Consider the following 72,089-nt stretch of genomic DNA (forward strand, 5'->3'; position numbering starts at 1 on the left):
GCTGAAACTCATCAGAGTCAAAGAGGTGTAAAATGGTCTCAGGTCATCCATAATATGATCATTAACAGGTGATCTGACCTATGCCAGACAACCAGTGACCATTAACACGTTTAATCAATGCATTTGAATGCATTGTCTATAGCGACTGAAGCATCAGCATTTAGCCTGTTTACATTTTAACCTGTGGGAAGAATGTGATTTTTGTTCATTATTTAGCATTTGGATAAACATTGAATAAAAGTGCAGTCATCACAACCCTATTGAAACTAATTCCACACACCTGAGTGCTCCTCATTCCCTCAGAGCAACACAACCTGAACAATGACTTAAATACTTAAAGTTGACAAAGTTACGTTACTGGCTACATTGTGAAACATGAACACACGAATACACGTGAGAAATGTTCAAATACAACTTGAAATATTGTCTAGACATATACGTTCTTAAATATTGTAGATCCCAGGCCTTTCCTCCTTCATATTACTGTTGATCAATTGTATTATTAACACATTTCTCTGGTTACCATTTCAGATTTGTCTCCATTCCAACTGAGAGAGAGAAATTAGCACACTTTTTGTATATAGGTGTAACCCAGGATTGAAATCAGCAGCCTGTATTTAAAATAATTAATGGGATGAATACATACGTTCATTTTCAGTTGATTTAAAAGTGTTAGAAACAATCTAAAATGCTTTGAAATAACACACATTTAACTTCTAAAATGTTGCTCTGCAAGTATGTTTAAAATGTAAAACAAGCTCTCTTAATGGCTCTGCTGCAGTAACACTTCATTAATATCCACTTATTCAATATTGTTAGACTGTACATATATTATCCAGATAGTCAGATACTCTATATTGGATATAGATAGATTCATATATTAAATATGAAGCTTACAAAGCAATCTCACAGTTAGCAGTTTATTTCTAGAATGTTGCATAGAGCATGACCTGGGGGAGGAGTCAGAGAGGGGTGGAGCACATGCAGCAGTTTGTTAGGTTGTGATTGGTGGCTGATGATTCTATTGTTCCACTCTTTGGCCAATCAACACCAAGTAGTTAGTGGTTCCACCTCAGGCTCTCTAGTATAAGAAGAGTTTGTAGTTGTCAGTTCTCCACAACTCCTCCAGGATATCAATACTTTCTGATCACATCTGACTGTGGGCTCCAGGCTTGAAGTGAAGATGGACTCTCTCAATGCCACCTCAAACGATTCTGCAGGGAGGACCCAATGATCACCAAGACCTCTGTAAGTTGCTTACTGTGTCTATGGATATACAGCATGCCATAAGGATGTTTTTTTTTATCTAGTCATTTGTTTGTTTTCAGCATCGAGTAACTCTTTTGTGTCTTTTCTAAAATATAAAACGAGATTGTGGAATCGAAATGCCTCTAAACAACATCATTTTTATTTATTTCAAATTCAGTGTTGCATCATCAGTCTGGCTTCCCTGTTCTACCAGAGGTGAATGAACAAAGAAGCTTGGCTAAGCAAAAAGGCCACTGCTGTGATCAGTGTGGAAAACGCTTCCCTACAATGTCCAAACTTAAAACACACCAGAGAATTCACACTAGAGAGAAACCCTATGGATGTGATCAGTGTGGACAACACTTCTCTACAATGGGAACCCTTAAAACACACCAGAGAATTCACACTGGAGAGAAACCCTATGGATGTGATCAGTGTGGACAACGCTTCTCTCGAATGTCCAGCCTTAAAACACACCAGAGAATTCACACTGGACAGAAACCATATGGATGTGATCAGTGTGGACAACACTTCTCTACAATGGGAAACCTTAAAACACACCAGAGAATTCACACTGGAGAGAAACCCTATGAATGTGATCAGTGTGGACAGCACTTCTCTCATTTGTCCAGCCTTAGAACACACCAGCAAATTCACACTGGAGAGAAAGCCTATGGATGTGATCATTGTGGACAACACTTCTCTCTAATGTCCAGCCTTAAAAGCCACCAGAGAATTCACACTGGAGAGAAACCCTATGGATGTGATCAGTGTGGACAACACTTCTCTACAATGGGAAACCTTAAAACACACCAGAGAATTCACACTGGAGAGAAACCCTATGAATGTGATCAGTGTGGACAGCACTTCTCTCATTTGTCCAACCTTAAAACACACCAGAGAATTCACACTGGAGAGAAACCATATGGTTGTGATCTCTGTGAACAACACTTCTCTCTAATGTCCAGCCTTAAAAGCCACCAGAGAATTCACACTGGAGAGAAACCCTATGGATGTGATCAGTGTGGACAACACTTCTCTCAGATGTCCAGCCTTAGAAAACATCAGAAAACTCACACTGAACCCAAATTATTGTGATGTGTGTGTGGAAAAGCCTTTGGTATATTTTGTGACCATACAGCTGTATGTATAGATCGATTTTGTTTAACTTGTTAATGGATTTTCTTATTGGACAGGCAATTAGACATTGCCTGTGACAGGGAAGAAATTAGCACAAAATCACATTTTGTACATATTTTTAAATAAAACGTGTTACAAAATACATACTGTGTCTGTACATTCTGGCAGTTTGTGTTTTGGCAGACAAATGGTGTTTTGGAAAACTGTTTTTCTTGTTGTTTCTTCACACAGAGCTGGTTCTATGTTACTGAAAGAATGTGGAGCCCCGCATATTTTGCACGGAAATGTGTAGCGAGTGACGAAAGTGTCCAATTTTAATGTAGCGGATTAAAAGTACAGAAAACTTACATGTGTGATATTATCTGCGTTGTGTTGTCTCTCACCTGCACAACAGACTGTGATTCTATATTATGCTGCTGTTCATTTCTGACTTGCCTGCCTCCTTGTCAGATCGTCGTTTCAAGTCAGTGTTATATACTGTGTTTCGTTCACAAACCTTTCTGTATCAGTCCTTATTTTGCCTGCCCCATTTTATAAGAAGTTTAAGTTAGTAAAATAAACATCCTGAACTTTTAATCCTTTTTGTCGTACTGCTTTTGGGTCCTCTGAACGCATCTCTTATTCTATGCCATAGAATGACAAAAGAACAAAGCCGACTTTGTTCTGTCATTCTATGGCATGTCATGATCTTTGTGTTTTTAAACATGACCCACACGTCCATTTGGAAATCAGACAATCAGTTGGCTGTTTTCATTGCAACGAGGAAGTCAATCTTTTCTAATTTGATTTAGTTTTAGTTCACTGTTTTAGCTGTTAATTATCTGTTTTTATTGTATACATTTGTGTGGACCCCAGGAAGACTAGCGACCACTTTGTGGAAGCTAATGGGGATCCAAATAAAGAATAAAGTTTACTGCCTTTTTGTTGTCATTGCATGTCCAGCTCCTGCACCGGACCTGACAAACTACACAGACTGTGGACGGATCCTTTCTTTAATATCCAATTTTCATAATGTTAAGGGGGTTGCCAATTTAAATCTAAAGAAAGAGGCATATGTCACATTGCTTTACACAGCACAATCAAGCTAAAGTTAATCAATGAAATTGCCTACTGATGATGGCTTAAAAAACAAACAAAAGATTCACCTGGGGAGTAAAACGCATTGGACATAGATCATACGTGGTATTATACGGGGCTGGGGTCGTTTCTCACTGTTCTCTCTAGCAGGCATGTTTGTGATGGGTATTTGACAGACGGCATGGTGCGGGGGGTACACTGAACCCAGGACCGCCATTGGCCGCCCAAGCTCGACAATGAGGTCGCCACCGTGCCCCTTGAGTCTTCTTTATTCATCTAAATTCTCTTCATATGCCTATTTATTTTACTCAGCATCTTATTTATATTGCACTCTACATCTTCTTATTTATTTCCTTCTAGATCAATACTGTTTTTTGTGATTAGTGTTCATGTGCCATTTCACAATTGTACCAGCACATACACAATGCTGTGCAAGGTAACCCAGCATCCCGGCATCTACACTTTCCCGAACAGTGTGGCCGCAGACGGCGCAGAGCTCAGCTTTGCGGCCACACTTGAGGAGTTCACTACAAACTTTGGCTGCCTCTGGGAAGAATGTCCATAAAAGTGTCCACAAATCAGCCACTTTAATCCGTTCATAATTTTCAGGAGATAGTGACAGCTTTCAGGCTTCTGGACCAAAAGCCAGATTGGTAAAACTGCTCAATTTGAATGTTGTAGCAGTGCAGCCTGTGTGAGGGGAATGTTTTCCATTGTGAGACATTTTGAGCAAACAGGCCCTTCCTTAGATCATTGACATTTTCAATGACAGTTCATACAAAAACAGGTGTGCATTTCAAGAACTGCAAAACTGTTTGATTCCTGGCTAAGCGCTTCAAAAGGATTAACCATCAGTTCTTTCGTATCAACTGCCTTAGGCGGTCATTTTGAATTTAGCCATGGAGGCCGGTATAAGGTGTGCCTATGATGCGCTTGCGCCAACAACAAAAAAGCCATATTTTTGCTGCCAACGGACCCAGACTGCTCAGCTGAGTCGGTTCCCCCATTAGGTGCAACGCTGCAAAAAAAAAAAGTGAGGGGCTCTCTTATACATCTTATACATCATGTGATGTATTGCCATGCTTTTTGTTCTTGCTTAATGTACACGTTCTTGTGGGTCTGGAACTTCCGGGGACCCCCACACGGAGTTGCACCACTCACTTCACACGGGTGTGATTTTTGTTTCCATCCTCTAAAACGTAATCTTTGTAAAAAAAAAAAAATAGCTAACAAAAGAATTGGAAGACAGAATGCAGCATAATGTGCGGATATCACAGAGCAGACCAGCACATAGCCATCTCTTATCATTTACTCATCCTCCTTTTTTTTATATTTGTATTTATTTTTGCCATGTTGTTGGTCGTTAACACTATACAAATAAAACCTCTAAATATAAAAAAGCAGTTTCTTTTTCATTTTGTTTTCAGTTCAACCCCTCCTTCCTCTTCATCGCTCCTTTTCCTACGAGGTTAATGTATACATCCAAACAGGACATCTTGAATCCCAACATGCCTATTTTGGGGGGAAGCTCACGACACTTGCAGATCGGCTATTTTTGCCAAAGAGATTTGGTGCAGATGGGAGAAAAAATGCGGTCGAAGTACAGTTGCAATTGAGGTAATCTGCAATCTTCTTTCTGTAAACTAATCCAGTGTCTTTGTATTTTGGATGTTAAACATTGAGGGGTCAAACTGCTGCCCTTTAAATGGTGAATCTTGAGCATTCCAGCCCATCTGCAGCATCTCATGCACCTTCATTTCCTCGCTTGTTAGCTTCTTCTCAGGTTTGGGTTCGTCTATAGTAGCAAGCGCCTGTTCATCATCAACTGTGGCCACAGGGGGGAGCTCACAATTAATTTTGGTGATATCAATCTCCGGTTCTCCTTTCAGTAGTGCTTTCCACCACATCTCACCGCACTTACTGAGTGATAGAACAACGCAGCGCCCAGGTTCGAGGTTCCACATTGAGTCTTCGGCGTTAATCTTTTCCGTTAACTCTCCCTCCATCAGGACCGTCTCTTCTGCTCCGTCCCTCACACAGACACGTACACTGCTGGTCTGGATGCTAACCGCCACCTGTCTGCCCCTGACAACTGTTTCAGGAACATCTACACGTACGTCCACATCGTCATAGCCTTGAGACCAGCGGTATTTGTCCCTCACAGCCCCATTATAACTTTCTGGGTTAGACTGAAATAGCATCTGCTCATCCACTTCTGCTGAGTTGGTGCTGGCGGCTGCAGTTGTCTGGTCTCCCTGTTGCGATGACTGGCTAGGACCGCTGCTGGGGAGAACGCCAGAGGCTGGATCTGACACTGTGGAGGACTCCATGGTTGGCTGGGCATCCAATATCTCCTTCTGCTGCTGTGCACACTCAAGCTCTTGAGCTGCTGGGGGAGGAACAGCTCTGCTTTCCTTTTTTTTCAGCCCATTATTTCTGTCCTTCTCCGCAATCTTTTCAAATATCTTGAATTTCTTGAGGGCCACTTTCTCTGCCGCACCATTGGCACGGTGGAAGTAGTCGGTCTTGCGGTACAGGAACCCAAAATAGAGCTGCAGAAAATCCTGTACATTTCCAACATTCTGCAAGATGCCGAACAAAGCGTTGTCGTACATTTCTGTCTTTCCCAGGGGCGGCGCCATTGCAAGTTAGCACTCTATGTGGTATTTCAAAGAAATTATTAGGATTTGCTAAGTAATAATTCCTTTGCAAAATAGAACTACTAGCTGTTTAGCAATCGGTAGCTTGAAAAGAATGACAAAAAATTAAGCACTTTACCAGTTTAAGTAACAGTGACGCTGCCAGCAAGGTGTGACATAGCCTCTCAGCCAAAGCCATATATGGTTATAACATTCTGACCTCACATGTGATGTCAGAACGTAAATTGCCAGATTATAGTATGGGGGAAATGTAGGCACTTGGGAACACATGCCTCTGAGGGTATACAATACTGTTGACAGAGTACTTTAGGAGGTCAGTTTATGACATCAGTATAGTATGATCTCCATATATGAGCATAAAAGTAACATGTACAGATACAAGGATCTCCACATTTGGGTGTCGGGACTTGGGCGTCGTGTTTTGGGCCCAAATGTAGAACTAATTTCAAAGTAAAAACACAGGGGGACAGTTTAACTTTACTTAAGCAATATTACATGAGAGGGTGTGCTTTACCGCGATTATTGGCACAACAGTGATGTATACTATATGGGCAAAAATGTAGGGACTTGGGAACGCATGCCTCTGAGGGTATACAATACCCGTTGTACCTGTTGACAGAGTACTTCTACTTGCAGTACCTTTTTAAATGCGGTCAGGAACGAGATGAAGTCGAGTTCTGCAAGCATCACTGAAGTGAGAGAGGAGAGGGGAGGGGCTGAGGAGAACAGGAGGAATGCACACTGGGCAAAGTCACTCACTCACCACAAGGCAAGGGTACACAGTAGGGGCAGAGGCAGGCAGCACAGGAGCAGAGTGTGCACAATGTCGGATCGGCGATTCTGGTCAACCAGATCTCTAAATATGCCCATATATGGGCATAACGGTCGGATCGTCAGTTCTGGATTCGACCGACTTTGCAGTCCACTCCCACTGCAATTAGCACATAGTTTGAAGTTGATTTGTCAGATTGTTTTCAAGATACACTAAGTATAGATACACATGCTTGAAGAGATTTCCATCATTTATAAATAGATAGACTCAACTGGTGCCGAGTGGGCCCACCGGGCCCACCAGGATTGGACTGCCCTGGACTCCATATCTGGAAGTGCCTGACACGGAACTCCATATAAGAGCATAAAAGAGACACAGACAGATGTGTACAATGGGTTCCTGAATAGGCCGGGCACCAATCTAGTACCTATTATTTCTCCTTTTCCTTCCTTTTTTGAGGGACGATATACAGCTTTTGTCCTCACACGTCTCAATATTTGCCATTGACAATGAAAGGAGAAATTAGGTCAAATGTCCGTCAAATATGACGTAAATTTGTGGCAACACAAACATTAAATGCCATCGACAATGAAGGGAAAACTTACGTCATATATAGACGAGCAAATCTGCTAACCAATCACATAAATTCAGTTCAATGAAAGGGGTCTCATATTTGCCATTGACAATGAAAGGAGAAATTAGGTCAAATGTCCACCAAATATGACTTAAATTTGTGGCAACACAAACATTAAATGCCATCGACAATGAAGGGAGAATGTATCTGTATAATGATAAGAGAGCACCTCACTTCACACGGGCGTGATTATATATATTTTTTTGAGTGGTGCAAACCACTCCAACAACTGGCTTTGTACCCGTGTACCCGTGTTTGTTCGTATCAAAAAGACGAGCATGGTTGCTATGGTTAGTATGTGACGTCACTGACATAGCTGATCAGACTATATAAGACCTTGCACCACTCAGTTCACACGGGTGTGATTTTTTTATCAAATTGAAGGATTTCAAACGAGACAACTTGTATAGGTGTACAGCTTGTACAGCTGTTGAGGCGGCTTGTGTGAGGTGAGGCAACCCTGTCTCCCAAGCTAAATGTTATGTAGTAACGTTTCGGAGAAATTAAAAACGTTGGGGTGGAGTATGGACTAGTTAGTAGACAACTCGTCAGCCCAGAAAGATTACTGTAGGGAGGAAGATGCACATTTTGATGTGTCAAAGTTCCGAACCAGCAGTTGCATGTTAAATTAATAAAGATTGAGCAACTGTGAGGCAAATACTGCCTGAAATCTGTATAGCCTACAACAGTGATTCTCAACCTGTGGTACCACTGGTGGTACTTGAGACTGGTGGTACACAGAGGAGTCTCAACCTGTGGTACCACTGGTGGTACTTGAGACTGGTGGTACACAGAGGAGTCGCCCTCTGGTGGTACACAGAGGAGTCGCCCAAAAAAGGAGAAAAAAGACAACAGTGGAATGAAATATTTATATTACTAGTACTACACTTTTTTTTATTATTATTTTTAGTATTCACGTATTCAAGCAAATTGGTTGAAATAGGCTCTCCAGCCGTGCTGAAATGGGCATGACAGCCATTGACCTAGCCATTAATAGATTTGAGAACGGATTAATCCCATTAGAAATATCATGAGTTGTGCTGATTAGTGATTAGATTAGTTTTGTCAGAGCAGCAGCATTATTGGCTTATAGAATAAAACAAAATCAACAAGGAATACATTTAATTTCCTTCCTGTGTTAACTGTGCATGGCTGATAGGATGGGTCAGTCTACGCTCCTGTATTTTAACATCAGTTATTATGGTGGTGGTACTTGGAGAGACAGATATGTTCTGAGGTGGTACTTCGTTATAAAAAGGTTGAGAAGCACTGGCCTACAACATCCTTTACAAACAAGCTGCCACAGATGAGCACTGAGTCTGTACTTCTCCACAGTGCTGATACATGGCTGTGTCATTGCTGCTTGCCTGGATTCTCCTCTCTTCCGCACACACAAGATGTGACTGTCACTGTAGTTCTGCTTAAGTTTGCATTGCCATATATGGTGGCATGACGGAGTCACTGACGGACAGGTTTTGCAGGTTTTCATAGTAATCTTAGCCACAAAAATAGCAGCAAACAGCATACAAAATACGAAATATTATTGTTCCCTATCACAGGTAAACACTTGAGTGCAGGTGTAATCAGTTTCACGTGGACACATCAGCCATAGTGAGCTGTAGGCCTACTATTCATTCATCCTTCACCAAGCAGACAATCATAATATGCAAAATTCACAGATCATCAGACTTCCAATTGTAATCTGGAATCATTGGATGTTTCTTGGTCTTGCAACAGACATGCTCTTCGCGGCAATCCGACCGCAAGGCTGATCAGTGGCATGCTACAGCCAGCCCCCACTGTCTCCTTGCAGCTAGGTTTTACCACAGTCTGGAGCTTTGTGGGTTGCTCCTCAAGTAAGAAAGATAATTTAAACATTCTAATCTAAAGCATCATTAATCACCTTTTGACAACATACAGGTATAGCATTACAATTACAGTGTGACTGACTGGACCATAGCATGGGAAACCAGCCCTGTCCACTACTGTAGGCTAGTACATACACTTGCCTTAAATGTCCACTGTGGGGCAGCACTGCAGCAGTGTTTCAAAAAATGTCTTCAATAAATTAATCAACATTAAATATACTACTACTACAATAATAATAATAATAATAATAATGTATTATTAAAATATATTTAAGTACAGCAATACATGGCAATTTGAGGTCTTCTTTTCCTTTTGGCTTTTCCCTTCATGCAGGGCGGGGTCGTCACAGCGACTCATCTGCCTCCATCTCACCCTGTCCTCTGCCTTCTTTTCTCTCTTTCACTACATCCATAAATCTTCTCTTTGGTCTTCCTTTAGGCCTCCTACAACCTCAACATCCTTCTACCGATATACTCACTATCCCTCCTCTGTATGTGTCCAAACCATCTCAGTCTCAGTTTTCCACACTCTCCATTGCTCTGAAATGTAACGTTGACCCTAAGTACTTAAGAGTCCTCCACCTTCTTCACGTCTACTCCCTGTAACCTCACTGTTCCACTTGCGTTCTACTCATTCACACACATGTATCCTGTCTTGCTGCGGCTAACCTTCATTCCTCTCCTTTCCAGGGCATATCTCCACCTCTCTAGATTTCCATCTTCCTGCTCACTGCTCTCACTACAGATCACAATGTAATCTGCAAACATCATGGTCCAGGATTCCTGTATTAACCTAATCTGTCAGCCTGTCCTGTCACGAGAAGGGGCTCAGTGCAGACCCACTACCACCTTGAACTCCTCTGTTACACCCATAGCACACCTCACCACTGTCTTACAACTTCCATACAACTTACAACTTCCATGTCCTGCACCTCTACTTCTCTGTCATTCCAGACTTCCTCATACAATACCACAGTACTCTCTTGGCAGTCGGCACCCTATGCTCTCTCCAGATCTTCAAAGACACAATACAGCTCCCTCTGACCTTCTCTCTGTCAACATCCTCAAAGCAAATATTGCATCTGTAGTACTCTCTTCCTTGGCATGAAACCATACTGCTGCTCAGAAATGCTTACCTCTGCCCTTAGTCTAGCTTCCATACTCTTTCCCAAAACTTAACGAGGTACTCTTCTTTAATATTTCACCATGAAATTTTCACATACAAATTAAAAATATATATTTTTTAAATCCTCTGGTGAAACCCTGGTGAAATTCACCTGAACATCTGCCTGTATAAAAACACAGCGATGTGGGCAGGGAAACGCACCTACCTTCTATGATGTCATTGAGCATCATCGAACTACCCAAGGACCCACCCACCTCAGACATCAGCAACATTATGAAAATCACATTAACATAATCACCAGGGTTACATTTTATGTTGTTTAGATAGATGACATGTTTGATGTTTACCTGGCATCCTTTGTACTAAATTGTTTTACGCTGACCTTGCACTAAACATCTATATTGTCATGATAAATAATGCTGTGACACAATTCCATGAACCCTAGTTTACATACATCCTCAAGGCTCATAATATTGTCACTCAACTAGATTTAAAGATTCCAAGCAAATTACAAATACAATACAAATACATACAAATGTATAAATCATGCACATTTCTGATTCATTTTTATTAACAATAAATTAATCCTTACAAAATTAAATGAGACAATTATTCAGAAATTATTAGCTCATCACTTTGAACATCGAAGGCTTACAATGTACACATTTACACATACACAGGTTTCACTGCCATGCTTGTTCATTCTGCTGTCCCAGTTCCACTGTGCTGCCCTACATTTTGTGCACATGCAACAGGTGTGTGGCATGTTTTCTTGTGTTGAACTGGTTGCACAGGATTTGTCCCAGCTGTGTGTGCGTGTGTGTGTGTGTGTGTGTGTGTGTGTGTGTGTGTGTGTGTGTGTGTGTGTGTGTGTGTGTGTGTGTGTGTGTGTGTGTGTGCGCGTGCGTGAGTTGTGTATCAAAGTTGGCGTGGGATCCGGCCCCAAAAAACCATGTTCATCTTTCCCATTTCAGTTACACAACCTTGACCGTTGCATTACTTATTACTAAACAATTTATGATACATTCACCGTCTAATTTCCATTCAATGCCAGTATTTACTTACAAGGAGATTTACACGTCATTGCTCAAAGGGATTTGATTCTCAAGTAAAGCGCGTCATTCTTTATTATTTTATTTTTTTTCAGATACAATACACCCATGCAATTGAGGCGTGGTTACAGTACATTCACATGCTAATCTCCTCAAGAACCTTCATGGTTCTCTTCGGTTCCATCAAGCGTAGCTCCTTGCCTAACCGAGCTCCGTTGTACTTTCCATGAGACCATGACACAGACCACACTGGCCACACTGGCCGCACAGATTTTAATGGAAGTTCATTTGACATTAAGCATGCAGGTTTCAAGGAGCCAAATTCCTCAAGTTCTTTTCCGTCTATCCTCAAGTTCTTTTCGTCTATTCCGAGATGCCCGAGATTCCAGTCTCTGACAGACTCTGAAGAAATGCGAACAGAGTGATGTCACTGCACAATGACAGACTTGGTTCTCTGTGATCCCGGGGGGCCGGAGTCGTGCTATAATTCATTTTTGCCCTCAACGAATACGTCTCTTATTTATTTCTCATGTTGTATTCCTCCAACGCTTCACTCCACGTTCTCCACTTGATCTGTGAAAGTGCCAGTGTAACTGGAGGTCTTTGGGTTGCGGCTGGTCCCCCTGCCCATCCTGGCCCCAGTCGGAGCACCCCCGCCCTGGGCCAGGTGGATCCTCTGGACCTCCCTCAGGTTCTGAGCCCGAACCTCCTTGCTCTGAATCATCTCTACGACCCGGCAGGGGAACCAGCCCCTCTCCCCGTCGTGGAGCCTCTCGCCCATCATCCAGCCTGGAGGGAAAATGTTTGTTTTGTAATAATAATCAAAGTCTACAAAGTAACTAGTAACTGAAGTTTTTAAATACTGTAAATGTAGTGGAGTAAAAGTACAACATTTGGTTCTGAGATGTAGTGGAGTATAGAAGTAAAAGTGTTGGAAATTGGAAATACTCAAGTAGAGTACATATACCTCAGATTGTACTCAAGTAAGTAAATGTCCACCACTGTGTTTAAGTGGTTTAAGTTGTCAGTAATGAGATCCAAGCGTATACAGCGTGTACCCACCGTCATCTGTTTTCTCCAGGATATTCAGGATGTCAGCCATTTCAATGGAAAGTTCATCTGGTTCCTGAGATGAGTATGACTGGATGCACTGTACCTGTGGAGAGTCTGATAAACACCACACAATTAGCATTCAGAAGAGAATCAGAATAATCTTTTTTGTCACATCACAGTTTAAACCAGGTCAAAAGTGGGTGAAATTCGTTTTTATGCATATAGTTCCCATTGTGTTATGGGGGGGGGGGGGGGGGGGGGGTTAGGAGATCTAGGCAGTAGGCAAGAAAGAAAATTTAGAAGCTCGTTTCACACAAACAGCACACTCGTAGGGTCTCCCATAGCTAATTTACAATACAAGGGGTTTCCAGATATTTCCAAGCTTGTTTCACAAACGGCACAACTGTATACAGGGTCTCTCTTATCTTATTTACAAGCTGTACAACCAAGGGGTCTCTTTTCCACAAGAGAAAATACTGTGCACTATATATATATAAGGTGCAGGACGTTATTTCAAAGTGCCACATTATTCAAGGTGCAACATTGTTCAAGGTGCAGGTGGCCCAAGAAGACCTAAAGTCCAGGTCAACTATAGTCCCTGGTATAATCCACAGTAGGTTCAGGAAGAGCAAAAAGAAGGTCTAAGGCCAGCCTGTCATCAGGCCGCCGAGCAACACTCATGCCTTGCTCAGCGTCCTGATGGCAGACTCATTCCTTGCTCAGCGTCCTGATGGCTGTCGGGTGGAAACTGTTCCTTAGCCTGGTGGTGCTGCTCTTGATACTGCGGTGCCATGCGGTGGGCCCCTTTTCCCTTCCGCGGGCGCTAGGCACTTATATCTGCATATTATAGATACAATGACTGTGCCCCTTGTGTTCTTAAATATGTGATTTAAAAGAATATATATACATTTTAGTCAACTAAATCAACTGTAGATTTAGTATACTAAAATCGTGTGATATTTAGTTGACTAAAACCAGACTAACATTTCAGGTGACTAAATGTGAATTAAACACTAGTGTCTCTCACCTGGTTGATGGGCACTGGTCGACATAAAGCGTGTGCGTCGGTTGGGAGTGAGAGCACAAATCCACCGCAGCTTTTCGCTCCTGTCAATGTCAGACATTTGGGATTGATCAATACTAGCCAGTTATTGCAGGGATTTTCAACCATTTTCATATCAAGGTCCATTATTTATACAGAATTTGAGCCACAGACCACCATTTGATGAGATTTAACCTCTCATGCCAAAGACTTAAGACTATTTTGTTGTTGTTACGATTTTGTCCATGCTGTAATGTTGGTACCATTAGGAGAGACAACAGGCGTTGATCAAAATAACAATTCTTCTACATTCTCTGATAACAATTCTTCTACATTCTCTGATTGTGTAGACTTCTTGTAAATTAAGTAATGCAGATCTTTAACAATAATTTTACTCTTGAGAGCAAGGGTCCAATTGGTTACCAACTCTACATCATTTAGCTGGGGACGAACATGAAACCCCCTCAAGGCTCAAGGGCCACTGGTTGAGAACCACTGAGTTATTGACTTGTTGCTATAGGGTTGCCATTCTGCCAAATGTCCCTTGAAATACGTATCATCCCCTATTTGGAAACTTAAAGACGTGTCCCTTATTGAACTGATAAGGGACACACTTTGTTTATTATTTTATGGGGAATTAATGAACAAACAGAATGTACGATCGTGGAAGAAAAATAAATAATAATAATGAAAAAAATTGGAGCATGATCCACATTGATCCAGTGTGCATCTATTTTTATTTTTTTAATTAATCAATACTTCTTCCGAGTTCAAACAGCCCATATAGGTTACATAATATAATACAGGTTGTAACCGATCCACAAGCGCACAACACTTACGGATCGGTTATGCTGGGGTTCAAGTTAGAAGTTGAACAGAGGTTTAGAACAGTGGTTCTCAAAAATAGCAGATCTACAAGCTCAGATATACAAGCTTGTACAGTTTTGAAAAATCTTGAAAGTATCTACAAAAACGTTCAGATGGCGGGGTAAGGAGTCTGTGGCCAAATTCATATCATTTTGGGGGTCCTTGACACGAAAAGGTTTGAGAATTACAGATTTAAAATAATTTGTAGTGGTATACAAACACTAAACTTAATTTACAAGAAGTCTTTTTGCAGGTAGTTGGCAACCCTAGCTTGGCAGACTGAGGTGTGCTGTGTTGCTCCAGATACTCACATGCTGGTGGTCTTCAGCAAGTAACTGACGGGACGTTCTTCCTGGTTCTCCAGAAGCTTCAGATTGAAGACGTTTGCCAGCTGCTGGCCCTGGTCCTCCATGTCTTCAGTCCTCAACATGGCACGTGTGCACCAGTCAATAACCTGGAACTTCTCCCCGCTATTAAAGGAAGGGCAACAGGTAAGGAACAACCTCTGATATTTAAATACTACTCAATGTCTAAACAAAACATATCACTTTCCTTTTTCATATCATTATATGGAAATGACTGAGGATAAGTGATGTTTTGGATTAAAACAAAATGGTTTTTTTTAGCACTATAGTCTGATAGTAGGCTACTCATTGATAGTGTTTGTTCAATAGTCTCACCATCTCTCCACCTCTTTAATAAACAGAAGCCAATCAGGAAAGAGTGCCCATTTATTTATTTTTTATTTGAGTTGTATTTCCTGTGCAATTAAGTTCTTTCTCCTGATTGGATGAAATAAATATCCCGACCTGAAAATGCATTTTCTGCTTACTAAAGAACTGGAGATGGAGACAGGGACACTGCTGTTACTGAACAAATATTCTATGTCAATGAGTACTATCAGAATATGGAGCCATTTAACACTTACATTGTTAACAAAAATATCACTTATACCCTACCTTTAAAATGTAAAATGTAATGTAGGTTTAGAAAATGTGACCATACAGGTAGCAGAGTGGAATTGCACACAGTGATGAAATCACAAGTGGAGGAATCTTCTAGAAAGATGTACACTGTATTGCCAGTACTTGGAGTACAATATTGGCCAAGGCTTTATCCATTAGAAAAGGATTATAATCACATCTTTGATGTATTTACAAACTGAACTCTCTGGGCAACCAGTGACTTCCAGGAAAGTCTGTGTGGCAACTGAGGAAGGTCGTGACACTGGAGGGACAGCTGACCTCCAGAAAAGCAATACCCCCAGAGTCTCCCGAGAGGAGGGCAATGACAAGGACATGTGACACAGATGCAGAGAAGGCTCAAACAAACCAGTGAACCACCTAGCTTGACTCAAATACACCAGAGTAAGGCCAAGTGTGGACAAGGGACGGACGCATGCACACCGCACAGACAAACAGTCTGGTGAGACGTATGAGGATCCAAGGCAGGAAGCAAACCATAGTCCTAGAGATCCTCTTTTTTGGGGGTGGACCTCCTTCACACCTCTACACAGAACCGCTCAACTGAATGTTGGGATTTAGCTGTTCAAACAACTTTTTAAAAATATTTATAAAACATATTTATTGTTTTATTGGGATACATCACTGTCAGGATACGTCCCAGGTGCATCCATGCAATGTTTTTTAGTTATAGTTTAAGTTATTCTATTTATAGTGACTCATAGGAATAGACTATGTGACAACCAGGTATAGTCTGGTGACCACCGGAGAGACGGGTGACAGCCGGAATGTAGACGGCACCCAGGTGAGCAGTATGGGTTAGCGCCCCAGCCTGTGTCCTCCGTGAGGAGGAAGCCCAAGAAACCCTCGGTGAGGCCTTTAGGAGGGCCATTATAATCCACCAATCCTGAATGCTGGGAATCTGGTGCAACGCACAGGTCCTGGGCCTGGTGAGAGCAGGAGTGGACCTGGTGAGACGTAGGAGGGGCCCGGACAGGAGTCAACCCACAGAGCCTAGTCCTTCCACACGCCAGAATCCGGTTCTCCCAGTCCTGGCAGAGTAGTTCCGGAGCAACGGTTTGTGTGGCCCTGGTTTTTCCCTAATGTGACTGATTGAGGGTAGCTACTGGGACGTAAGTCGGGACTTGATCACCCCGGCTGGGCCACCTGAGTGAGGGGTATGATGTTCGAGAGACCCGAAACCCTGATGACCTTGGGATACATCACTGAGGATACGTCCCAACTTTTTTTCCTTTTTTTTAACAGGCTTGATTAACGTTTCCTCTTTGCAAATGAATTGGCGGCACATTTGGTTACCATGCCAACCTGGAGAGGCGCTTGGTGATGAGCAGCAGGTTGTTGAACAGGAACAGGTAGACTGGGTGGTAGAGCTTGCGGCTACGCATGGTTCGAGTGCTCTTGGGTCCGTTCATCTGCTGCACTTCACCCTTCCTCAGGAGCCAGCGGGAGTGAGAGATGATAGCCACGGACTGCAATGGTTAATAACAGACCACATAAGTTCAGTGTTAAAAGAAAAGGTTTGCTAGGATAATTGAATAATGTTCACAGATACATACCCAGATTCATATAATATATTATTCAGTCTATTACACTAATTACAGTACAGCAGTGGTTCCAAAACCTTTTAGCTCAAGACCCCAAAAAATAAAGTATGACTGAAAATAGCAGATACAAGCTCACAACGCGTCACTTGTAGATCAGCTATTTTCACTACCACCACCCAGTGTGCGGAGCTTCCCTTTATTTTTCTCATGTTCCCTTTGTGGCTCCAGCACCTCTCTTAAGTTTTTTCAGCGGATGAGCGGTGGTTCTTTTTACACTACCACCACCCACAAATGGGTACTTACTTACCCACTGTTTGGGAAACATTGCCGTATAGTAGCCTATATAATCACAGATATCCATAGATATTTGGCAAGTTGTCTTTTTTGAGCAGGTGCATATACTTAAACCATATACTGCAGATCGAGCCCAATGTTTAAAGGTTACATCTAGAACGTTTTATTCAGATAAGATGACTTTGATCTCTCTTGGCTGAGGACGTTACTTAAGTAATTATAGTTGCAACTTGCAAGCGAGATCCACTTTGTCCCTATGATTGTGACCGTATGAAATGTGTTGAATACCTTGGACTTAAATTCGAGTGTTTTGTCAATTGTGATGAGCTCCTCTGTGCGACTCATCTTCCTCACCCCCTCATTACACTCATACACAATCTGTTGTGGACAGAAATTCACACCATTAGGAAAGATTTAAATGAATCATACACTCAAAATTGCACTTATTGTAAGTACAGCACTTGAGTACATGTACAGTACTTAGTTACTCTCCACCACTGCTTGATGGCTATTTACCTTCTCCAATAGCTGATGTGCTTTGATTGCGTTGTGCTCCCTCTCAGAGTTCACCTCTACCTTTTTTAGGATGTTCTGTACAAAGAAAACACACATTTAAAAAAACAAACAAAAACACTTTGAACCTTGAGCATTATAAATGAACATTTTCAAAGTGGAAATATTTTATACTTTTTATATTTAAAAAAAAAGTGTTAAATCGCTCCACGAAGAAGCAGGGCAAAATTGGAGCATTGGGGCTGTGGCCCAGGGGCCCTTGACTCTCAGGGGCCCTTGGCTCTCAGGGGCCCTTCGGGGAAATTGGGTCAATTTAGGTCAAAAAGTTGATACAAATACGAAGAAACACGAAGATTTCACGCATGAGCGCTATGGGGGCCCCAAAGAAATTAGCGGCCCAGGGGCCCTCGTGGGGGTTGAAGTATCATGTTCACAGGTTGCACGTGCGCCACACATGTGAACATGATATGAACTGCCTCTTTGTGGGCTTCTAATTGGATGAAGTATCCCAACCTGAAAATGTATTTTCTGTTCACTAGAGCGACTCGCCACTTAGCCACTCGGCTACTGCCTCCTGTCATATGATGTTTGCCAAATTCCCCACGCATCACATTGAAAGGCTTCAGTACTGTACTCACCTGTACGAGTAGCTTGAGCCTGGTGATCCTCTGGAAGGGGAGGATGAGGAAGGAGGTGAAGGACAGACCTCGGACTCTAGGCTGGTTCTCCAGCGCAGCCATGGCCTCACGAAATGCCTGGTTTTCCTGTCTGGACAAAACACAGGAATGATCAGTGGAGATGCTCGGTTGTTTAACAGCAGAAAGCAGACGTGTCTTCTCAGGTATTTCTACTCTTTTGTGAAGGTTATAGGGTAGAGAGACTAGACTAGAGTATAGGAGTGGTGTGTGTGTGTGTGTGTGTGTGTGTGTGTGTGTGTGTGTGTGTGTGTGTGTGTGTGTGTGTGTGTGTGTGTGTGTGCGTGCGTGTGCGTGTGTGTGTGTGTGTTCCAAAAGCGATCCGAAGATGGCTGGAACATGCAAGTACAATTCAATTCAGCACCTTTAACAGACATCAGAGTCACAAATTAAAGCAAAACATGTCAACAATAAAACAAGAAGACGAAAAACAGAACAATCAGCATTTAACCAATCTGCTGGTGACAATCAATAAATCAATACAGGACTATGTTTTACAACACAAAATCTGGAATCACAAAGGGCTATGCAAATGAAGGCCTGTAAAAGGTGAGTGTTTAAAAGTTTATCTTTTTAAACAGGCCACAGTTTTTAGGTGGAAGCTAGGGGAGACATGGTTGTCACATTAACACAATGGGAAGATCTGATAGGCCTATTGTATTGCAATACTTACTGTATATTTTAAATCACAATACTCATGCCCCCCTATGTGTTCAAATGTGCACAGCATTGTAGTAAACAAAATCACACCTGTGTGAAGTGAGGGGCGCTCTTATCATTATACATCATCATACGTGTCATGTCATGAACAACTGAATTTATGTGATTGGATAGCCGGTTTGCTCATCTACATATGACGTACATTTTCCCTTCATTGTCAATGGCATTTATTGTTTGTGTTGCCACAAATTTACGTCATATTTGAGGCACATATGACCTAATTTCTCCTTTCATTGGCAATGGCAAATATGAGACGTGACGGGACAAAAGCTGTATATAGGAGGGGCTAGGGCCCCTAAAAAAAGTGAGCGGTGCCTTTTATCATGATGATGATGTATGATGATGATACTGTATACGGAATAAAAAGTTTATACAGAATAAATACATTTTGCCATTGACTTGGAAGACATAAACGTCACGGCCGCCGGCCGGGGGCACACAAAGAAACACGTTGGATCGTTTAGCACAGCAAAAACACACACAATCCCCACAACCACTGCTTTGCAATGTATTTGTCTGGCCACAAGGGGGACACCTCCACAAATGCTACAAGAGCCACCTAGCCTACCATGAAAGTTTACCATGAGAATAGCTCCCTCTGGGTTTTACGGTCTGCAATGTTGCTTGGGAGAAAGAGGAGGGGTGGGGTGACAATCGCCTTTGCTTTGTGACGTGCAGTCTGTAAATAATCTGCAGTGGAATGAGCAGCACTGAAAACCTCTTAAGAAGCCTTGGGTGAGAAAAATACGCACAACAAATACAGCAGCAGCAGCCAATGAAAGCAGCTGCTTCCGAGACAAACACAAGGCTACAACTACTGTAGTCACTAGGTATGAGAGGCGAGCTGACAATCCTGATATGACTATGTGAAGTGGTGTGACACAACGTTCTAGGTCAGAATGTCAGACAGTTTCAGACTTGGAGTATCTGATGACGGTATGTGGAGGTCATGGAGTTTCCTCTCCTGTGTTGTAGGGGACACAAAGCCCTGTAACACCTTGCAGCACCTCACATGATCAGAGTGGACCGTGGACCTGCAATGATGTTGATTTTATGACATTATGATTGTGTTTCTGGCAGGTGTCGAGGTCAAGTCAATAGCCTGTATTCAAACGTTTACTCGAGTCAAATTGGCATCAAAAACAGTCGATCTACAAGCTCATGCACAACATGTCGCATTGTGAGCTTGTAGAACAACTATTTAGAATAGCGAAATTCTAAAGGACTTAATGTATGTTTTGTTTTTTGCGACCGAAGGTCGCAGTTAACTATATGGAATCGTGCATTTCCTGTCAGTGTGTTGTTTGGTTGGTTGGTCACCCCAGGTGAGAGAGCACGTGACATCATCCGGGATGGAGATCCCTGATGTCATCAATATTAAGCCCATATATGGAGATCCCTGATGTCATCAATATTAAGCCCATATATGGAGATCCATGATGTCATCAACATCAATATTGGCGAGCAACTCTACATCTGACCTCAAACCCTTAGATCTCCATATATGGAGCTGACCTGTTCTGATATAGCCTGGCTAATAAGCCAGACTCAAATCACACTGTCGTGTGGTATTTGAGTCTGGAGATGCTGTGTATGGATCTTGTTTCCCGGGGGGCGGGTTCAAACATTTTCTCTTTGACGCAATTGGTCAGAGCTACTGTCAGTCAAAGGTCTCAAGCATTGAACGTCACTGTACCAAAGCCCGCCCATATTGCATACCGTGTCCCGATTGGCCACACCAGTTCTCTGGTGTAGGAAATGGGCGTACAATTGAGCCTCTCCAGACCGTAATCCGCCGGCAGGCAATTTTTTTTTTGCCAACGGCTGATTCGGTCTGGCTTATTAGCCAGGCTAGTTCTGATATTCCATAAGTTGATCCCTCCCCATCCATCCTTCCTCTTTGATGTCTCCCTTTTGACTGATACCTGTCCATTTAAACTCTAGGCGGGCCTGCCCCAAAGTCAAGACACGCTCCATATATGGCCAGTAGCCCAGTACAGAATTCATTCCATATGTTGATCTGACCCCCCCATTGCAGTCTGCTGGCAACCAGGTGTCTTACTGGTAACTAGAAAAAGTGTCCCTTGGGGCACAGGTCTCCACCAGGGTAGGTCAGGTTGTGGCCTCCTGGTGGCGCTATAATAAGCCAATGTGAAAAGGGTGCCATTTCTTCTTACGCCATTGATGGATGATTTGAGGCATTTTGTTCCAAAAATGTGTTTTGCAAAAATCCACCTGTTGGTGGCGCTATAACAGGCCAATGTGAAAAGGGTGGGATATATCCCTCAGCCTAGTAGGAACGTCTGTGAAAGATTTCACGTAAATTGAACGCTGCGTTCATGATTTTTTTGTTTAAAACGGGCCAATCCTGTAAACTTTGAAAGCCAATGTTAGCCAATCAGGATGGAATATGAAAAATCGGACAGATCTGTGTTGAGCACATGACTATAGAGATACTGTGTAACGATTTGCAGGATTTTTGGACAAAATATGGAGCAGTAATATAAAAAAATGGGTTTTACAAAAGTCGGCCTCCAGGTGGCGCTATAACAGGCCATTGTGAAAAGGGTGGGATATATTCCTCAGCCTAGTAGGAACGTCTGTGAAAGATTTCACATAAATTGCATGCTGCGTTCATGATTTGAGGCTTTTTGTTCAAAACGGGCCAATCCTGTAAACTTTGAAAGCCAATGTTAGCCAATCAGGATGGAATATGAAATATCGGACAGATCTGTCTTGAGCACATGACTATACAGATAGTGTGAAACGATTTGCAGGATTTTTGGACAAAATATGGAGGAGTAATATCAAAAAATTTGTTTTACAAAAGTCGGCCTCCTGGTGGCGCTATAACAGGCCGTTCTGGAAAACTTGGGGCAGAGGTTTATCATTGGCATGATCTAGGGAGTGTGTGTGCAAAGTTTGGCATCGACCGGGTTAACGGTGCCAGATATTAGCTGTACACAGATGGACGGACACAATCACACACACGGACGGACGGAGTACAAAACATACTCTCTCCCCATTCTTTCGGCCTGTTGGAGACAATTATCTAAATCTGCAAAGTAACTTGTAACTAAAGTTACAAATTAATGTAGTATAGTACGTAAATGTACAGCCTCTGAGTTGTGGATACTTTCCACCACTGATTTCTGGAATTGCCACTGCTACACCAAAGCAGTAATTAACTAGAAAAAGTGCCCTTCTGGGCACAGGTCTCCACCAGGAGGATAGGACTGTGTGAGATGTTTGGCAACATGTTTAGGAGTAATATAAACATGTTTGCCTTTGATGGCAATTGGATGATTTGAGGCATTTTGTTCCAAAAATGTGTTTTGCAAAAATCAACCTGTTGGTGGCGCTATAACAGGCCAATGTGAAAAGGGTGGGATATATTCCTCAGCCTAGTAGGAAAATGTGTGAAAGATTTCACGTAAATTGCATGCTGCGTTCATGATTTCAGGCTTTTGTTCAAAACGGGGCAATCTTGCAAACTGTGAAAGCCAATTATAGCCAATTAGGATGGAATATGAAATATGGGACAGATCCGACTTGAGCACATGACCATAGAGATACTCTGTAACGATTTGTGAGATTTTTGGATAGAATCTGGAGGAGTAATATCAAAAAATGTGTTTTACAAAAGTCGGCCTCCTGGTGGCGCTATAAAAGGCAGATGCGGAAAATGCAGGTCAAAGGTTTGTCCTTGGCCTCTAGGGAGTGTGCATGCAACGTTTCACGCAGATCGGTGCAGTTTTAGGTAAAACATGTTAAAAGCTGCCTCATGGTGGCGCTATAACAGGCCGTTCTGGAAAATGTGGGGCAGAGGTTCATCGTTGGCATCCAGGGAGTGTGTGTGCAAAGTTTGGCATCGACCGGGTTAACGGTGCCAGAGATTAGCTGGTAACGGACGGACGGAAGGACACACACACACACGGACGGACACACACACACACGGACGGAGTGCAAAACATACTCTCTCCCCATGCCTTCGGCCTGGTGGAGACAATTAGAAAAAGTGCCCTTCTGGGCACAGGTCTCCACCAGGAGGATAGGACTGTGTGAGATTTTTGGCAAAATGTTTAGGAGTAATATAAACATGTTTTTTTGTTTGTTAGTTTTTGCCTGGTGGCGCTATAACAGGCCAATGAGAAAAAGGTTCCTCAGCCTAGTAAGAACATGTGTGAAAGATTTCACGTAAATTGCATGCTGCGTTCATGATTTGAGGCTTTTGTTCAAAACGGGGGAATCTTGCAAACTGTGAAAGCCAATTATAGCCAATTAGGATGGAATATGAAATATCGGACAGATCCGACTTGAGCACATGCCCATAGAGATACTGTGTAACGATTTGTGAGATTTTTGGACAGAATCTGGAGGAGTAATATAAAAAAATGTGTTTTACAAAGGTCGGCCTCCTGGTGGCGCTATAAAAGGCAGATGCGGAAAATGCAGGTCAAAGATTTGTCCTTGGCCTCTAGGGAGTGTGCATGCAACGTTTCACGCAGATCGGTGCAGTTTTAGGTAAATGTGAAAAGCTGCCTCATGGTCATGGTGGCGCTATAACAGGCCGTTCTGGAAAATGTGGGGCAGAGGTTCATCGTTGGCATCCAGGGAGTGTGTGTGCAAAGTTTGGCATCGACCGGGTTAACGGTGCCGGAGATTAGCTGGTAACGGACGGACGGAAGGACGGACGGACACACACACGGACGGAGTGCAAAACATACTCTCTCCCCATGCCTTCGGCCTGGTGGAGACAATTAGCTAACTACAAGCCTGATTTATCCATAGAGTTATAAAGGATAGAGGGAGGACCGGAGCGACAGTCCCGCCCTCTGCTATGCATTTCAATGGAAGTTGCTCAGTGGCGTTTTGAAGCACCCAGAAGACTGCCGGAAGTACCATTTGCGCTCGCCGCAAAATGCACGTGCACACGCCTCGTGCACGTGCATTTTCGCAAATTTTCACGTGGAAAAGTGGCTTTTACTTTCCCTCTCCACACGCATGAGCAAACTGACACAGGCAATTAACCAGGATAAGGCGCCGATACTGTGATACAGCATATTTATTAGGCCTAGTAACAGAAATCTGTTATTATTATTTTTCCCCTCCTGTCCGAGGGGGGGCTGTGCCTGGGGCGAGGGGGTGCTCCAGCCCCCTCAGCACCCCTACTTCCCTCAGCCATGGTCAGGGTTGACGCATGTTACGCACATGACGTCACTGAACGTCCGTCCACCTCCATGAACGTGCTGCAGTTCCACTTTTGGACAGTAGGTAGTGGCAGCTTCAACATTGGCCAGCCCTTCTGGGGGCTTGGATTTATCGTATGACAGTGTCATACTAAAAATTGCCAATCTACAAGCTCACAATGCGAGCGTGCAACACATCATAGCCGGATGGAGAATAAATCAACGGTGCAGAGAAAAATAGTGGTAGTATGAATTACCCTGTGCACATAAGTGTACACACACACACACCTTAAAATATTATTGCTCACACACGTACAGCCAATTCCATATACACCCATTGCTGCTTTTTGTCATATTTCCCAGAGCTTACGGGCGGGGTTGACATTTAATTTTTCCTTTGCGTCTGTCCCTTAGTCCGTGGGAATGTCACTGTGTGTCACTCAGGTATGTGGTAGTGATGACGGCGGACTCAGGCTACATTCATCATCACCAACCACACCTTGCACATCACAGCCATCCAAATCAACAGCTAACCTGTTCTGTGCTCAAAATACAGACTTACAAAAACATTGGCGGGCTAAAACAAAACACTCACACAGAGCGACAAATGAGGGGATGAAAGATCATCACTATTATGTCACTTTTTCTGTCTCTCCCTATTCTGCTCTCTCTCTCTCTCTCTCTCTCTCTCTCTCTCTCTCTCTCTCTCTCTCTCTTCCTCTCCCTCCCTCTCTCTCTCTCTCTCTCTCTCTCTCTCTCTCTCTCTCTCTCTCTTTCTCTCTCTCTCTCTCTTTCTGTTTATGGAGAACATAGAGTTGTCATAAGCATTTAGACAGCTGAAGATCACCGGATGGTTATTCAAAGGAAAGTTGTGACATCGTGTATTCAGTGTAGCGTGTAGGCTTCCCTCTCAGTTGATGGACAGCCACTTTGGGTTCTGCTGAAGCCCCCTGTCCTAATAAGCCAAGTTAGTATAGGTCAGACTGGCTTATTGTCAGCATCAGCCAAGAAACGAGGATGTCTACCTCCCTTTAAAAGGCACTGGACCCTCTGTTAAATGGCTTGCTGAGGTGGAGCTGTGTCACACCTACCATCAGCTCCAAGCACGTCTTGGCCACCCAGGGTGATATGCGCTGTCTGAGTTGGCGGTACTCAGGAAACCCCAGAACCTTGTGATGCCAAGGCAAGCACTCTACCGACTGAACTCTCCTGCACTAATGAGCCAAAGCTGCAGACATACCGGATTTAGAGTCATACGGTGCGCTTAAACCAAGACCTAACCATACAAAGAAGATGGAATCCCCAGGCACAAGACCCTTCATGTGATGCTACCAGTGCATGGATAGGCATAGGCACAGGTTCACATGACAACAGAAGCATGATGTCAAAAGTATAGAAAGGAGAAAACAGCAACCACATCGCCAACCACTCCCTTAGCCTTACAGCCAAAATATAATTATAATCAAAATAAACCGCAAACCTGTTCTGTGCTGAAAGTACAGACTAACATTGATGGACAAAAGTTGGTAAAAGTTCGTTATGTTTGAATTAGGCTGATTTTAATAGGCAGTGTTGAAACTGATGTCAAAATGCTCTCGCTCTGACTCTCACACAATCCTGTGAGTTGTTCATGTCAGGAACACCTGATGAGGCGGTATAGTATAGCATGTCTAATTGTAATCATAATTACATTAGCCGGTTGAAATGCAAAAGCAAACATTTGCAAGCTGTTTTGTAAATTGTGAGTTTGTGACACATGATTGTGACAATGAATTAACAGGCAGACTTTGTGATAATTCTTAAATTATATGGTATCCTGACAAAATGATCGATGCCATAAAAATTCTATATACAAACACCATCATTCCCCATCCTTGCTAGCTCCAAGGCGACACACTTGCCCCGTTTCTATTTATTATTGTTGTTGATTATGATCTTCGTATGTCAGTTAATACTATCAATGATAAGGGCTACCAACTAAACCCTAGGAGAAGCTCGTCATCCTGCTAAATACCTAACCGATACTGACTTCGCTGATGACATCACGCTTATCAGTCAATCATTGGAGTATACACTCAGGCTCTCCTTCAGTCTCTTGAGCAGGCCTCTAACTGTGTTGGTCTTTATCTCAACGAGACAAAAACTGAATACGTGAATATATGCAAATCCAACAATAACCACGTTATCAAAACACTTAACAACACTCCTCTGAAACAGGTTGATGACTACAATTATTTGGGTTCATATATATATCTTCTTCCCAAAAGGACTTTCAAACTAGAAAGGGTATGGCCTGGTCAGCCTGCAATGACATGCATAATATCTGGTCGTCCCAGCTTAGTAAGAGGTTCAAAGTAAAAAATATTTAGGACGACCGTCGAGCCGATTCTACTCTATGGCTCCGAGACATGGACACTATCAAAGAAAATGGAGAAACGGCTGGATGGCACTTACACCCGCCATCTAATGAGAGCACAAAATCTCTCTTGGAAGAGCCACCCATCGACTAATCTAATATACGGCAACCTTGCCTGTGTTTCTTCACTAGTCCGATCGAGAAGAACACAGTTTGCTGGCCACTGCTACAGAGCTGAATCCCCTGGAATCCTGCCTCAAAGCAGACCAGAGGTAGAAAACTGTCGTTCCCTGATGTCATCGCTAGGGACACATGCATCAGTAAGCAGGAACGGGGGATGGCAATGAAGGACCGGTAAGTCTGGCATTGTGAAATCCATGATCTCGACCGCGGTCGAAAAATGATGATGATTGTGATAATTTATAGAGAAATTAGTTCAGATGATTTAGGCCTACTTGCAGATATTAGTGGGAGAGTTGCGGTGACTCTTGCACATACATTTCAAAGTTGCAATGCATTATGCTATTTTTGTACTATTATCTGTTGTACTTTGTGTGTCCAATGTATAAAGAACATAGCATTTGTACATTCAAAGAATGTTTTACCTAAACTATAGTAACTAGTAACTACGGTTTTCAAATAAATATAGTGGAGTAAAAGTACAATATTTGGATCCAAGATGCAGTGGAGTAGAAGAAAAGTATTGGAATTTGGAAATTGTAAATACTCAAGTAAACTACAAATATGTCAAAATAAATTAAGTACAGTACTTAAGTAAATTACTTTCCACATTTGCATTTATGAATAGCGCTACAAGGTGACAGGTAGCTGATTTGTATAGATCTACTCTAAGTTCATTACAGTACGAGTAGTACCAGTAATATAGTATAGTATAGTATAGTATAGTTGCACGGCTCAGTTCACACAGGTGTGATTTTTAGGATGTGTGTGTGTGTGTGTGTGTGTGTGTGTGTGTGTGTGTGTGTGTGTGTGTGTGTGTGTGTGTGTGTGTGTGTGTGTGTGTGCGTACTCCGTAAAAGGGATACCCACAATATTCGCCGGTATGTCTTCTCCTGGTATCCCTGGTTGATGACATAAGCGATGAAGACGTTGAAGTGATTGTTGGCATGGTATTGGACGATGTCACACACGTCCGAAATCTGGATGGACTGCTCTATTCTGTTCTCCAGATCCATCAGGAACCTAATACAACATTTAAGCATCATTTAATCTGGGAGTTCGGGGGAGCTTGTAGTTTGGCTATTTTCAAATGGCCAAAATGTATATAGGGTGTACATAATATAATATTTGCCTCTGAGATGTAGTGGAGTATACAGTAAGTAAAAGTACTGAAAATTGGAAATACTAAAGTTAAAAAATAAATAAAAAAGTACAGTACTTTAGTAAATGTACTTAGTTACTTTACACCACACTGGAAACAAGATTGAACTGGCACAGTATTTTAACCACTTTAACCCCAAACAGTGCTTCCCACCAATGGGCCCCTGGCCACAGTCTTATTCTTCCCGGGGTCCCCCAGGGCTCTATAGTCGATACTCTAGTATTTATCTCAACACTAAATCTCTTTGCATAAAATAGCCGATATACAAGCTCACAAGTGGTTCAAGTGGTGAATAAGAGTCAGATGAAAGGTAAAGCGCAAGGTTCCTACCTTTCACTGGCCTTCATTACATCCTCAATGTTGGAGAACAGGAAGTGCATGTCCGATTGGTTGAGGGTGTTGACCAAAACAGGGTTACGCAGGAAGTGGGTCTCCAGAACCTCCAGGCTCTTGTAGTAGGATGCCTCGGAGCTCACCAGCTCAAACATGGCCTGAAAGAGAGAATGGTAGGAAACATCATTTGTTTTGTTTTTTACTGGAAAGCAGTAATCACTGACCTGCTCCACTTCCTCCCCACTCATTATAACAGGCCTAAAGATGGACACCGTGCCCTCTGCTCCTATTCTATACCTCCCAAACACAACTATGTGGTCTTAGATACAGTATGTGATATGTTTGATGTGCTGGGAGTAGGAGGGTCTGGAAACATCCTACAGGCAACAAAGGCAATGTTATCAGCATACTTTATGAGAGAGAACTCTTTGTTGTCGTATTGTAACTCATTTGTGTATTAGAGAGAATAGAAGAGGACCCCTGTGGAATGCCAGTATTCAGACAAGGCAGTCAGAAAAGGTATTATTAATACAGACACATGCTTATTTAGTGAGGATGTGACAGCGTGACATGTGACAGTTACACTCCTCCCACTCTGTCCCACTCCCACTGCTTGCCTTCTATCTTTGGTTTCTGTTTCAGGTGCCTGGTAGGCGGAGTGTAACTGCTTTTGGACCGGTTCTACCCATTTCAACCTACAGTATGCACGGATACCTTCGTACTGAACCTCTCGGCGATACAGCGGAGGGTGAGGTTCCAGTTCCAGATGGGACTAGACACTCACCACTACTGCAATGTATGCTTGAAAGATCAGTAGTTTCCAAATTGCATAGTGATCACGTTCCTTAAAAGGTTAAATATGAGCGATCCTAAAGCGTAATCCATTCATTCAGCAGCATAGCTTTGGTTTCCCCTAGCACCGACAAGTAGCAAGTAACTACTACTACTTCATGTAGTGGCTGATTGATTGATTGATTGAAAAATGTATTAACAGTTTGCAGAATTACAGTACATTTCAAGCACAAACTCAATACAAAGGCTGTTAACTGTGAGTGGACGACCCAATTAAGCATTACACTTGTTTCCAATAGGGTTCACAATGTTCAATTCATCAAAAACATTTAGAGACGTACAAATAGACACTTCTATATAGACAAAGGACAGAACAGGAATTCATCATAAAGGAGGTAAAAAGGGAAAAGAAACATATACAGTGAGGGAAAAAAAGGGGTGGGCGGTGGGGGGGATTCACGGCTCTTCAAAATACAGCCGTGTACTATGGTATTGGTTACTCAATATAGTTTTATTTTTAAGTTCATACTGGTAAGTTCCTTTCTTTCTCTTATTCACAGTTGGCAAAGAAAAAACAAAACAAATTCATTCCGTTCTCAATAAATCAATTCATTAATTAATGCATTTAATTGCACAATGCCGAGCAAAATGATTGAACCAAATGCCTACATATCTGTAACTATGAGAGTATACAAATATATATGTAGTAAACAACTGGGCAGTCCTTTCACAAGGAAGGGGGAAGGACTAGGACAGGTGGGTGGTCATAGGAGAAGGTGGAGGGACTGGATCAGGTGGGTGGTGGTGCTAAGATGAAATCCAGGTATAATTAATGAACTGGTGCGCGTGTCTACATAAAAACACAATTTTAACAATTGCTATACACTTTTATGAGAACATTCTTCCTCCTTAATAATAATAGCTGATGATATGCTTAACGGCCACGCTACACCAGGCTTTTCTCGCGCGCTTTCTCCCGCGCGTGCGTTTAATTTAGGTCCAGTCCTATTTTAAAAAACGCACGCACGGGCCGCGCGTTTAGGGTAAACGCGCGAGAAAAGCCTGGTGTAGTTTGGCCGTTAGGGGGGGGATCACGGCACCCCAACTTTAATTGATCATGATTAATCACCATCCGTAATTGTGCCCGAAATATGCCAATTTTCTCTGCATATTTTTGTGGTAACCGAAAGAAGAACCTGTGTCTAAGAAGTCCATTTAGTTGACAAGACACAACAGTGTGGGTGCTCCCAGTCTCAATCGATTCCAAACATTTTATTTCATACATACAAGACAAAACAATGTCTTGTATGTGTGCGCACACATAGGCCTGCCTGAGCCATAGCATTTGAAACTAAATAGAATGAAACAGCATTTGTGGAATGTATGTGTCGCAAGCAAGACTTTTAAATGAATTGGGTGAGTCACGTCAGGTGTTTATACTCAAAACATCATGCTGTATCCCCAAGAGACACTAGTAGACAACTACTGTAACTATTTCTGACTTTTAAGGATAATTCATACTTTGGATATTCACTGCCGTTGTAGTTTAACACGTTCTATGGTTATAGCTTCCTTGCAGCTGGTTAGATTACAGTATATGGTTAGAAACACCTGGATGGGGTCCCTGTTAGTGCGAGCACAAGGACCCAGGTTCGATGGGTTATTCTAGCCAAGTCATTTTCAGTGGAAGCACACATTCATGCCCGAAATGTATTGCTGTGTGACAGGCGTGACAGGCGTGACAGGCGTGACGCACTACAAACAAAAATTGTGCCGGCTTCAACTTTTTGTCAGCGCTCCAAAGACGCAGTGAAGCGTCAATCAATCACATGTTTTTGTTTCGCCATTTCCACTCCCCTTCTCTATCTCTCCCAACAATTCCTACTTTAACGGCAAGAAATGTAGCCGGCCACCTTTTGATTTGTAGATTTGTCGCAATGAGTGTAGGGTATAAGATCTGGGCCGCTCTGAGGACAGTTCTGGCTTTCTATAGAGCATCCAATGGATCGACAGTGCTTTCTTTTACCAATGCCGTCCGACAGCTGAACATTCACTATTTTGCAACAGGTAACCACCGCCTCCTCACCTCCTGCATGATGACCTCTCTCTGCGGCAGCTGGGTGAGCAGGCCGCTGTCCTGCACAGCCTCCAGGTTTTGCCACAAGCTCAGCGACTGTGCGCTGTTCCTCAGCTGTAGCTGCAACGCCGGAGGAGACATGGACCCCGAGCCTGTCGGCGCCAAGCCCTCGTTGGAGTCCCCTGGAGTCAGGCCATCTCGCTGTCGCCGCTGTTCAATCTCCTGCTGTTTGGAGGTGTCCCGGTACTCCTGGTAGAAGAACGCTACGGGGAAGGTAAGATCGTAAGACATGGTCGTTGTTCCACACAGGGCGGTCACTTTGCCTTAAGGGAAATTTTGCAGACACTGAACCTAAATGATGTAATCGTCAAGCGTGACGTGGGACGACGTCTTTGACGCTGTCAGACCAATACACAGCCCCACTCTAATAATAATCTCCTCACATCAGAACAATGGGATTTTGTTTCACATTCAGCTAAATTTACCGCTAAGGGTTGACCCAATGACATTTGGGCAGAATGATTTAGTGCTGACTGAAGTTAGGAGGTGAACTTTTCTCACAACCAACCACATGAGCCCTAGCATCCCTACTCTGGGCATGTTATGAACAAACATTTGTCATGCAATACTGTGTGAACTTGTAGACCTTCGGCAAAGAGATTTGGGGCTCTTGCGGCAGGGGCCTTTTTTCCTTAATTTGGGGATTTCGTATTGTGCCGCTTTAAACTGGCTATCTTATACCACCACCTAAATCCTTAAAACACCTCTGCTACCCATTACATATGCATAGGTGTGGTTTGGGCGTTACGCAACTTAAACCAATCAGTGTGCCAGGTGCCATTGCCTTGATCCATTATCCATAATCCATTATGCCCTGGATCTTGCCTTATGGAAGAGCAACGCGTACTGCCTTGGAATACATTTATATTAGATACAGAGGGTTGTTTAGTGTGTCCAGTATCTGACTATCTGCCATCCACTCCGCGACCAACGCGTGAATCTCGTTTGCGTCCGAGCATAGGCATGGCTGAGGCATGGTAACTGCCTGTGATTGGCCTATAACCCTAAAAGAAAGTGTTTGTGTTGATTATTGTGTTTGTTTGTATGTGTAAACTTGAAACATTTATTTTTTCCCTTCATCGTTATCCTTTTTAGTCTAATAGTATTAGTTAACTAGAACATGCCCAAATCAAATCATATTACGGAGTGCATGTTCAATCAATTATTCAATCAAAGCAAACGGCATAAACAATATTAGTTTGCCTCTTCTACAAAAATAAAAGTTACAAGTTATAGTTATCTTGTATCATACCGTACTACTCTACTTGTATTATTTCCCACCACGGAGTAACCTCGCACCCACCTCGGAGGACAGTCAAGACGGGCAGTGTCGGTAGGCCAATCACAGGCAGGCGGGGCGTTACCATGCCTATGCTCGGACACAAACGAGATTCACGTGCGATGCGTGCGACCAACACAGCCAAGTTGTGCTACACTACACTGTGAGGAGATGATAGGGCTAGAAGCACATCAAATTAACAATCAAGCCTCTCCTTTGCCAAGTTTCAGTCGAAAGTTGGAGTGTTTGCAAACTGATAAGCATGTACTCTGCTTGCAGGGCGGACACTAACTCTGCGTGTGTGACTGTGTGCGTGTGTGTGTGTGTGTGTGTGTGTGTGTGTGTGTGTGTGTGTGTGTGTGTGTGTGTGTGTGTGTTCTTTTGCAAAGGAGAGGCAAATTGACTTTGAACAATTGCAATTGCATAAGCTCCCTCAGTCATATTCTGCAGATTGTCTGGGTGGGCGTATAAAGCTGGACTCAGAATTACATAAGAGACAGATTCTCTCACACACACACACACACACACACACACACACACAGCGGCTAGAGCGAAAGATATTTGTAATCGAGCAAGCGTGTTTTTGATGAGCACTTTTCAAGGAGTTATTCTGTGAATGCGTATATTTGTCAAGACACATCCGTTTATTTCCACTCGTCAAACAGGTGTGATGCAGCAGCTTGTGAATTGGAACCTGTTGTACATAATAAACCTGCACTTTATTATGTACACACTGTATGGTTAGCATAGGAATGCCATGCCGGACCATGCCAAACCAAATGTACTATCAGCACATAGAAGCAGTCGACCTTGACAAACAGAGGCAGCGAGAGTGTCAGTGATCGACACGACTCACTGGAGCTGCTGTAAGCCTTATCAACGCAGTTCATTGTGTTGCACGAACCTTGATGATAAGTTGTTTTTATAAGTGTGTTTTTATAAGTGTGTGTGTGTGTGTGTGTGTGCGTGTGCGTGTGCGTGTGCGTGTGCGTGTGCGTGTGCGCGCGTGCGTGCGTGCGTGCGTGCGTGCGTGCGTGCGTGCGTGCGTGCAAACTATCTTTGGTAGCCTAGGCGCGTGCACAAGTTAGTTTTGAAAGGCCTTCAAATGGCCGGCCTCTCCAAAAGGAGGGTCAAACCGTTAGCAAGGTTTAGGTTGGACTTATGCCTAATTTATATTCATTTACCTGCTCTTTTGGTATCCTGATAAATGTTAATTTATTATTATTATTATTACCCTTATTATTATTATTATTATTATTATTATTATTATTATTAATGTATTAATAAAAAGAAATTCCTGGACAATTTTGAAAGAAACTAGTGATACACATCATTTACAGTAATGCATCAGGGCATTCCACATTTTGGTGGCAAAGCAGTAGAATGAGAACTCTCCCATGTTTGTTCTAAATTTGTGTGTGTGTGTGTGTGTGTGTGTGTGTGTGTGTGTGTGTGTGTGTGTGTGTGTGTGTGTGTGTGTGTGTGTGTGTGTGTGTGTGTGTGTGTGTGTGTGTGTGTGTGTGTGTGTGTGTGTGTGTGTGTGTGTGTGTGTGTGTGCGCGTGTGTGCGTGTGTGCGTGTGCCTGTGCGTGCATGCATTAACATAAGTGTGCATGCGTGAGAGAGAGATAACATGGGGAGAGTGTTTTCCAGCATTCTATTGAGAGCTGGCGATATTACAGCAGCAGCTCTGGAGGTGGTGTAGGTGGAATTCATATGTTACCATAACGCTGCATGCGTTCCTATTGGCTGTCTATTATTTCCTTACCAATATTTTTCACGATGTTGAGACTGTGGCAGATCGTCTCTATTTGCATCGGAGGAGGCCTCTCCTCACCGTTGCTCAGCATCCTGAAAGAGACGGATAGATAGTTTATGTTAGAAATGACATCTCACTGCTATTAGCTCCCACTGTTTGCATTAACTCAGTCAGAGGTTGTCCACAGTCCTAAGTGTCCTCAGTGAGGCCAGTTGAAAAGGCCCTATTGTGGGAATGTTGATATTAATATTAATTAAAAAAAAAGCAGATCTACAATGCGTCACTCCATGCTGATGCGCTGTGAGCTTAGATTGGCTGTTTATTCATTTATTTTTAAGCCATTTCACAGTGGTGGGCCGCCAGTCAGAGGATATGGCTATTTGGGGGTCCTTAGCATGGAAAGGTTTGGGAACACTCCAAGAACTAACTGTAGCCTAATTAAACTGTACGTGCTGCAGGTATACTGCCAGTGCTATACCACCATGACTGGCAGCAAAATATGTATGTTCTGGCATTGTATTGTCACGTGTAATGCTGAAACCATGCATCATTCAGATGCATTTCGCAACTATGATACATTTTTCATATTTTAACAGAAATCTCACAGTTGGGTTTCAGATCTACCATGTCAGATGACTATGGAAATGATAATAACCCAATGATTGACCACTTGAACCCTAACATTCTACGAAAATAGCCGACGTAAAACCTCAATCTGATCTACAATTGTGAGCTTGTAAATCAGGTAAGACATTTGAGCCCCTATTTTCGTCAGTCCCTAAACTTCTTTGCCTTTTTTTTTTTACTATTTTGAAAAACATTTTTAAATCGTTCAAATAGCCAATCTACAAGCTCACAACATGTCGATGTAGAATTGTAGATCCGCTATTTGAAGTAGTTTAAAATGTTTTTCAAAATAGTAAAATAATTGTTTACTGTACTGAACTCCTGTACAGACAGACACTCGTGCTGAAAAAGACTGGTGTTACACTAAAAATCACACCCGTGTGAAGTGAGGGGCGCTCTTATCATCATACATCATCATGCATCATCTCATACTGACCAATCAGAATGCCTCTTGCCTGTGATTGGTTAGCTGATTTGCTCGTTTACATATAACGTACATTTTCCCTTCCCCTTGCGTTTAATGTTTCATTTACGTCATATTTAGTGGAAGATTGCTAATTGCTCCATTCATTGTCAATGGCAAATCTTGAGACGTGTGGGGACAAGATTTAGTGGACATTTGACCTGAATTCCCCTTTCATTTTAAATGGCAAATCTTGAGACGTTTGGGGACAAAAGCTGTTTATAGAAGGGGCTAGCGCGAAAAGATGAGGGGACCAAGACTAGATCCATGGGGACCCTGGTCTATGACATATACTGTATGCTTATAGGGTTTATAGTAAGTGGTCAAACATTTCTTTCTGCAATGCTGCAATACACTGACACCACGGCGCGTAATCAGCGCCTCAAACTGTGACTCCACCCACCCCCGGGGGAAGTTGTGATTTGCGCTCGTTCACTGCAATGCAATTTGCGGCATTTTCAAAACAATATTGAGCAGAGTAGCGATTATCAAACGTATTTGCAATGCCATACGTTGAAAGATCTGTTGCCCGTGGACAAGGCACGCTACCTCCGCAAGTTAGATAGCATCGGCATAGATGTTTGTCCGTATGTGATTAAGGATTGGACCAAGTTGCATTGGCAGCCATAGAAAATTCTTACCCCAGGCTAAAACCGGATGTGACGTTTTTGGGCGTTCCTGTCTAGCGTGGTGTCAGTGTATCCTCATTCACTGTTTGCTTACATGTCTCTCTACGTGTTACTAGTTTGTAAGAAAATGTCAACTCTTGGTGCAAGAATTCCAAGATTTGGTGCCTCTATTCACCCTTGTTGCATCAAATTATCTTCAAGCTCAGCTTTCCCCCGGGACACCACAACAGAGTGCGCTATGAGCCATGTGCCAGTAGCCAGCAGGCTCCACAACCAAGCCTGCATGAGGGGACCACATTGTGTTCTGTTCTTTCTTGGATTACCGACTCCTGCACACATGCACATGGACTAGTGGCATGTAGCCTACAGTTGAACCAGTATAACTGTCTTATCACTCATTCTGTGCATTCAATGTTGACAAAATGTTGTATATTCACTAGATTGTACAGTAAGGGGAAAACTAATCAATTTATTTGATTATAAAAAGTCTGTATGTATGTAATGTATTTGTGTCAATTTGTTGATATTTACTTTTTTTTTTACTTTTGTTTTACAGCTTCTCAATTATTCAATTAACCTAGCTTGAGCGAGATTAAATCGGTTATTGCATGGTTCTAAATATTGGTTTAATTTCAGTAATTGCCCAGCTAGGGCAGTATTATGCGTGTCTTAAGTACCAGGTCTTATTACTTAACTTAAGACCTGGAGGTGTGGTCAATGCCATTTGGCTATTCTGAGTGGCCAAACAGCATTGAATACTGCCTAGTGTCATATTCACTGTTGTGATACATGAGATGAGATGAGATGAGATGAGATGAGATGAGATTTATTGTCAATGTAGGCTACAATACAAGTACAGTAAGATCATTCATGAATCAATATTCATGCATTTAGCCAATCACTCACTGTTGATAGATTGTCACAGTTATACACAGTAATACAACCCACCCACTGTAACTCTGTCCTCACCTGAGCTTGATGCCGTCCGGGTCAGCCACCTCTGCGCTGGGGCGCCGTGTGCTCCGATGGTCCCCTGCGACCTCCTGCACGCTGCAGGCTGTGGCCGTGCGCTCGGAGAGGCTCTCCATGTCTCGGTTGGGTAACAAATGCGTCCTGTAGACGACGAGCCCCTCAGCACTGCAGCCAGCGGTAGAGGCAGGAGATGTGTTTGCATCCCTCCGTCCTCCGTGAGGTAAATGTGGGCTCCCCAGTTTCCCGTTGCTTGGCAACACAGGTCCAGAATGAAGTCGTAGCGAGGCTGGCGGGCTGAATCTGCAGAGAGAAAACAAAACAAACGAAAAATCAAACACCAGACTTCAGAACAGTTGTCATCACCAGCAGGAGCTGTCTCTCCTTGTGGGAATCTGTGGGAAAGTGCTCTCGAAATCTGTTTTTTGTTTTTTTAACACACATAAGAAATTAGCTGTCACATCTCCAGCTTTCATCACTACCACAATAGAGCTGCTGTTGGTTGAGTCAGCTGAGCTGAGGATTCGGTTAAACCTTCAAACAGAGGCTGAAAGGGCAAGTGTCCTTGATGTGATGTGCTCTAGCACAGAATGCCTTTGATACCTTATACAAGCAAAAATTACATTTAAAGTGTGCGTGCGTGCGTGCGTGCGTGCGTGCGTGCGTGCTTGACATCAAGAAGGGCCTGTCAGCTCCGTTCACGGCTTCTATAGGCAAACCCACAATGTGTTGCGCGCAAACGTCAGTAGCATGATTACAAAGTTTAAAAGGCTATATAAACATGTTCGAGGCAAAGAACCCAAAAACCTTTTTTGTTCACCCAGTGTCAATTATCTAATGTAATCCTGGGCGCTACACTTCCTCTGCCAACCTGGGGGGGCAGCGGACTGACCTCATGATTCCTTCTATGCATGAGGAGTCCAAGCTGCTTCTTTTCACCTGACAGGGGGGAATTTCCCCGGCCAGACGTAGCGCGTGGAAGGAACACGTTATTCCGACCAGTTCCTTTCCCCTCCATCAGGCGCCCCGGCAGGCCAGGGGGAGGTAGCTTAGAGACCATGTTTACGGCATGTTTTTTGTGAGGGTACCTATACCCTAGGGGACACGGGGAGAACATGCAACTCCACACAGAAAGGCCCTTTCGCCAACCCCGCCTCGGGTATGGGCACCAGGTACCAAAAGTTAACTCTGAACTTTAGCTCCTGTGGCCCTAATACATGGAATGACCTGCAAACTAAACAAATTAAAATTGACCACATTGGTACCCTTGAGCGGTTTTAAAACCTTGGTGAGCATACAGACCCCCACAATATGTAACTGTTTTTAGATCATTTTGAAATTTGTCTTTGCTTTTTATTTGTAAACCTATGTAATTTACATGTTTACCTTTTGTTTTTCTTTTCCTGATCTTCTGATGTATTGTGATGTTTTTCTATATGATATTGTATTACTCGACAACACTGAAAATGAGTTTAATTACTCAGTGTAATTTCGAGAATAAATAAACTTGAATTATGTTCTAGGATAGCAGTCTAAATGCACCTTTGTGGCTGCACAATAGTGTGGAGTTGTCATCAACTGAGGGACAGCCAGTGGACAGAAGATTCAAGCACATTATGGCTAAACAAAAAAGTCACTAACTGCTGCATCACTGTTATTATTGTCTCATTGTTTGTTATTCACTTGTTTTAATTATTACTTATGTTGCTTGTTCATTATTGTTAGAATAACGGGATATTGGACTAATGTGCATTCCCCGTATATTATTCACTTGTTGACTGTAGGCCTACGTCATGTTACGACTTGTTTTATGTTATATGTATGCTTTGGAATGAGCCTTCACAAACAAAATTGTAAATCCATTTTCTAGAGAGAAAATAATAAGTCCTAATAAGTAATAAACCAACGTTTCAACCTGGAATATAGGGATATATTTAATAAATTATCCTGCATCATGGCTATGATTGTGCAGCCTTTTCTTTACCTTTAGACTTATTTACCAAGGTCAGCAGCACCTCATCAATACTGGTGTGCACCCTTCTCCTGTTTGTCGCAGTATGACTTTAAATATTTAAAAAGTTTGATCCCCCTGCTTTTGAGGCCTATTGCTGGCATTCACCAGCTGTATATTGAGGTTGAATAACCCTCCCTCCCTCCCAGCGTGAGAGTCCATGGACAAAATTGAAAAGCTCTCCCCGTAGCCTACGGACGTGTATCTGTGTGTGTACATTGGGTGTGTGTTTGTTCACTGGCAGCATGCAGGGTTGGGCTTACCGTCTTGTTGCCCGAGGTGTTTTCTGGGGTTCAGGAGATCCCATCGAGGACCCCCTTGTTTTGCTAGTGGGGGAGTCTGAGAGAGGGGGGGGGGGGGATTAGTGCACTGTACAAGGAATGAGGGGCCAAGGCAAGCCGCAAAGCACAAGGAAATGAAAAGTGTGGTACTAAGTATAGTCCTCTAATGGTCTAAACAGTGGCTTCCAAACAGTGGGGCGGGACCCATATGTGGGTCACGGACCAATTTGGGTCATGACTCGAGTAAAAACTCCTGTTTTCTTTTCCTACATTTAAAAAATATATATATTTCAATAGATTTTTTTCTTATATACCATAAAGAAATTAAAAAGAAATGAAATAATTAAGAAGTAAAGATATAGAAGAAAATATTAAAATAACCGATCTACAAGCTCACAATAGGGTGCAAAGCTTTATAGATCAGCTATTTTCACTGAGGAAAGTGTTTCCAGTGACAGTGTTTCCAAAATTAAAAAGAAATATTACGACATTTTCAAGATAATTTCATACATAAAGAAAATCTACGAATTTGAAAACCTTTTAAGAAGTAATGAAAATAGCCGATCTTCAACTTCACAACGCACTGTATACCGCAACACGTTTTGACCTTAGTTTGGGGTCACAGGGAAACATCGAATTTCTCTTTTTGGTCTCAAGCTAAAACATTTTTGGGAACCGCTGCTGTAGAACTGTAGAAATGTAACCCACACACAATGTGCAGTATGTACAGAAACACTGGCATTTACGCACACACGCACACACACAGTTACGCACATTACAGACAGAGCCTTCTTTGAGAACAGGGGGTAGATTGGCAGGTAGTAATGACTTTTAGAAGAATGTGCCACCGAGTGGTGAGGGCCGGCAGCTTGTGTTCCCTGTCTGTAGATTGGTGGCTCTCGACCTTTTCTAGTTTTCTAGTTTTCTAGTTCGAGTCCACTTGAAAAATCGTGAAAGCACTCACAACCTGCCACCCATCTGACCACTTGATGCGGCAGCCATTTAATTGGGGCTGACGTGTCAACTGTCAAGTGGTCAGATATAGCTGGGCCGCATGCATTTTCAGAGCATGTTTATTTTAATGATCAATTTGATTGTATACTGCCTCCCCCTGGTCAGCCAGGGCGCCTGATGGAGGGGAAATTACTGGTTGGAATAACGCGTTCCTTCCATGCGTTACATCCTGCTGGGAAAACTCCCCCTGCTGATAAGAAGCAGCCTGCTCACTCCTCGTGTGTTGGAGGAAGCATGAGCTCAGTTCGGGGCTCTCTCCAGGTTGGCAAAGGGAGAGTGGCGCCCAAGATTACAGTTTAGGCAATTGGCACCGGGTGAAAAATGGGTTACAAAATCGTGAAAAGATAAAATACAAAATTAAATAAAAATACAAAATAAACAAATATACGCATACACAATACACAATGCATCGCATCGCATTGTGAGCTTCAGAGCCTGTAGATCTGCTATTTTCAAAAGATTGAATTGAAACAATTGAAAACTTGAAATGGGAGATTCTGCACAATGAGTGCTTTGAGTACAATGATTTACTTTCAGTACTTTATGTATTAAGTACATTTCGATGCCAACACGTTTATACTTTTAATGAAGTACATTTTGAATTCCGGACTTTTACTTTTAACATTGCAGTATTGATAAAAAATTAGCATGTTTTGCTAAATCTGGTATATTTACACTGCATTTTTAATGTAATGTTCATTAATATACATTGTCCCGACTAAATAAACGAATAAAGTAAGTAAAGTAAGTAAAGATACTAAAACATTTGAGTACTTTTTCCACCACTGGGTTTAAGCGGTTAAGTGTGATGGTTAGTGTAAGCATTGTGTGGCCTGTGATAGCATGCATACATACTGTAGCATGGTGAAAGGTTAATAAGAGGATGGGCAAGCATGCATGACCTTACAGAATACAGATATAATTATAATTACATTTCTGTTCCTGGTGGCTGAATTGCAGTGGGTCAGCCACCGTGAACAAAGAAATTCTTCAACCACAGCCCGACTGTGTGAGAACTTTCTAGATGCTTATATAAAATGTAGGACAGATCCGGGCAGTCAGATGCATCCACAGTGGCTGACAAAATAACATTGTTCCTGCAGTTTCTGTTTGGATTTGGATGGTAAACCAGTACAATTCATTTTAAGAGCAGAAAAACAAAGCCTTTAAGTAGGGCATAAGAACAGGATTAAGGCAGAGGCTTATATTTCTTCTTATTTTGACTTTCTTTATATATTGCATTGGTGGACAATAAGTATATTTACTACTGTATTGTACTTAAGTAGGCTACATTTTCTGACAATCATTTGTTTTTGGATACTTATAACTTTCACTCTACAACATTTCAAATACAAATATTGTACTTCTGACTCCACTACATTCTAGAAAGGGAAAAAATGTACATGAATTAATATGAATTATCCACTTTATTTCAAAATAGTAAAAATAGCAAAAATATATACTCACAGCGTTTTGCACATTGCAAAGGACCAAAAATGTACTGTCTAATTTGTACTTTTGAATACTTAAGTATTAATCATTAAACTCAAGTGCAAATTTTACTGAGCAACTTTCACTTGTAATCGAGTAACAATTGACCGTGGAGTATCTATTTGACTCAAGTATCGGCGTTGAGTACTTTGTCGACCACTGTGTAGTGTGTAGGCTATAATGTCACCCTTAGCTAAGGAAAACACTCTCACTGCCCTAAGCACAAGTTCTCTGTCTGGGGCCGAGCATTGACAGCTGTCTAACAGATTGTCACTTTCTGCTGACTGTAGATCCAAAGCGCATGGTGTTCTGTGACCCTTGGAGAAGATCTATGTGTCTAGCAGTTTGTCTAGCAGGGGCAATTGTTTAGAAACAGACTTTGTACCTGCAGACTGCCTAAAAGTGTTGCGTGTAACAACTCAATGCGTTGACGCTGTTAATAAGATGTTATGCAACCCCTTGCTTGGACAAAAGAGGCCTATTTAATGTTGCAGCCCCCACATGTCCGCACATTCTTGCAGCCCTAATTGCTGTCCCACTTCTACCAGAAGATTATATTTTGCAAATTGGAGCATCTATTCAAAAGCCTTACTAATTACACACTGCAAGGAACCAAACAGAGGTAGTTTCTTCGTGCCAAAATTACAAGCATATAGGTTTGAAATTGAATTATCTTGCTATGATGTAACTCCAAATATTGGCAAGATATCTTGAATAGTTGTTCTGTTGAATAAAAATGTACAATCCAAAATAGTCTCCACACTGAGTTACATTGCACTGTGGGAAAGTCTCACTAATTAGCGCTCAAACGAACACAAAGTGCACCTCCCCAATGTATAACATTACACAATCTGGCACAATTTAAAAAATACATACAGGCTACACAATTTATGTTGATGTTACTATTTGAATTAGGGAAAAGAAGTAGGCCAGCAACAGAATCGTGGCATTTGTTATTGCACAAATAAGACACTGCAATAGCACATTTATCCATCATAAACAGACAGGGGACACAAAGCCTTGTTGGGTTTTGTAATGTTATAATTGGCATGAATCCAGTTTGTTAGCATTTCTTTCAGTGCTAGCTGTTTCACCATGCAATGTGAATCAATCCAAAGACTATTTTGAATGATCACATTATGTAATCAGCGGATAAACTATTTAAGATATCTCTCTCATATTTGGAGTTGCATCATGGCAAGGTAACTACACAGCACAAACCTCTACCAAGGTTTAGTGGGGCTTTAACCATTTGAACACCAGCATCCATCCATATTCTGGATGGAACTTTCTGCAAAAATGGCAGATTTACAATCTCACAACATTTTGGTGTAGAGGTCCAAGTACAATTGCAACTCAGGTCAGTTTGACTAGGAATAAAGGGTTTACAACGTGATTAAACTGTTCCAACAATAGATGCATAAATACAGTGGTGGAAAGTACATGTATGTAAGTATGGACTTAAATACAATTTTGAAGTATGTTTTACTTGAGTCATTAAATTCTTTATATAGACATATTGCACTTTTTACACCCATATTTGACCGCTTACTTTACTTTTCCCACTACTACATTAATATGGCTGCCTCTTGATGTGACAGCCTCACCCTGCCATGCCTCTCCTGTCTGTAAAACAGCGTGATTGTCTGAGAATAATGAGATCACCTGCTGCACTGTGGCTTGTGGTGATGATCTGTCAGTTTCATAGAGCTAGGCAAGATATACCCTCAGATCTAAAAGGGATCAGATCTAAAAGAGAAAGTCAAACATCAATGTTTGCGCAATATAGCTTTGGAACCACATTTTGAGATAAGGGTTATCATCGTTAAAAGTCATAATTTATTACTTGAATCCTTCTTTACACTGTTGTGTCATATTCTCTGTCTGGATCTCTCCCTGAGAAAACACACATGAATAGCTGTCTCTCTTTTTCAGTTCACATCAATATGATTAAATTGTTCTTAATAAAAATATATAATAGCTCTGCAGGTTTTATGATTGCATTTCTTAATATCTTCCTGTTTAACAAGGGTGGCTGGTGTATGTCTGCTTAGTCAAATAAAAAGTATGACTCTGATCACACCCATAAAGGCCTATCCCTGCAGAGGCTGAACAAAGTCTAACATATAACACTTTTATTGCATACTTCTCTTGGCCATATAAATATGCCACATTCCTTTCCAAGGCCCAACTAATATAGCCATATGTTGAATACATTTTGATGCAAGATAGCAGCTCTGTAACCGGAACAGGTGAATAAGACACTCCAGACAATACTGCTAACATTCTCTACCATAGTAGTAGCCTCTGGGTGTATAATATATATTGTGAAAGGAGAAGGGAAATAATGCAAACCAACTGCATAACCAGAAAGTCACAGTTGGAGGAACTTTCATGTCCAGTAGCTGCTCTAACTTTCAGGCTACTGGGTGAAATCACGAGGTCAGAGGTTGACGCCTCCGTACACAATTCCCTCACAAACTTCAAACAATTGAACCCGTTTCTCAGGTTTCATTCACTTGTTTTATAGCCCAGAAGGACCGCCAAGCGTGCCTGTGTGTGTTCCTTTGGAACAATAGCGCCAGCCCGTCAATGGGCGCACTATAGAACAGTCACAATTACGCGAGACAAGGTGATGGAAGGAACGAGGCCAGAGGTCGTTGGTGTCCCACACCATCAATAGGATTAGGAGCCATAGAGACTCTATTTAACCCAGTAGATACATATCTAAACCAAATAGATGCTGGTGTGAAGATGTTTACCATACAACAATGTTTAAGCACAAACAAGAGGAAACCAACCAGTCTACAATCTGCTTCAGGGTTGTTGAGTAGAGGCTAGAGAAACAATTGAAACAACAGGTGACAGTAATTATGAGCTAAAATGACGCCTGCGTTATCTTTACCTCTGACGAGTAGGTTACCCTCCATTCAGCAGGTTATGTTTTCGCCCCGGTTTGTCTGGCCGACTATTTGTGAACAGCACATCTCAAGACAGATTGTGAATCGAGAATCATTAAGGGTTAATGTGTCACTTACTTATACAGGTAGAAGCAGCGAAATGTTGGTGGGACATGTCCCGCAGAGACTGTGCTAACCTTATCAGTACTTGCGTAGGTACCGATAAACATGGTATCCGTTATAAAAGCTACAGTACACCATAAATCCCTTAGTGTACACTCTTTGCAGTTACTCTCATGGTTCCACTTGGTTCCATCAGTGTTAAACTAACATTGAGGATTGTACTTTGTAATAGCTACAGTAGAACATTTTAAAACGTTCTACTGGCCTTACATTTGAATAAATAATGTCTGATTTTAAACAAGCCTAATCCAAAAGGTTGGAAAAGAATAAAACTCACAAATTTGAGTACCACAAAAGTGCACTGCCTTCTTCTTTGAACCCCAACAGAAATGCCATGTGGCCATTTATAATTTGACATTCTTTGGATAGTTGGACAGACAACACAGTTGAGCAGTTTGAAGTCCACAGTGAAAAGTCACTGTAAGCACTAAGCAATAACATCCCTTTACTTATATGAAGTTGTTACTTTGTGACAAATGCAATATTTGTTCAATATTTTAATGCCAGTCAAATTATTATTATTATTATTATTACCCTTATTATTATTATTATTATTATTATTATTATTATTAGTAGTAGTAGTAGTAGTAGTAGTAGTAGTAGTATATGCTATTTGCAGTTCTGTGTGATGTACTGTATGTGCATAGCTTTTGAAATTGTTGCTTACTCTCAAAACTATTGCAAAGTACTGTAGGTATAGTGTAATCATGTATAACACATATAAACAAACGGTATGTTTACACTACAGTATATTGCATATTTATTTTCAAAGTAATGCAAGTTAACTACTGAAAACATACACGTATCCATTCCATGTGGTTTAGAGATCACATGATCAAAGCAATCCTTAACTACTTATGCCTGGCTTTTGAAATTATGTCATATGGCAGCCAAGTCTATGGACTTTTAATGTTTGTTTTAGAGCACTATTAACAAAAAACGTATGGCAGCCATATGGACTTTTAATGTTTGTTAATGGCACTAACGTGACGTGTGGCCAATATAAATACACCTTGTGACTGATTTATTTATACAGCTTTTGTCCCCACATATCTCAATATCTGCGATATTGACAATGAAAGGAGAAATTAGGTCACTTCACACGGGTGTGATTTTTATTTGTATACGCATTCATGTCTGGCAGTGAATCTGAAATAAATGAAAGTGCCATATATGCCATATATGTGCAGGCTTCTAAAAGTCAAAATGATGCTTCATTTCAACATTACCAGGTGTGATTTTCGTACCATATGAGTGGTTCTCAAAGTGGGGTCCAACCGCCCAGGGACCCTCAGGTTTGCTTGAGGGGGTTCCAAAAAGGACCCTTACAGGTCTGTAAAGGACCCTTACAGGTCTGTATAGCTCGGAGAGTTTTGCAGGTCCGTGAAATTACAACCTTTGAGAACCACTTGTACAGTGGTTCTCAAAGGTTGTAATTTCACGGATATGTTTGTGCTGCCAAACTAGTTTAATTTAGTTTCTTACTTTCTGTGTGTTCACATGATGGAGCTACCCTCTTCTTCCTCATGGACCGGTAGAAGCGTGAGTTCCTGCGGTTGGAGTCTCTGCTAAAGCCATTTTTGGGATCGTCCTCATCCTCGTCTTCGTAACTGGGGGGTACCACGGCTGCCGGCCGCTTCTCGGGGGGCTCCTGCGCCTTCTGCCCCCACTTGCCCCTGAACAGGGCCGTCATTGCCATGGCAACTGGCAGCTCTACTTCCCCCACCCTCCCTCCCCTCTTAGATGAGAGGAAGAGAATTCCTTGCCCTGCTGACAACTCCGAGGGAATGTGGGGAGGAAAGAGTCCATCAAATATTATCCGGAATCCAAGAGAAAATCCATCCCTGTCAACAAGAGGTCCCGGTAAGAATCATTCCCAAGTGTAGGTTAATAAGTAAACCTCAGAAAACACACACACAAACACACACACAACTCGCGATACAGTCAACTCAACTGTGCCTAACAAACCAAGTCAAAAGCAAACTTTTTCTTTCCCTGTTTCTATTTCTTTCTGTCACTCTGCTTCCCTGCAGGGGCAGGAGTGTTGTTAGTTACACAGCCTTCAGAGCCAGCAACAGTCAACCCCCTGTCTCTCTCTGTCTCGCTTTCTCTCTGTGTGTCTGTCTGTCCCCCCCTCTCTCTCTCTCTTTCTCTCTCTCTCTCTCTCTCTCTCTCTCTCTCTCTCTCTCTCTCTCTCTCTCTCTATGCTGTAATTATTGCATTTACCGTATGACTTTCCCTCTCTCCCTCCCCCCCTCTCTCTCTCTCTCTCTAACTCTCCTGCCCAGCCTCTAGCTGTCTCTCTTTGCTCCCTCCTTTACTCCAACTCTCCCAACACACACACACACACACACACACACACACACACACACACACACACACACACACACACACACACACACACACACACACACACACACACACACACACACAGGCGCGTCACACACACACACACAGGCGCGTCACACTGTACTGTTCCAGGCAGAACATAGGCCTACATTCCTGAACTCAGCCTGGCTTTACCTGCCAGCCCGCCTCTCTGCTCCGCTCCACTCCACTGTAGAACCTGAAAAGCCACCTGCTCACCTGCTCCAGGCTGCTCTCATGTAGCGCCATGTATCCTCCAAGTCAGGGGTCAATTTTTTGTTTTATTTCAATATTATTATTATGTTTTTTTGTAGATCCCCTAATTCTCCACAGTCTTGTCGATCTTGCTTCTCCAGTGCACTTTGTGGTGGTGACATCAAGACGATTTGTCCTCCCCACACAAGGAACTGTGTCCAAGATAAGAGAAAGAGAGAGAGAGAGAGTTTTGATTGATTGATTGAAAATGTTATTAACAGTTTGCAGAATTACAGTACATTTCAAGCACAAACTCAATACAAAGGCTGTTAACTGTGAGTGGACGACCCAATTAAGCATTACACTTGTTTACAACAGGGTCCACCATGTTCAATTCATCAAAACATTTAGAGACGTACAAATAGACACTTCTAGAGAGAGTGTGTGTGTGTGTGTGCGTGCGTGCGTGCGTGCGTGCGTGGCTGCGTGCGTGCGTGCGTGCGTGCGTGAGAGTTTTATCTCCAGTCATCTGACTGGAGAGTTTAAAGTTCGTTTTCTTTCTTTCAGCACAACAGTAAGTCTGCCACAGCTTTGTTTTAATGATAGGGCCTGGTTAAAGATCAACAATACCACGTCCAGAAAGCTGCTCCAATCCTAAATTGTTTTGAGAGTGCACATACAAAGAATGTGTCAGCCTATGTCACAATCATAACTCAACCAATACATTTTAAAGAAAGAAAGATTTCAAATAGCATTAATATTTTACATTTTAGAATGTAACAGTTAGAATAACAGTTCTATGACATAGCTTAGTTGCTTTGCAGTTAGTTTCCTTTGACTTAGTTCAAGAAATCACGTTTGTATTGATGAATGAGGTCAAATGAAACCTGAGTCACTCTGAACTTTCCATCTAACAATGCACCAACCAATATGTCACGTACACAGTGATGTCTAAACAATGTTAAGTCACAAGACAAGTGTTTTGTTTATTAGAGAGAGAGAGAGAGAGAGAGAGAGAGAGAGAGAGAGAGAGAAAGGGAGAGAGGGAGAGGGGGAGAGAGAGAGAGAGAGAGAGAGAGAGAGAGGGAGAGAGAGAGGGAGAGTCACACATTTCTCAGACTCTCCCACTTGGAAAGGGTGTTGTCTAGTCAAGAGATGTCACAATGAATCACACCTGTAATTGCAAAGTAATGGCTGTCAGGCAGACGACTGCAAATAAAACAAATAAAACCTTTTTGATATTCCATGCCTGTAGCTGGCTTCCAAAATTAGTGAGAGGGTCTTTTTATTTGATTTGATTTGTATTTTATTTTATTCGTTTTTTACTAACAAAACACTATTAATCGCAATTCTAGCTCTAAGCTTCTACCACTATACGGTAGTTCATGTGCATTCTAGTTCAAGCTCTGCTCAACTGAGAGGATGCATCATGGCACCATATAATGCTTTCTCAAAGTTGTGTAGGAGAGGGTTTTCATGGTGTTTTGTGTGGGACCTGTCAGTGGTGGAACGTGGTGTTCCAGCTCTAATGTTCTCACCCCAAAGTGCATCCTCTTCCTCTACCTCCAGTATTCTTCACCTCCATTGACCCAGGCTGTCAGCCGGAGCTCCTCGGTGGAAAGTAACTAAGTAAATTTACTTAAGTACTGTGCTGAAGTACAATTTTGAGGTATTTGTACTTTACTTTTTCAATACTTTAATTCTACTCCACTACATCTCAGATCCAAACATTGTACTTTTACTCCACTACATATATTTGAAAACTTTAGTTACTATAGTTACTTTGTAGAGTTGATTAGTATTACAATTTACAAAGCATATATTAAACTTCAGCCCAATATACATTTCGGCCGATCTACAAGCTCACACAATGCGTCGCGATGCGACTGTGGATCTGCTGTTGCCTGTTTTCAAAAGATTTTTGCCAGGTGCTTGAAAAGCACCTGGACTGCATTTGCTACTACCTCTAGTAGCGGCCGTAGTGGACCCTTTTTCATGATTGGCTGCCTCGTCTCTAGGCTGTCTCTAAAGGTGACTCCACGCCAAGCAGTCTTAATTCAGACTAGTCAAATACTACTGAAAACTGTCAGATTGCAACAGAACAGACTAGCCTTTTTAATCAGGACAAACTTGTCGGCCGATGAAACATTATTTTTCCCAATGTAAAGTAGCCTGCAGCACTGGTTTGCAGTGTTGCCAGTTCTGCTTATTATAAGTGATTTTGGGCTAGTTTTCCTGTAAAATAGCTTAATATTCATAGCTGTGTGTTGCTTTATTAGTTTGGGCTTTTTTTCTGAAGTGTAGTAGCTTATTTGGGCTTGCTTTCACAATTCTTTTTTAAAATATAAAAACTGGCTGCTTGTTTTGGGTTTGTTTTCATAGACCTGGTCGCTTGTTTCACTCAGAATCTGGCAACACACCAGAATCTGGCTGCACAAAAAAAAACACGCACAGCATTTTTCCACTAGCTTTGCTTTGGGACCGACTCACACGTGCACAACAGATTGATGTATCCTTGTTGTATGAGATGTATAGCTGATGCAAGCTCGCAATGCATTTCCAATGGGAGTCACATGGTTTGACACAACATTTGTGTTGTATGAGGGGGTGGGGAGCAGTCGAAACACAGCCGAAAGCCGTACAACACAAATGTTGTGTCAAACCATGTGACTTCCATTGGAAATGCATTGGGGCAAGATGTATCACACCCTTTGTATACATCTAGCATGCATCAATGTTGTATGCTAGATCGAAAGGTGTGAGTCGGGCCTTGGAGTGTTTTGTTTATTAGAGAGAGAGAGAGAGAGAGAGAGAGAGAGAGAGAGAGAGAGAAAGGGAGAGAGGGAGAGGGGGAGAGAGAGAGAGAGAGAGAGAGAGAGAGAGGGAGAGAGAGAGGGAGAGTCACACATTTCTCAGACTCTCCCACTTGGAAAGGGTGTTGTCTAGTCAAGAGATGTCACAATGAATCACACCTGTAATTGCAAAGTAATGGCTGTCAGGCAGACGACTGCAAATAAAACAAATAAAACCTTTTTGATATTCCATGCCTGTAGCTGGCTTCCAAAATTAGTGAGAGGGTCTTTTTATTTGATTTGATTTGTATTTTATTTTATTCGTTTTTTACTAACAAAACACTATTAATCGCAATTCTAGCTCTAAGCTTCTACCACTATACGGTAGTTCATGTGCATTCTAGTTCAAGCTCTGCTCAACTGAGAGGATGCATCATGGCACCATATAATGCTTTCTCAAAGTTGTGTAGGAGAGGGTTTTCATGGTGTTTTGTGTGGGACCTGTCAGTGGTGGAACGTGGTGTTCCAGCTCTAATGTTCTCACCCCAAAGTGCATCCTCTTCCTCTACCTCCAGTATTCTTCACCTCCATTGACCCAGGCTGTCAGCCGGAGCTCCTCGGTGGAAAGTAACTAAGTAAATTTACTTAAGTACTGTGCTGAAGTACAATTTTGAGGTATTTGTACTTTACTTTTTCAATACTTTAATTCTACTCCACTACATCTCAGATCCAAACATTGTACTTTTACTCCACTACATATATTTGAAAACTTTAGTTACTATAGTTACTTTGTAGAGTTGATTAGTATTACAATTTACAAAGCATATATTAAACTTCAGCCCAATATACATTTCGGCCGATCTACAAGCTCACACAATGCGTCGCGATGCGACTGTGGATCTGCTGTTGCCTGTTTTCAAAAGATTTTTGCCAGGTGCTTGAAAAGCACCTGGACTGCATTTGCTACTACCTCTAGTAGCGGCCGTAGTGGACCCTTTTTCATGATTGGCTGCCTCGTCTCTAGGCTGTCTCTAAAGGTGACTCCACGCCAAGCAGTCTTAATTCAGACTAGTCAAATACTACTGAAAACTGTCAGATTGCAACAGAACAGACTAGCCTTTTTAATCAGGACAAACTTGTCGGCCGATGAAACATTATTTTTCCCAATGTAAAGTAGCCTGCAGCACTGGTTTGCAGTGTTGCCAGTTCTGCTTATTATAAGTGATTTTGGGCTAGTTTTCCTGTAAAATAGCTTAATATTCATAGCTGTGTGTTGCTTTATTAGTTTGGGCTTTTTTTCTGAAGTGTAGTAGCTTATTTGGGCTTGCTTTCACAATTCTTTTTTAAAATATAAAAACTGGCTGCTTGTTTTGGGTTTGTTTTCATAGACCTGGTCGCTTGTTTCACTCAGAATCTGGCAACACACCAGAATCTGGCTGCACAAAAAAAAACACGCACAGCATTTTTCCACTAGCTTTGCTTTGGGACCGACTCACACGTGCACAACAGATTGATGTATCCTTGTTGTATGAGATGTATAGCTGATGCAAGCTCGCAATGCATTTCCAATGGGAGTCACATGGTTTGACACAACATTTGTGTTGTATGAGGGGGTGGGGAGCAGTCGAAACACAGCCGAAAGCCGTACAACACAAATGTTGTGTCAAACCATGTGACTTCCATTGGAAATGCATTGGGGCAAGATGTATCACACCCTTTGTATACATCTAGCATGCATCAATGTTGTATGCTAGATCGAAAGGTGTGAGTCGGGCCTTGGAGTTGATCTGGAGTTGATCTATTGGTATAGGAATTGAGAGTTGAGATTGAGAATATGGTATCTATTGTTAAAAAGGTAACAGGCAGACACAGGCAGACACAAGCACTACTTCAGCTCTCCCCACGGTGAACAGCAAACAAAGACCTCTTCCCCATACATTTCATCCATAATGCCAATAGAGAGAGAGAAACAAATCCCAACCAGAATCAAGCTTAACCAACAAGCTTCCATGATGGGCCGTATCAATGCTATTAAGATGGTGGCTTTACAGAGATTTCTTTCAAAACCTGCCAATTTCAAAACCTCATCTTCAAAAACCCACTGAAATGGGTGGACTGAACCTACCCGTGTTCAGACACTATTACTGGGCATTACTAATGCCAGGGCCCTGACCTACTGGCAATGGGGACTCTCAGAAAAAATTAAATGGCTTGATAGAACTAACAGCATCAACTACATATTCCCTTTCTGCCATGCTTTCCTCAAGAATAGAGTCACCAAGCAAAATGGTTGGGGAGGATTTTATGGTACAAAACTCATTGACGCCCTCAAACGGCCCGATGTCTCTATCTATACCCCTATTTGTAAAAACCCATCATTTCCACCATCAGATTCAGATCTGATAGGGTATTCACTGACTGGTCTACTAAAGGGCTTTCCACTGTTGGAGATTTATACATGGAGAAACGCTTTGCATCATTTCAACAGTTAAGAATGAAATTTGAGCTACCCCAGTCACACTATTTTCGTTATCTTAAATTAGACATTATGTCAGAGAGAATATCCCGCAATTTGAAAACATACCAGAGAGCAATGCTTTTAATAAGCTTCTACAACTTCCCCCTGACTCTAAGTCTTTACTACTCCTGTATCTACCAACCACTTGAGGGAAGCATGGGTCTCTGAACTGGGAGAATGGAGATGAATGATGAAATCTGGAAGAAGGGTTTATCGAGAATACATTCTTGTTCCATTAATGCCAGATATCAGCTAATACAATATAAAGTCATGCACAGATTGCACTATTCCAAGACAAAACTGCACAGGATCTATCCTACAACTTCTCTGATGCGTGATAGATGCAAAACAGCAGAGGGCAGCCTAACACATCTATTTTGGCTCTGTCCACAGCTACACAGTTTTTGGTCAAATATTTTTGAATGGTTTTCTAAAGTGTATAAAAATATATATAATAATTGACCCTCAACTGGCTTTATTTGGATGTTCAGAGAATGCTTTAAAATATACAGATGAAGAACAAAAAGCTTTGATGCTTGGTATGGTTGCAGCGAAGAAAATAATTCTGTTGGATTGGAAATCATCCTCTCCTCCTTGCTTCATGAAGTGGCTTAATGAGATGACTGTAATCATACAGATAGAGAGAATCAGATGCCACAAGACATTCATAAAAACATGGACTCCCTTCACAGATTACTTAAAAGGATAGGTGAAAACAAAGATCAAACACATGAATGTACAAGGTGAAAGAAATGCACAATGTATGGCAGTGCTCTGTTTGTCTGTTATTGTTTTGTTATGTATGTTGTTTATTATTGTCATTATTAATATTATTACTTTGACATGTATATGTACCAAGGGATTGTTTTAATTATATGTTGAAAAAATATATATATAATAATAAAAAATAAAAATAAAAAAGCTTAACCAACATTGGTAGAGACTCAAATTCATGTTATGACCCCGGCCTATATCATGGCCTGTAGTAGTCTGCAAGTAGCAGGCTACATTTAGAGTAGTACATAATGTAAAATATTTGAGTATCGATCGGCAGCAGTGGCTTAGGGGTAGAGTGACTGGTAGAGAGAGAGTAGAGGCCAGATGGAAACGCGAGGTTCACAGTTCGATCCCAGACTCCCCCAGAGTTAGTGTCGAAGTGTGCTCTCAATGTGCAGGTTGGTGCCTTGGATGGTTTCCTCTGTGAATGTGTGTGTGAATGTAATGCACAATATGTAAAGCACTGTGGATAAAAGTGATATATAAATCCACCATTTATCTGTACCATACTTGATTATTAGTGGGTTTTTTACTTCCTTTTTTAATATAAATATTGTACTTTTGACTCCACTACATTTAGAGTAGGCAGCATTATTGCGAACGCAGTGATTGCGAACGCAGTGAGCATTTACTATGAGACCCAGCAGATCATGTCTGTGTGTCTGTGTGTGTCACGCTGTAACACCACCCGCCCACCACCAGAGGGCGCAGCTGTATCACACACAAAAACACACACACACATGCACGCACGCACACACACACACACACACACACACACGCACGCACGCACGCACGCACGCACACACACACAAAACTTAACTTAAAAAAAACTTAACTTAAAAAGGAAAAACTTTAAAAGGAAAAACGTACGTAATTTATTCTAATTGTTGTTTTTGCAATTTACGAGCTGCGTTCGCTTCCCACGTTCGCGCGTCTTACTTGTGTATTAACCAGTGCAGTCCACAGTGCACTGCACAACTTCTGGTATATATTCCCCGGAGGCAGTAGTGGGGGAAACAAATATTCACGTAGGCCTACTCCACACACACGCACACGCACGCGCACACGCACACGCACACACACACACACACACACAAGCTGAATTATAAAAAGTGTGAGTGGAGTTTCTAGGTGAAAGTGCCATTGAGCCCCATTGTACATTTCTCAAATTTGAAAGCACTATATTTCTAAAACTATATGAAATATTTCAAAGATTCCTTTTCAGGGAAACATGTCCGCCTTTATTTTATGTATGGAGAGACAGACAGTAGGCTGACAGGAAATGGGGACAGAGATGGTGGGAAGACATGCAGTAAAGGCCATCGGGATCAGGAGTCGAACCCGCGGAACACTGCCAGGCTGGGTTGCCAGCCAAGGTGCCTGGACCACTGAGCCATGGCCCAGGCGTTTAAGTTAAATAACTCAGAAACTACAAGACATTTCAAAGTAAAAAGTTCCAGTATGTGTCCACTAAGCTGAATTATAAAAAGTGTGAATGGAGTTTCTAGGTGAAAGTGATTTTTTGACGTCAGCCATTGAGCCCCATTATAAAATTCTCAAATTTGAAAGCACTATATTTCTAAAACTATGAAACATTTCAAAGATTCCTTTTCAGGCAACAATGTCCACCGTAAGATGAACCTAAATACAGTAGGTTTGAATGGGGTTTCTAGGTGTAAGTATGTAGGACTAGTAGAATGCCAAAGTTTGTGCTATTGCCATTGGGAATGCATTGGGCGTTTAATTTAAATAACTCAGAAACTACAAAACATTTCAAAGTGAAAAGTTCCAGCATGTGTCTCCACAGTAAGCTGAATTATAAAAAGTGAGACACCCGCTCATCTCTCTCTCACCAGTCACCACACCCCTCTCTCTCCATGTATTAATATTTCAGACAGATCTGGATTTTAGTTTCATATCCACCTAATTTTATTGTCCGAAGCGACCGGGGGGCACCACCGCCCACTCCCATATCCTTACTACTGCAAGGATCATGGTCAACCGGTGGGATCAGGACAATGTTAGTTAGTGGCATTAGGCTTGAACCTGCAAGTGGTTTGCCACACCACAATGCATAACTTTAAGGTCCTTTTTTTTACCAACTGCACCATCACTACCTTAGCCTGACTAAGTGAGATTTCCCGGCAGTTTTATTTTCTTTCTTCAAATAACATTTCAGAGTAAAGACCAGAGTGGGATATAAACCCACAACGTCTGGATCATATGGACAGCCACTTAACACACTGAGCTACCAGGCTCTCTGTGTTCTGTCATGTTTTGTCATGATTTCTCCTCTATCATCTGATTAACATCCACGATAACCCTTAAATGCACTAAAGACACCTTTGTTGCACAGCAAACACCATTCAAATACTCTGTACATGATCCCATGGCCCCATTTGAAAGGTGACACCAAGAGGAACAATTTAGAACTTAAAATCACAGAGATTTCTGTGGCACCCTTGTTAAGATGACATCCATGTGAGCCAGAGGTTGTGAGTTCAAATCCTGCTGAGTTCCTCCTACTTTCACTCTGCAGCATGTTTTGGAGAATAACATCAAGAAGAACAGTGGAAAGAGATGGAAAGCTGAGGAGATTGGCGGCACTCTGTGATAAGCTGCTGTCTATGTGAGCCACAGGTCGTGGGTTCAAGTTCAGCCCATAGCCCATGGCCTTGGACCAGTTGGACGGCATATTATAGCATGCTGTTTTTCATCATTTTTGAGGATTAAAAAAAAGACGAAAATCACCCCGAGACCATGGACTATATAGCCCATGGTCTCGGAGTGATTTTCATCTTTTTTTTCAAATCCTCGTTTTTCATCCTTTTTGGACGGCATACAATAGCATGCCATTTTTTATCATTTTTGAGGATTTGAAAAAAAGACGAAAATAACTAAGAAACTACAAAACATTTCAAAGTAAAAAGTTCCAGCATGTGTTTTCACAGTAAGCTGAATTATAAAAAGTGTGAATGGAGTTTCTAGGTGAAAGTGATGTTTTGACGTGCCAATATCAGCCATTGAGCCCCATTATAAAATTCTCAAATTTGAAAGCACTATATTTCTAAAACTATGAAACATTTCAAAGATTCCTTTTCAGGCAACTATGTCCACCGTAAGATGAACCTAAATATGTTTGAATGGGGTTTCTAGGTGTAAGTATGTAGGACTAGTAGCATGCCAAAGTTTGTGCTATTGCCATTGGGAATGCATTGGGCGTTTAATTTAAATAACTCAGAAACTACAAAACATTTAAAAGTAAAAAGTTCCAGCATGTGTCTCCACAGTAAGCCGAATTATAAAACGTGTGAATGGAGTTTCTAGGTGAAAGTGATGTTTTGACGTGCCAATATCAGCCATTGAGCCCCATTATAAAATTCTCAAATTTGAAAGCACTATATTTCTAAAACTATGAAACATTTCAAAGATTCCTTTTCAGGCAACCATGTCCACCGTAAGATGAACCTAAATAGGTTTGAATGGGGTTTCTAGGTGTAAGTATGTAGGACTAGTAGCATGCCAAAGTTTGTGCTATTGCCATTGGGAATGCATTGGGCGTTTAATTTAAATAACTCAGAAACTACAAAACATTTCAAAGTGAAAAGTTCCAGCATGTGTCTCCACAGTAAGCTGAATTATAAAAAGTGTGAATGGAGTTTCTAGGTGAAAGTGATTTTTTGACGTGCCAATATCAGCCATTGAGCCCCATTATAAAATTCTCAAATTTGAAAGCACTATATTTCTAAAACTATGAAACATTTCAAAGATTCCTTTTCAGGCAACCATGTCCACCGTAAGATTAACCTAAATAGGTTTGAATGGGGTTTCTAGGTGTAAGTATGTAGGACTAGTAGCATGCCAAAGTTTGTGCTATTGCCATTGGGAATGCATTGGGCATTTAATTTAAATAACTCAGAAACTACAAAACATTTAAAAGTAAAAAGTTCCAGCATGTGTCTCCACAGTAAGCCGAATTATAAAAAGTGTGAATGGAGTTTCTAGGTGAAAGTGATGTTTTGACGTGCCAATATCAGCCATTGAGCCCCATTATAAAATTCTCAAATTTGAAAGCACTATATTTCTAAAACTATGAAACATTTCAAAGATTCCTTTTCAGGCAACCATGTCCACCGTAAGATGAACCTAAATAGGTTTCAATGGGGTTTCTAGGTGTAAGTATGTAGGACTAGTAGCATGCCAAAGTTTGTGCTATTGCCATTGGGAATGCATTGGGCGTTTAATTTAAATAACTCAGAAACTACAAAACATTTCAAAGTGAAAAGTTCCAGCATGTGTCTCCACAGTAAGCTGAATTATAAAAAGTGTGAATGGAGTTTCTAGGTGAAAGTGATTTTTTGACGTGCCAATATCAGCCATTGAGCCCCATTATAAAATTCTCAAATTTGAAAGCACTATATTTCTAAAACTATGAAACATTTCAAAGATTCCCTTTCAGGCAACCATGTCCACCGTAAGATGAACCTAAATAGGTTTGAATGGGGTTTCTAGGTGTAAGTATGTAGGACTAGTAGCATGCCAAAGTTTGTGCTATTGCCATTGGGAATGCATTGGGCGTTTAATTTAAATAACTCAGAAACTACAAAACATTTCAAAGTGAAAAGTTCCAGCATGTGTCTCCACAGTAAGCTGAATTATAAAAAGTGTGAATGGAGTTTCTAGGTGAAAGTGATTTTTTGACGTGCCAATATCAGCCATTGAGCCCCATTATAAAATTCTCAAATTTGAAAGCACTATATTTCTAAAACTATGAAACATTTCAAAGATTCCTTTTCAGGCAACCATGTCCACCGTAAGATTAACCTAAATAGGTTTGAATGGGGTTTCTAGGTGTAAGTATGTAGGACTAGTAGCATGCCAAAGTTTGTGCTATTGCCATTGGGAATGCATTGGGCATTTAATTTAAATAACTCAGAAACTACAAAACATTTAAAAGTAAAAAGTTCCAGCATGTGTCTCCACAGTAAGCCGAATTATAAAAAGTGTGAATGGAGTTTCTAGGTGAAAGTGATGTTTTGACGTGCCAATATCAGCCATTGAGCCCCATTATAAAATTCTCAAATTTGAAAGCACTATATTTCTAAAACTATGAAACATTTCAAAGATTCCTTTTCAGGCAACCATGTCCACCGTAAGATGAACCTAAATAGGTTTCAATGGGGTTTCTAGGTGTAAGTATGTAGGACTAGTAGCATGCCAAAGTTTGTGCTATTGCCATTGGGAATGCATTGGGCGTTTAATTTAAATAACTCAGAAACTACAAAACATTTCAAAGTGAAAAGTTCCAGCATGTGTCTCCACAGTAAGCTGAATTATAAAAAGTGTGAATGGAGTTTCTAGGTGAAAGTGATTTTTTGACGTGCCAATATCAGCCATTGAGCCCCATTATAAAATTCTCAAATTTGAAAGCACTATATTTCTAAAACTATGAAACATTTCAAAGATTCCCTTTCAGGCAACCATGTCCACCGTAAGATGAACCTAAATAGGTTTGAATGGGGTTTCTAGGTGTAAGTATGTAGGACTAGTAGCATGCCAAAGTTTGTGCTATTGCCATTGGGAATGCATTGGGCGTTTAATTTAAATAACTCAGAAACTACAAAACATTTCAAAGTGAAAAGTTCCAGCATGTGTCTCCACAGTAAGCTGAATTATAAAAAGTGTGAATGGAGTTTCTAGGTGAAAGTGATTTTTTGACGTGCCAATATCAGCCATTGAGCCCCATTATAAAATTCTCAAATTTGAAAGCACTATATTTCTAAAACTATGAAACATTTCAAAGATTCCTTTTCAGGCAACCATGTCCACCGTAAGATTAACCTAAATAGGTTTGAATGGGGTTTCTAGGTGTAAGTATGTAGGACTAGTAGCATGCCAAAGTTTGTGCTATTGCCATTGGGAATGCATTGGGCATTTAATTTAAATAACTCAGAAACTACAAAACATTTAAAAGTAAAAAGTTCCAGCATGTGTCTCCACAGTAAGCCGAATTATAAAAAGTGTGAATGGAGTTTCTAGGTGAAAGTGATGTTTTGACGTGCCAATATCAGCCATTGAGCCCCATTATAAAATTCTCAAATTTGAAAGCACTATATTTCTAAAACTATGAAACATTTCAAAGATTCCTTTTCAGGCAACCATGTCCACCGTAAGATGAACCTAAATAGGTTTCAATGGGGTTTCTAGGTGTAAGTATGTAGGACTAGTAGCATGCCAAAGTTTGTGCTATTGCCATTGGGAATGCATTGGGCGTTTAATTTAAATAACTCAGAAACTACAAAACATTTCAAAGTGAAAAGTTCCAGCATGTGTCTCCACAGTAAGCTGAATTATAAAAAGTGTGAATGGAGTTTCTAGGTGAAAGTGATTTTTTGACGTGCCAATATCAGCCATTGAGCCCCATTATAAAATTCTCAAATTTGAAAGCACTATATTTCTAAAACTATGAAACATTTCAAAGATTCCCTTTCAGGCAACCATGTCCACCGTAAGATGAACCTAAATAGGTTTGAATGGGGTTTCTAGGTGTAAGTATGTAGGACTAGTAGCATGCCAAAGTTTGTGCTATTGCCATTGGGAATGCATTGGGCGTTTAATTTAAATAACTCAGAAACTACAAAACATTTCAAAGTGAAAAGTTCCAGCATGTGTCTCCACAGTAAGCTGAATTATAAAAAGTGTGAATGGAGTTTCTAGGTGAAAGTGATTTTTTGACGTGCCAATATCAGCCATTGAGCCCCATTATAAAATTCTCAAATTTGAAAGCACTATATTTCTAAAACTATGAAACATTTCAAAGATTCCTTTTCAGGCAACCATGTCCACCGTAAGATTAACCTAAATAGGTTTGAATGGGGTTTCTAGGTGTAAGTATGTAGGACTAGTAGCATGCCAAAGTTTGTGCTATTGCCATTGGGAATGCATTGGGCATTTAATTTAAATAACTCAGAAACTACAAAACATTTAAAAGTAAAAAGTTCCAGCATGTGTCTCCACAGTAAGCCGAATTATAAAAAGTGTGAATGGAGTTTCTAGGTGAAAGTGATGTTTTGACGTGCCAATATCAGCCATTGAGCCCCATTATAAAATTCTCAAATTTGAAAGCACTATATTTCTAAAACTATGAAACATTTCAAAGATTCCTTTTCAGGCAACCATGTCCACCGTAAGATGAACCTAAATAGGTTTCAATGGGGTTTCTAGGTGTAAGTATGTAGGACTAGTAGCATGCCAAAGTTTGTGCTATTGCCATTGGGAATGCATTGGGCGTTTAATTTAAATAACTCAGAAACTACAAAACATTTCAAAGTGAAAAGTTCCAGCATGTGTCTCCACAGTAAGCTGAATTATAAAAAGTGTGAATGGAGTTTCTAGGTGAAAGTGATTTTTTGACGTGCCAATATCAGCCATTGAGCCCCATTATAAAATTCTCAAATTTGAAAGCACTATATTTCTAAAACTATGAAACATTTCAAAGATTCCCTTTCAGGCAACCATGTCCACCGTAAGATGAACCTAAATAGGTTTGAATGGGGTTTCTAGGTGTAAGTATGTAGGACTAGTAGCATGCCAAAGTTTGTGCTATTGCCATTGGGAATGCATTGGGCATTTAATTTAAATAACTCAGAAACTACAAAACATTTCAAAGTGAAAAGTTCCAGCATGTGTCTCCACAGTAAGCTGAATTATAAAAAGTGTGAATAGAGTTGAGACAACCGCTCATCTCTCTCTCACCAGTCACCACACCCCTTCCTTTCTCTCCTTGTATTAATATTTCAGACAGATCTGGATTTTAGTTTCATATCCACCTAATTGTATTGTCCGAAGCGACCGGGGGGCACCACCGCCCATCATGGTCAACCAAACAATGTTAGTTAGTGGCATTAGGCTTGAACCTGCAAGTGGTTTGCCACACCACGATGCATAAACTTTGTGGTCCTTTTTTTTACCAACTGCACCATCACTACCTTAGCCTGACTGAGTGAGATTTCCCGGCAATTTTATCTTCATCTTTCTTCAAAGTAAAATTTCAGAGTAAAGACCAGAGTGGGATATGAACCCACACCATCTGGATCATGTGGACAGCCACTTAACACACTGAGCTACCAGGCTCTCTGTGTTCTGTCATGTTCTGTCATGATTTCTCCTCTATCATCTGATTAACATCCACGATAACCCTTAAATGCACTAAAGACACCTTTGATGCACAGCAAACACTATGCAAATGCTATGTACATGATCCCATGGCCCCATTTGAAAGGTGACACCAAGATAAACAATTTAGAACTTGAAATCACAGAGAGTTCTGTGGCACCCTTGTTAAGACCACATCCATGTGAGCCACAGGTTGTGAGTTCAAATCCTGCTGAGTTCCTCCTACTTTCACTCTGCAGCATGTTTTGGAGAATAACATCAAGAAGAACAGTGGAAAGAGATGGAAAACTGAGGAGATTGGCGGCACTCTGTGATAAGCTGCTGTCTATGTGAGCCACAGGTTGTGGGTTCAAGTTCAGCCCATAGCCCATGGCCTTGGACCAGTTGGACGGCATATTATAGCATGCCGTTTTTCATTATTTTTGAGGATAACAAAAAAGACGAAAATCACCCCGAGACCATGGACTATATAGCCCATGGTCTCAGAGTGATTTTCATCTTTTTTTTCAAATCCTAATTTTTCATCCTTTTTGACCATGGCTCGGACGGCATACTATAGCATGCCATTTTTTTCATCATTTTTTAGGATTTGAAAAAAAGACGAAAATAACTAAGAAACTACAAAACATTTCAAAGTAAAAAGGTTCCAGCATGTGTCTCCACAGTAACACACACACACACACACACACACACACACACACACACACACACACACACACACACACACACCACATACAGTAGCCTACCTTCCCTCTTAGAGTCTGGAGCCTGTCTCATTTTCTCTCCAAAAGCCCTTGTATGTTGATTGAATATGATTAAGGATTGCTGTGAATGATTATGTAAGCTCACATGTCACATTTCATATAACCATACAGTAATAACTCCTTTAACCTTTTTATCTCCATATATTTGATTTGCAGGACATTGTTCTGTGCGGGATGCAGGACTGATGGACAGGATGGTCACCCTAATCTTAACCCTATGGCATGGTGCATGAACCCCCACCACTGTCAGGTGGGTCTACGCTGGACGGACACATCTGACACAATGGTGGTGGTCCCCAGGTTGCTCTTTAAATGAAAAACGACATACTATAGTATGTCGTTTTTCATGGTTTTTGACGATAAGAAAATGATGAGAGAAATGATGAAAAATATGAAAAACGACATACTATATCTATCTATGTCGTTTTTCAACAATAAAAAATTAAAAAAGAAAATATGAAAATCATATTATTCTGCTTTTGTTTTTCATGGTTTTCGGCCATGGGCCATTAGGTGCAGCATGGTGTGCCACCCCCTGTACTTTTGTCCCTGTTGGCTGTTGTGAATATTGAAATGGGTTTATGCCTGATTCAAACTTACTTCATACTTTGCAGCCTTACACTCTGCTACTATGTGTAACAGAGTTCAACATTTCTACAACATCATCTGCCTGACTGGCAGATAAAAAGAACATTTATATTAAACATTTGATTGTGAACAGTCTACTAAAAACATCTGGGTTTCCGAGGCTACTAGTCCACTGGTAACGGATGCGTCTTGTTAACACGATGGCCCGGGTTCGCCTCCCGGCCGAGCCTACACCTGTAACAGTGTTTGCAGTATTGATCTTTCCACCACTGTGGAATCAAACCAAGGATCTCTCACACAGGTTTAAAGTTAAATGTTAGGCTATATAAAATGCCTAACAACAACCAAACTATACAGGCTAAATCGACAGAAACATCTGCCCTCACTCCTTTGTAAAAGTTGTACAGCAAGTGGTACATAAGAAATGCATTAATTCGTAATTTGATCCCTGAGATTGAGATTATGGCATCATAGAACTATTGTCTACCGTCACAGGGGGGCGCTCTGTACCTAGACGATCTGACGACGAGTATGATAAACTGGAAGGATGAGTGTGTGTGCTGGTCCTGCTGATTGAGGTGAGCAGGAGGAGGCAGCAGCCACGGCGTCACATGACATTCCCCTCGGCCTCAGCTGTATGGGTGTATGTGACAATCCACATGTGAGGAGGTGATGGAAGGAACACATCAACCCATCATCATCACTGCCACACTCAACGACTGATACAGGTTAACTACAGTATACTGTGATAATCTGTTCATTATATGTTCTCTTCAATTTACAATTTAGGCATTTAGCAGACGCTCTTAATCCAGAGCGATTTACATTAAGCAAGAACAAAAAACATGGGAATACATCACATATGTAAAATGCATTTATCGCGAAACATGCGTAAGCTAAGAACGTGACTAGAACATATCTATATAATGACACTATACATATAAACTATAACTAGAACATATCTATATAATGACACTATACATATAAACTATACATATATGCTATACTATGCTGTACATATATACTATGAAGTGCTATGACTACATACAATGCACTTATTGTGCTGTCTACATGACATGCTATAAGTCTGTTTCAAATGCTATATAAGTCTAAGAAGTGCTGTCTAAAGGGGGGTAGGGTAAGTGCTATGGGCCATGATGGAGTCTGAAAAGGTGGGTTTTCAGACTACGGCGGAAGATCGGGAGTGATGCTGCAGTTCTGATTGCAACGGGAAGTGCATTCCACAGTTTTGGGGCCAGAAGGGAGAAGAGTTTGGGACGTGTGGAGCGTTGTCCCGGCGTTTTTAGTGAGGGTACTTCCAGCTTCCCTGCGTTGGCTGATCTGAGTGCGCGGGAGGGTTTGTAGGGTTCAATCATGCTGGCAAGATATGGGGGAGCTACATATGAATATTTGAATATGTAGCCTCATTTTGTAACTTCATCATTAATCGAATGTTTTTGTTCATTGAGGTTTGGCATTAGATGGAAATTTAGTCTAGTTATAGTCATGTAGTCTAGCTGTTACAAAATCAATTTGCAAACGTTTCAAAAGAAGAATACTGTGGCCCCTGCCCTGAGCCATCAAAGTTGAGTAGCCCTGGTATACACCAACCATGTAATAAAAAAAAATGTATTGTTGGATTTAAGGAGGCATATTAAAAGTATGTTAATTAGTGGGTAGGAGAAATGTGAAAGTGCTGCAGCTCATTGTGTAAAGAAATATGCAAGATGTTCGCAAGTGTCACTGGAAAAAGTCTCACTATACTATGTAATTTAAAAAAGAAATGCAAGTTATACTATACAGTACAGTACTATGTCCTAAAATAAACAAATAATGTGGGGGATAATATTTTGTGGTAAACACCTCCACCTGCTGGGCGAAGAAATTGTACCGTTATGGAATATGGTACTGGTTATTTCTTTTAAGGACTGTAGCTCATTCTATTACATTACCTTGTTTGCAAAAAAGGGGGGCAAAAAAGAACATCAACAGGTCAACATCAAAGTCCTTTTGAAAAACAGATCTACAGTATCTATCACTGTGAGAGGGTTTAAGAAATAAGAATATGTTTATTTAAACACAGGTATTACAACAGTCATTTGGGCAATATTTACATAATGAAGATAGTTCCACATTGCAATGTGTTAAAAATCAAGTTATGAAACTACTGAACCAAAATAAATAAATACATCCAGTCCAATGTTAATTTCATCTATCTTACAACAGAAGGGAACACAAGGCCTTCAATCGATGATGCTCAACAGAGAGGGGCTAACCACGTCACTTTCATTTCTCTCTGAATGTTGCCCAATGTTTTGTCTGTATGGTCCTTGCAGTTATTTCTTCTCTACCAGCTGGGGCTCAGAGAGCTTCTCGATGATTAGATCTTTAACCAGGGTGTCCGCTAAGCCCTTAAACAAAGGCTCCGGCTCCTGAGAGACAAGTAAAAAAAAAAAAGGAGGCAGGTTTACAAATAAAGCATTTCAGAGCTGAAAAATATTTATGCAATACATAAATGAACCGCACGTCATGTATTGGGCATGTATGTTATGTATACAAGTGTGTGTAAAAGGATTTCTTTACCTTGTGTTCCAGCTGCCTCTGTTTCTCCACAGCCTCCTCCAGGCTCAGACCGACCCATTGTGCCTCCTCCTCGTCGATCTCAAACTCCTGTTCAAACCAATGAGCATTGGCAGGGAGAAAAGATAACATGATCTGAGATTCATCTTACACATTTTGCTGTCATATTATTACAGAGCAACAGACCATTGGGTAAAACATTAGGCAAACGCTTAGGCAAAGCTACATTTAAATTTTATTTCTCAACATCGATAAATCTGTCAGTTCCTAAAAGATTTAAGAATTAGCTATGACTTAAACACATGAACCCTATCGTCTTTATTCTGGGGTGAAGATTTGGTGAAAATAGCAGATCTACAAGCTCACAACGGTATGCAACTGGCTACTTTCCAGTATAATATAATAATAAACTTTATTTATAGAGCGCTTTTCAGAACAAAATTCACAAAGTGCTTTACATTGCATATAAAATACAGTACAATAGAGGTAATTGATGGGATAAAACAACAACAACAAAACATTGTTAAATCATTGAACAGACAATAAATAAAATAACATAACACCACATAATAAACAATAAACAGGCTATCTATGGGAAAGCCTGTGTAAAAAGGAAGGTTTTTAAAAGTCTTTTGAAGACAGCCACTGAGGGCGCGTCTCTCAGGATCTGGGGTAGGGCGTTCCAGAGTTTCGGTGCCCGGGCTGCGAAGGCCCTATCACCCATGGTAACGTGTGTTGTTTTAAAAGGAGTCAGTAGACCCCTGCCTGCCGATCTGAGGGTACATGCGTGGTCGTGGGGCTGTAACATAGCTAAAATGTAACTTGGGGCCAGCCCTCGCACGGCTTTAAAAGTAATCAATAAAATCTTAAAATCAATTCTAAAATGTACTGGTAACCAATGAAGGGAGTAATGTGTTCACACCTCCTAGTGTTGGTCAAGAGTCTTGCTGCAGAATTTTGCACTAGTTGCAGGCGGGCTATGGCTTTTTTGTTATTTGTATAGAGATTTGATGTATAGAGGGGGAAAAGGAGGAGGCCTACAATAGTTCCCTGTGTGGTACTCCAGTTAACAAAGTAGGCTTTAAGTGGTTACGGACAAATTCAACTTTCCTGCTGTACCTTATACTTGATGTAGACCTTGTCTCTCTTGACAGAGTCATCGGGGTACAGCTCTGTGTCTTTGCGAACGAGGCGCAGCAGCATCGCCCGCCTCAGGTCCATCCCCAGCTTTGAGTTCAAGTCTTCCTTTGGTGTCTAATGAATGGACATGAGAGAGGGAACATGGGTGTTTTGGAAAGTACTATTAAAAACTATTCTTGCAGGGGTTTATGGCTCTTTGAGACACAGTATCAGGAATTTCAACAGTTAAAAACGAATCCATTTAATCGATTATAACAAATAATTGATTTTTATATATATCGGTTTGAAAAACGTCTAAAATAGCCAATCTAAGCTCAGAACACTTCACAATGTAATGCGTTGTGAGCATGTAGTTAGGCTATGTTTACGTGACACCGTTAAATTTCAGCCCTACACAGTACAAGTGAAAGCTGTCTCTTACTTTCAGGATGTAGAAATCAAATCCATAGGCTGCATCGATTAAGTCCAGGGTTCGTGCCGTGACTGCGATGGTGAACTTGTGGTTGAGGATCTCACTGTAGAGCTCTCTACTAAACAACTTTGGTTTCCACGTCTTCCGGAGACGGTTAGACATCTGTGAAGAGAGGCCAGTTCATTTATATCTATTAGGTACCTGTGTTCTATTTTCAATGACGATGATATATAATAAAGGTTTAGTTCAAAAAAAAGAAAATACTTTTCAAACAGCCATAGCTATATATATAGAGCACCTGACAAAGTTCACGGCGAAACGCGTCGTGCTAATATATAGCACGACGCGTGTGTGTGCAGTCCCTTCCTTGGAAGGTTTATTTCTCTTTTTGAAGTATATGTCTAACTAGACTTGCACCTCCCACTGGGTTTTTTGATATTTTATATATATATATATATATATATATATATATATATATATATCATCATGTATTTATTTTTCCACCTAAGAAATCTACAAATGAAGTTATGTAATGCCCTTTTAACTAATTACCATACTGTATGTCTCAAGCTTAAATGTTAAATGTCCCAATTGTGTGTTTGCTCATCGTTTTGTGTTATCACTTCCAATTTCACTTGATTATCTTGTGTACCCTGTATCAGTTCTCTCTGAATGAATGAATGAACATTGTAAAGCACTCTGGATAAAGGAACACACACACACACACACACACACACACACACACACACACACACACACACACACACACACACACACACACACACACACACACACACACACACACACACACACACACACACACACACACACACACACACACACACACACACACACACACACACACACACACACACACACACACACACAAAAATAAAAACCATTCATGTAACACTTTGAAACCTTGTATCAGTGCTTTTACCATATAAATGACGTTTAATATATGTTTGTTTTCAAAGATATTTTATGTCAGCTGCTTTTACTAGTGACAGAAAATAATCTCCAAGAGATTTTGTATAAAACGGTGCAGTAAGGCTGCTATTAATATAATATTGTATTGTTAGTTAAAAATGGCTAGAATAAATTCTTATAAGTTCTTTAACACCACACGTAACATCACAGAGGGGAATACCAGGAATGTTAAGAATACCATGGTTGACAAGAATCAAAACTGTAAGTAGAGAAAAGTCATTTTTCTACAGTAGCTATACTCCTATACTCACTTTGTCATTGTTGGCATATCTCCACCCTGCTACCCATCCTTCCCCTCCCCAGAGTCCATCATTGTTCTCTGGGGGGTAGTAGAGTGGGATGGGAACATCCTGTACTCGCTTCTTCTTCCCTGTCACCGGATCAGCGATGTACTTGACACCCAGGGGCTTGTAGTGGACTGGGGTGGGCTCTTTCTTCTCCAATGACTTGAGGTAATGTTGAGGAAGACGAGCATAGATGCCCTCCTTCATGTTAAGAGCCCCCCAGATCTTTGGAGGATATTTATGAAAAGGCATGGTAGATGGTTCCAAGCAAAGTATAAATCTACATGGAAGAGAAATTGAGAGTCGAGGTTAAATAGGTAATATTAGACACAGATGGTGATTCACTTCTAATTGAATTGAAATCCATTTATATTTATATAACAATTCCCTGGACATCACAAATGACATGTAACATGCCCATATATATGCACACGTTACATGCCCATAAATGGAGAGGTGGGCATCACGTGTGTAACATGCAGACAACCAAAACTGTTGTTTAACTAACTGATTTTTTTTGCGCATGTGAGGCCAGACATTCGAGAGCGCTTGCCGTCTCAAGTGAACTTGAGCCACTGCTAAGCCGAACGTTGCGAAGTTTGCTTAAGCTGACTCAGCGCCGCCCGGTTATGTTCCGATAGGGACAGAATCGTAAATCCTTGTCTCCCACTAGTTTCTGTACCTCTGACATGTCTACACCGCCTCACGCATGGTGCAAGTGATCAGAGTGGAGCGCTCCCTACCCGCGTCAGTGACGGACGGCCCGTCTCAGCCAATCACAAGCAGCGTCTCGTCGCTTTTACGCCCATACTGTATATGGAGTCCAAGCCATACTATGATGTATTGATGACATCAGAGAACTCCATATTTAGGGATTTAAGGATTTAACTGCCGTACAACTGCCGATCCAACAGACTTCCCACTCTGCAAGAAGTGGTAACTTTAAGTTTGATAATGATGTACCATACAATAAATGTTCAAATCATACTTTACAATTACTTTTACAATTTTTTTATGTTGAGGTGCCCATTGATTGATTGAATACTTTATTAGCAGTTTGCGAAAAGGTAAAGTGGTAGCCTAAGATTTAGACTCTCGTAAATGTATTTGATGATAAAATACATCTACGAGAGTCTAAATCTTAGGCTATAGTTTTAATATAATATAATTACTAAAAGAATCTAGAGTTGCAAATTGCGGCTAAAGTGGTACAGATGTATACAAAAGGTGCTAAAGGTTAACACAAAAAGGCCCAATAATGGGTTTGTGGTCCTGTGTATTCAATTCATCGAGACATTATTAAAAACATCATATGATAGTACTAGAAAAATATGTACAGTAAACATCATTTCTGGTGATAAGCTTTGACTTTTTACAGGGACCAGTTACGAATGGGATACCTTCCAAATAGTGCCCAGTGCCCACGACTTACCCCGGTAGCCGAGTCGGAGGGGCATGATAGATTGGATAACATTACATAGCCTACAGATGCATTTGATGCACGTTTACTACTAAAACAATACAAACAATACATATCGTAGACGTAGCCAGGCTAACCCGTGATCTAATAACCCAATTGGAAAATAGTTTATAGAATGACGTGCACATCTTTGACTTTAGTATATGAATAATATAAATGTGTATCTTACCAATAATATGGGGTTTGGAAATTATAAACTGTACTGTCCCACGATAGCTCACAGTCACAACCAAGGACACCATACACCAGCCATACACCCGCACTGCAAACTCCGTTTCCGCAATGTGTCTGTCTGCAGGAGAATGATTGGATAACAGAAAGGAAGTTCTTATTGCTGATTGGCTTACACCCAGTTCCAGTTGAAAGAATGGTGATGCAGACGCAAGGTTATTAAAATGATATTATTCAGCCGTGCTTTTGATCTTCTCTACTCTGCCCGTCGCCCGAAAGGTGGAATTGAACCACTCTGCCGCTAAGCAGCTACAGGTTTGAAGCCTGCACCCCGGACCACCGAGGCTCATCCGGGCAATAGAAGGAACCTACAGCTAGGATATATATAGGTCTGCTAGTGCCAATCATTTGCACTCATGGTTTTAAAAAAAAACGTACTAACATGCCCAAGGAGTAGTGCACCAAAATTGCTACTGTTGTTTGTTTGTTTGATTGATTGATTGATTGAAATATTTATTAACAGTTTGCAGAATTACAGTACATTTCAAGCACAAACTCAATACAAAGACTGTTAACTGTGAGTGGACGACCCAATTAAGCATTACACTTGTTTACAAGAGGGTCCACTATGTTCAATTCATCAAAACAGACGTACAAATAGACACTTATATATAGTCAAAGAACAGAACAGGAATTCATCATAGAGGTAAAAAGGGAAAAGAGACATATACAGTGAGGGGGGGGATTCAGATTTTTACGGGGGCCAGTTTCGTAACTTGTGTTGCTACAAATGGTTAAATATTTTCCTCCGAGGTGGTGACGCGAGGTTACATTTGATTAAACTAAACTAACTGAGCAATGAGCATTGCATGCTCGAGTTGTTAAAGATGTTCCAATTGGGACCGCGACAGATGGCTCTAATCGACCCGTCGCCCGAAAGGTGGAATTGAACCACTCTGCCGCTAAGCAGCTACAGGTTTGAAGCCTGCACCCCGGACCACCGAGGCTCATCCGGGCATTTGAAGGAACCTACATCTAAGATATATATAGGTCTACTAGTGCCAATCATGTTCGGTCATGGTTATAAAAAAACAAAACAACAAAGATGTATTAATATACCACGGGAAATATTACAGAAAATAAAGATATGGGACAAAAGAGCCCCATACGAATATATTGTCTTCAAATAAAAACAAAATCCTTCTAAAGATACCCGGAAGTCCAATATGCAAAATACTCGATTGCTATTGGCTCTTTGAGAATAAAGGGGTGGGGTTTGACTAGAGTCGAATCCAATCCTGTGCCATGTCTGGGCAGAACAATAAAGACAGCATTTCCATTTCTAATCAGATTTACATTATCATTATAGCAAATAAGTAAGTAAAATGGACAGACTTAGATTTAAAGTAAGCACAGCTCTATCAATGGCACTGGCAGAGAAAAAGTTGTATTTCCAGTACTTAATACTACTTATTCCTACTTATACGTTGGCCAGTTAAGGTAATTTCACACCAGCAAAAATAATATTATGCAACAAAACATACTGAAAAATCTTCTTTTAATCTTTTAACAATGGGAATTTATTGCATACGTGTTGAGTATTATCATTGTCTTGTGATTAGCCTCGGAGACCTCAGGCGTTATCTTTTGAATGAAGCTTCAAATCACAATTATTTTTCAGTTTCACCAGCTGATGGCACTAAAAGGTAATGAAAAGCCTTGTAAATTTGTTGCCAGGCAGTTTTGCCACCCTTTTCACCCAATCAGAATTTTGCACTTTTGCTTGTTGGGGATTTTGGGACCAGAGTTCGATT

General features: G+C 41.3%; 3 protein-coding genes across 3 annotated transcripts; all 3 read right to left on the reverse strand.

The window, feature by feature from the left end:
- Nucleotides 1–5,108: 5,108 nt before the first annotated feature.
- LOC306932011 (nudC domain-containing protein 3-like) lies at nt 5,109–6,107 on the reverse strand (the record flags this gene model as incomplete). Its single annotated transcript, XM_079513716.1, has 1 exon — nt 5,109–6,107. One exon carries the CDS (start codon nt 6,105–6,107, stop codon nt 5,109–5,111), a length of 999 nt encoding a protein of 332 aa, XP_079369842.1.
- Nucleotides 6,108–11,091: 4,984 nt separating this feature from the next.
- On the reverse strand, nt 11,092–47,168 carry ngef (neuronal guanine nucleotide exchange factor). Its single transcript, XM_079513717.1, has 15 exons — nt 46,528–47,168; nt 39,437–39,512; nt 37,163–37,459; nt 34,484–34,566; nt 31,387–31,640; nt 28,506–28,666; nt 27,884–28,036; nt 18,512–18,641; nt 17,877–17,951; nt 17,649–17,738; nt 16,828–16,991; nt 14,851–15,009; nt 13,658–13,737; nt 12,640–12,744; nt 11,092–12,366 (listed from the first exon to the last, which is right to left on the reverse strand). The coding sequence occupies exons 1-15, from the start codon at nt 46,739–46,741 to the stop codon at nt 12,128–12,130; spliced, it is 2,280 nt and encodes a 759-aa protein (XP_079369843.1). The 5' UTR covers nt 46,742–47,168; the 3' UTR covers nt 11,092–12,127.
- An 18,099-nt stretch (nt 47,169–65,267) lies between these two features.
- mrpl28 (mitochondrial ribosomal protein L28) lies at nt 65,268–70,420 on the reverse strand. Its single transcript, XM_079513523.1, has 6 exons — nt 70,274–70,420; nt 68,592–68,904; nt 67,360–67,512; nt 66,918–67,052; nt 65,802–65,888; nt 65,268–65,650 (listed from the first exon to the last, which is right to left on the reverse strand). The coding sequence occupies exons 2-6, from the start codon at nt 68,874–68,876 to the stop codon at nt 65,555–65,557; spliced, it is 756 nt and encodes a 251-aa protein (XP_079369649.1). The 5' UTR covers nt 68,877–68,904; nt 70,274–70,420; the 3' UTR covers nt 65,268–65,554.
- Between the last annotated feature and the right edge of the window lie 1,669 nt (nt 70,421–72,089).

Source organism: Electrona antarctica, assembly GCF_951216825.1.
Source record: "Electrona antarctica genome assembly, chromosome: 11".
Classification (NCBI taxonomy): domain Eukaryota; kingdom Metazoa; phylum Chordata; class Actinopteri; order Myctophiformes; family Myctophidae; genus Electrona; species Electrona antarctica.

Excerpts from the sequence above, each read along its gene's own strand:
- ngef (XM_079513717.1), bottom strand. The coding sequence starts at position 46,741 with ATGGCAATGACGGCCCTGTTCAGGGGCAAGTGGGGGCAGAAGGCGCAG. Across the intron at positions 28,037-28,505 it reads GTAATGAAGGCCAGTGAAAG|GTTCCTGATGGATCTGGAGA; the intron begins GTAGGAACCTTG and ends ATGTTGTATTAG. Across the intron at positions 15,010-16,827 it reads ATCACCAAGCGCCTCTCCAG|CGGGGAGAAGTTCCAGGTTA; the intron begins GTTGGCATGGTA and ends TTCCTTTAATAG.
- mrpl28 (XM_079513523.1), bottom strand. The coding sequence starts at position 68,876 with ATGCCTTTTCATAAATATCCTCCAAAGATCTGGGGGGCTCTTAACATG. Across the intron at positions 67,053-67,359 it reads TTGATTTCTACATCCTGAAA|ACACCAAAGGAAGACTTGAA; the intron begins GTAAGAGACAGC and ends TCCATTCATTAG. Across the intron at positions 65,651-65,801 it reads AGAGGCAGCTGGAACACAAG|GAGCCGGAGCCTTTGTTTAA; the intron begins GTAAAGAAATCC and ends CTTGTCTCTCAG.